General features: G+C 37.4%; 1 protein-coding gene across 4 annotated transcripts; it reads right to left on the bottom strand.

Moving 5' to 3' along the window:
- Nucleotides 1-20,496: 20,496 nt before the first annotated feature.
- LOC100017776 (nuclear receptor coactivator 5-like) lies at nt 20,497-56,522 on the bottom strand. Of its 4 annotated transcripts, XM_007474839.3 has the most exons (11): nt 56,378-56,522; nt 50,261-50,357; nt 48,551-48,618; nt 40,131-40,205; nt 31,983-32,068; nt 31,735-31,861; nt 27,822-28,021; nt 26,002-26,277; nt 25,013-25,216; nt 23,203-23,343; nt 20,497-21,202 (listed from the first exon to the last, which is right to left on the bottom strand). In XM_007474839.3, the coding sequence occupies exons 3-11, from the start codon at nt 48,607-48,609 to the stop codon at nt 21,156-21,158; spliced, it is 1,215 nt and encodes a 404-aa protein (XP_007474901.1). In that variant the 5' UTR covers nt 48,610-48,618; nt 50,261-50,357; nt 56,378-56,522; the 3' UTR covers nt 20,497-21,155. The 4 variants fall into 4 exon arrangements, with proteins under 4 accessions (XP_007474901.1, XP_007474900.1, XP_007474902.1 ...); XM_007474838.3 differs by lacking the exon at nt 50,261-50,357 and having other exon boundaries at nt 56,378-56,516; XM_007474840.3 differs by lacking the exon at nt 40,131-40,205 and having other exon boundaries at nt 56,378-56,509.
- Nucleotides 56,523-60,948: the final 4,426 nt, after the last annotated feature.

The raw sequence follows: 60,948 nt of genomic DNA on the forward strand, positions 1-60,948 counted from the left end.
AGTCAGTCCTTATCACTCATGTGACCGATCTGAAGGAAAGCTGTCTGTGGGGCTCCTTTAAGCTTGAGCTCCAGGATCAAACTGGCATCCAGCCCTCTCCACAGGAAGTGACAAGAACTCCAGAGGCTGTTCTCTACCTCACATCCTGCATCTCACATGTGCCAATGGTAGCTCAAGCTTGGCTTAGGACAGCCCAGGGGGGCAGTTAGTTGTTTCTGATTTGTCATTAGCTAGCACATGCCCGTGTAGTGTGGGTGTGCACATTCCTAGGTGCAAATCACAAGTGACACTAGCCTCCTTTCTGTTCCTCACACAAGATGCTCCATCTCCAGACTCAGTGCATTTTCAGCTACTGTCTCCCAAACCTGGAGTTTTCTCCTTCCTCATCATCTCCTGACTTCCCAACTTTCCTTCAGGTCCCAGCTAAAATTTCACCTTCTGGAAGCTTTTCAGGATCCCCCTTAATGCTAGTGCCTCCCCTGTTGATTATCTCCAATTTATCCTGCATAACATTTTCTTTATAAGGTGGTTTGGTTTTTTCATTTTGTCTCCATTAGACTATGAGCTACAGGAAAGCAAAGACTCTCTTTTGTTTGACTTTGTATGCCCAGCACTTAGCACTGCGCTTGGCACATGGGGCTCTTCAGTACTTGTTGACGGATAGAATTAGGCACAAATAATTCTAGGCTATATAGAATAGACTAGGCACAATAATTCTTACCTAGAGAAGGGCTATGGATTTGGTTCATTTTTCTTAATATTTAATGTTAAAAATATCCACTTCTCCTTTTCCATAGTAACTAAAAAAAGAGGCATTTTAATTGTGGGAGTACATCTCACTTGAACTCTGTCAATAGAATACTATACAGAGCAGGGAGACGTTATTTTGAAAGGGAGGGAAGTCTTTTAAAAAAATTCTCTCCATCCAAGCCTTTGGAGATTCCCAACAACTGGAAGCTGGCTCTTCTAATTCACAAAAGGATAGATTTGTGCAACAAATCTGAGATTGGGAGAAAGGCAGTAAGATCCAGAGAGAACTTATGACAGGTTTTCAGAAGCAGATGCACCACAAAACTGCTAAAAGGCTCAGCCCCAGGCAGTTTCCAGCAAAGACAATACATCTGAGCCTACTTTGGCTGGGGAAAGCAGCACCAGTGCTCCTAGCCTGGAAGAATCCGGAGGATCTTGGGAGAGAAGGGCTTAGGATGCCTCCACCTCACCAACCCCATTCTTGGTTAGCATTCCTTTTCCGTGTAACTAACAAATGACTCTCTGGGTGAGAGAAGGGGTGCATTGGGGGAATTAAAATGGTAGAAAAACAAAAGATAGTTTTATACCTTTATACATACATATATGTAATAGAAACTGTAGATACTCCAATCTCACACCCTTAAGTAAAGGCGATATCAGTGATGTCCCAAATAATTGTGCTAATGTTTGGGGAGGGATGTTGAAAGTTCATTCTCTTTTTTTGGTGTATCCTCTAGCATATATTATTATTGTTGTTGTTGTTGTTGTTGTTATTTTGGAACAGCAAATAAAATTAACTACGCTCTGTGGACTTTTTCTTTTTTCTTCTGAATTCCAGGATTCCCCCCTCCCTTGAGATAACTGGCAACACCCTGTGGTATTGAGAAATCATGGGTGGGGAGGACCTAGCTCTTAGCCTGGCCATACAAAGAAGCTTCTAGTAACCCACGTTCTTTCTCTCTGGTCTCTGGATTCCCTCTTCTGATTTAACCAGGGGGCATCAGGAACAGCAATCACAACCCCTCCCCTATCATGCCATAATTGTCCCCACTCTGAATTAAAAGCTGAATTTTCTCTTTACCCTCCCAATCCCAGTTCAGGCTTCTATTGTTGCCTTGGGGTTTTTAAGTCACTGTCTGCCCCCTTCTGGTAGATAGAGAATTCTCAGGACATGTTAACAGACTTTTCCTTTGAGCAGCTCAGTAATTACAGAACTTGTAAATAAGTCCACCTTCTTTGGCCCCTAGAACATCCGGGCACACTTGCCCACCTCCATGATATCCCTCACAAGTGGTGTCCATCTAGGCTACCTTAATTCGGAACTTGAATAATTAGGCAATGAATCGAAGTGTAGAAAACAAAGCAAATTCAGGTATTGTTGGGGTGGGGTGGGGTGGGGTGGGGGGGATTTATTTTTTTTTAATCACCTTTCCTCTTCTGAAAGGGCTTCCTGACCTGCAAGATCTGACTTATTGAGTTCTTCTCATTCCTTTGTCTGTATAGAAATAAATTCAGTTGTAACCCAGAGAGAGACAGATGGCCAAAATCGAAGGTTTACCTTCTACATCTCCCCCTGGAACTCCAGATACAGTGGAAAACAGTGCAAGAATGATCAACCACAATTCCAAAGGCCTAATAATCAAAAAATTCTACTCATCTGCTGACAGAGAGGCTAAGGAATAATAAATACCCAGAAAGAGACACGTTGTGGACATGCCTGTTATAGGAATCTATTTTGCTTAACTATGTTTATTTGTTACAAGGTTTAGTCCCCCCCCCCCATTTTAGCTGGAGGATAAGTAGGAGGGAGATAAATAAAGCTTATTATTCTTTTTAAGCCTTTACCTTCTCTTAGAATCATTTTTATTTTAAGATTCTAAGACAGAAGAGTGGTAAGGGCTAGAGAACTGAGGTTGAGATTTTTGCAGGGTACCACAGCTTGGAAGTGTCTGAGGTCAGGTCTGGACCCAGGTCCTCCCAATTTCAGGCCTGGGGCTCTAGCCACTGGGCTACCAAGGGGCCCCTCAATGCTTATTATTTGAAAAAAATTTTAATGAAAAAAACAAACAAACAGTTCAGGGTTTGGAGGCAGAACTAGTTTCAAATCCTAACTCTGACACTAAGGACCTGTGGCAAGCTATAACCTGTCTGGCCTTAATTTCTTCATCTGTAAAATGAAAGTTGGACAAGATATCCTCCCCCAGGGGAGCCTGGCACTTGTCCAAGCCTACGGGTTAAGAATGTTTGGGTCTATAGAGATGGACCGTCAGTCTAGCCTGGTTCTGAGGGTTATTTTTTTTTAAACCCTTACCTTCCATCTTAGAATCAATATTATGCAAAAGGCAAAGTAAACAATAAATAGTTCCTTTTTTAAAAAACTCTTACTTTCTGTGTATTGTTTCCAAGGCAGAAGAGTGGTAAGGGCTAGGCAGTGGCGGGTATGTGACTTGCCCAGGGTCACACAGCGAGGAAGTGTCTGAGCTCAGCCTTGAACCCAAGACCTCCCATCTCTAGACCTGGCTTTCAATCCACTGAGCCACCCAGCTGTCCCCCTGGTTCTGAGTTTTTACAAGGCCAAAGGTACCCCGTCAGTCTTGAGCCTACCTTGTAAAAAGTTTAGATACTTTTCAAATCCAGGCCAGGAAACCATTCACCAGCAAGGTGAATTGCACCCTACAATGCAAACCAAGAGAACTGATAGGCCCTTAGTAAGATCTCCCCCAATCCTGGCTTTTATACATCTTTAAGACGTTCACCAGTATAAGCTAAGAGATCAGAGGCTGTTCCTCCACCCGCCTTCATTTATTATAATGTTCCCCTCTACATTTACAGTTGGGCTTCCTCTTGGGCTCTCTGTTCGAGGCCCCCTTTTGGTTGGGAAAGGGAGAATTGGGGTATCCTCCACAACGGGGTCAGGGATGTCCCGTGAGCTGCCAGAGGGGGGAACAATCTTTCCTCAAATATCCTCAGAGCATTCTGCCTAGAGTCTTCATTGGCCCTAATCCCTACCTTGTGTCCTGTCTTCTTTTGTACTCCCATCATTTCTTGGAACTTAAGCTGAATTTCCTTTTTGTGTCTTCCTTGAGGCGCACATTGCCTTGGACTTTGTAAGCATCCCAAGAATAGGGACAAAGATACTAGGAGGGACTATGTTAGGTGCTAGAGAAACTCCAATAATTGGACCAAGAGTTTTCTTTATCTCCCAGATAATTGGAGAGAAAAATGTGAACTTCCCAGAAACTTGGGAGTTTTGTGTTTTTGTCTTTTAACTCCTCCTCTGCCTAAGAGCTGCTGTTGTATTCCATACAAAAAGAAGGCACAAGAAGGCAGCTTGCAAGCCCAGCAGGCTGTGCTCAAGGAAGTCCTTTGGCTCTATCTCCTTTGAAAAATGGCCCAGGTGGAGGAGGGGAGAACAGCATCGGAGAGTCAGCTCCCAAGAGTTCAAAGGAATCCAGCAGGAGCCAGTCTTTACAAAACTTTTCTGGGCCCATGGACAGACAGATGGGACAGACAGGGCCCTAAATTCTGGGTGCAGGCCTAGGGCCCCCGACAGACAGAGTTCACATCCCAGAGCGGGGAAAATCTCAACAGAAGCTGATATTTTCCTGTGGGTGGGAGGCAGCTTGTGGTGTATGTACTGTGCTTCTTGAGGAAAGAAATATATATTTTTAAAACTGGCGTGCCTTCTGGAACAGTGAAGACCAAGTAGTCCTGCTAGTAAGTGGGTCACAGAGTTTTCTCCCACTATGGAAGATGAAACGCCTGTTTACTCATTGGCTTGGTGTTGACATTCTTCATTTTGGTCTGAAAACGAGCTCAGATTAGAAATCTGTCCTACTTCTCTCTTCTTTGCCCCATCTTCTGTGACTTTCTTCATTCTTCCCCACAGCAGCTCCTTACCCAGAAGATAGATTCCACACCTCTCCCTTGTGTCCCTCTCCCCGGCTACCATCTTGTTCCTTCATGGGAGAGGCCCCCTCCCTCGAGTCAATTCCCATCTGTGGCCAATGATCCTTCTAGGATTTAAGTAGTCACCAAATGGCCAGATGAGCCCTTCTTTGTATGCAAATTTTACTGCTCAGCTCAGTCCAAGGCCTACAACACATGGCCTAGTTTTATTGCTGGGGGGAGGCAAAACGGAGAAGAGGGGACACGTTTCAGGGACTCAGACCCTTAAGAAACTCATATACTTGTTTCTCCCCCAAAACCAGGCATAAGGCTGAGGGCTTTAGCATTGTTTGTTTAGGTGACACTCTGGGGGGGCAGGGAAGTGGGGAGAGGCAGAAAGGAGACCTGAACTGAGGGAAGAAAAGAAGTTTTTGTGGCTGGGATAGCATATTTGCGATGGAGTTTTGAGAACATGCGTCCTAAAGAATATTGACTCCAGGAGAAGGGTGAGTGAAATGTCCAGAAACTTGAAAGAAGTTTCCCCTTCTCCTGTGCTGCCTTCCAAGCATTCTCTCAGGACTGCTTCCAAAGGAAGGTGCTTCTTCCTTCTAACCCAAGACAAGCCTCCTAAACTCTGAAGTCCTTACTCATGCTTTGAAGGCAAAAAAGGTGAAGTGCTAGAGGCGCCAAGGTGATGGCTGGCCCCAAGCCATTTCCCAATCTCATCTGAGAACTTTGGATCCCAAGGAAGCTCAGGGACCCTGATTGGGGTGGTTCTAAGGGTGTTGGCCTGGGATCCAATTGTTGGCCCATCTTTGAAATCCTAAGCAAGGGACCAGATTTTTAAAAAATTCTTTTTTTAATCTCTTACCTTCCATCTTAGAATCAATACTATCATTTCCAAGACAGAAGAACAGTAAGGGTCAAGCAATTTGGGGTTAAGTGCCCAGGGTCACACAGCTAGGATGCGTTTGAAGCCAAATTTGAACCCAGGACCTCCCATCTCAAGGTCTAGCTCACTGCCCAGATAAATTCAATAAGAACCCCAGGGGTGATTGTAGAGGAAAAGGATGGAAAACAGGGAAGAGATGGAGTTAATCCACCACTACCACCTTGATGGAAACAGCCTAGAACCCAGAACTCAAGACTTAAGTTCAAATAGAACCTCAGACACTTACTAGCTATGTGACTCTAAGCCACAATCTCCATCTGCTTCAGTTTCCTCATCTATAAAATGGGGATGATAATAACTTCTACCTAGCAGGGTTGTAGCAAGATAAAATGGGTTAATATTTGTAAATTAATAATTTTGTATTTTTTTGTAAAATAATATTTACAAACCTTAAAGTGCCCTACAAATGCTAATTGTTACCATAAATTTCTTTAGGAAAGGAATTAGAAGGGTTTGATACCTTTGGCCACTGGATGAATACCTTGAAGGTTTTTTTTAATTGTTTTTTGCCTTTCTTTTTATCCCCAGAGCTTCGCAGGATGCCAAGCACATAGTAGGTGTTTAATAAACGCTCACTGATAACAAAGTGAGCACCAAATAGCATTACAATATGGAAGCGTTTATATGTTAATAGACAGCAAAAACGTGTTAATAAGTTAGTTGAAATTCCTGGATTAGATGTCGGTATGCAATGAGATCACATATTAATGCAAAGAGCAAAATGAATATGAAACCTGGAAAGCTTTGAGGAAAAAAAGTGAGAGAAAGGTATAAATGCAATTAAAACAATTCCAATCTGACCTATTTAACAAGTTCTCAACACCAAAAAAAAAAAAAGGGAATTGGATTGAGGAATGAACATCAACACCAATAATAATAATTTTGTGCAGAAATCTGACCTAAATTGCCATTATGAGATTCCCCCTCCCAACCCCCAAACCTGAAGACTTCCTTAGCCAACACACACTTGATTTATAAGGGAAATGCTGGCTTAGAATAGAGATTCATTTGTAAGATCTTTCCGAGAAGGATGAAAGAGCAGCACTACCTCATAAAATAATATAAAGTGATTTAAACAATTTAAAGAAAGCTTGGCAAGGAGCTCCAATTTTCCCAAGTTCTCCTAAAGATATTTAAGGATGAACCTGGAAGGATAACAAATTGATGAAAGATGGAAAAATTCAGCAGTGATTATATACTGTCAAGTACAATTAAGCTATTATATTTGGACTATAGAATTACAGTTCCTGATATGATACAGGTGAAAGTAGAAATAACACTTAAGAAGGCTAAGAGAGACAAATAGCTGGACAGAGCCATGCAGACAAATAGAAGCTCCATGCTGAAAGCAACACAGTTTTTAGGGTTTTGAGGGCTTAATTTTTCAAATATCTAAAAGAGACAAGAAAGGGTGGAAAAAATCCTGCAGTGACCAAAGTGACCAAAAGCCCATAAATAACTACAGACTCATAAGCCTACTTTCTCACCTATATAAAACGTGTCTGAGAATAACCTCCACACACATTGAGGGCACGAGGGCACAAGAAGACTTTCAAAATCATTGTTACATAGTAGACTACATCTTTACCATCACAAAATCCGCTGAAGGACATAAAAAAAAGATTCTGTCGTGCTTCTTGTTTTTGCCGATAAATAAGCATTTGGTTTTATAAAGCAAAACTGCCTGAAAGGATTACTTCCACAAGATGTCTCCCGTAAATATTTCTGACATAGAAAATTCTGTGAAAGGCAAAAATACAGGTAACCTTATTCAAAAGTCCCCTGATCATAACATCAGGTGAGGTTTAAACACATACAAGCTTACCAAAGATGTTTGCCACTGTCCTGGAAGAACTGTTCAAGAAAGATTCCTATAGATGACAAGATCTTCCATATATATATATATTTTTTTTTTTATAAACTCTTGCCTTCTATCTTACAATCAATACTATGTATTGGTTTCAAGACAGAAGAGAGATGAAGATATATATATATATATACATATATATATATATTTTAAACTCTTGCCTTCTATCTTATAATCAATACTATATATTGGTTCCTAGACAGAAGAGAGATAAAGGCTAGGCAATGGGGGCTAAGTGACTTGCCCAGGGTCACACAGCTAGTTAGTGTCTGAGACCAAATTTGAACCCAGGACCTCCAGTCTCTAAACCTGGGTCTCCATCCACTGAGCCATCCAGCTGCCCCCTCTTTCAGCTATTCTTGTCTGAACATGACATAAGGCTAAATGTATCAAGTTCCAGAACATGACAGAATCTCATAAAGGAGGATCCAAAAAGGAAAAATCAAATGATTAAAGAATGCCCATTGTCTAGGTAATATTATGCAACTGAATGAGCGTGTACACATACATATATGTATAATTACAGGTGCATTTGTATATATGTATATAATATGTGTATGTGTGTCTGGATGGATAAATATTGCAAATCGACAATGAGTTGGGTCCAGAATTAAATAGCTAGAGGAGGAAGGCAAGCTAGACTGTCTTTGGGAAATTGTAAAGTTATTTTAATGGCCTCAGACATCACCCCGAAACAAAGATCCAGCATTTGACAATATCCTATCAGTGCTATATTTATGTGACTCACGAAGCAGCGAGTCTTCAAAGAAGTAAAGGTGAGGATCATTCAAATAACGACGTGGCAGCATCTGGGAGAAGCGGGTGGATTGCAATACCTTATAAGGAAATATGAAGTGGAAAGGGTGTCACTGACAAGCGGCACAAATGAAAAATAAGAAGATATTCGTAAGATGAGAGCAAGATGCTAACCGCATTGTCAGGAGAACACCAGGGAGGAAGTCGGAAGGTTAGGAGGCTGCCCCATAGCAAAGCCATCCAGGAGACTGTGCAAGTTCCGTTGGTGGCCAGGTTACAATCTGCATCCCTCCAGGGAAAACCCGCATCAATGGGACCACAGTTCTAAATGCGTATTTGATTATATGAGTACAGGATGGTGTAGAACCAATTGCATAAACAAGGGCTGAGGGGATAGGCGATAAAGGAGTCACTAGGATGGCAGGGAAGGCTTCTCGGAGGACGTAATTTTTTAAGTTGGATTTTAAAGGAGGGGATAGATTTATGGGGGAGAGAGAAAGAAAAGGAGGTGGGACAGGCAACCTTCTAGCCCATAGAAATGGCGGATAAAAAGACAAAAGGGCAGGAATGAACAAAACTTGTAGAAGAGAATAAGTGGGAGGTGTTATATCCTAGAGAACTGTTCAGCAAATCATTTTTTGAACAGTAGTTGCCTTTTGCTAATAAATCTGAAAAGCCAAAAATGCTTATTTCCCCCCTTTTACTGATTTCTCTGGTTTGAGTCTTGGGCATGGCATGGCTTATGTCTTTTTTTTCCCCCCATATGGAGCCTGGTGTGATTTCTCAAACGAATGACAAAATTTATTTCTAAGTAATGTTTAGATGAAGTATTAATTCAACCAAACTCATTCTAGAGGAAAAGATGACAGTAGGGGTTGAAGTATTATTCAAAAAATCTCAAACCATCCATGTAAATCAGGAGAGTGCAGGGACTTCCTGTCTCTTTGCTTCTCTTTTAAGTGAGAAAGCCTGGGATATGGGACCCATGGTGCTCCATCATGCCGCAGGCAATGATTTCTTGGTCCTTTCAGCTCTATCATAATTCTCCTTAGGATAGGAGCTAAGTGAGAATTTCCTGGGGCCCTCCAGTCAACCAAGCTCTAATTTCCCAACTCCACTCTCTTTACTTCATCATCTGTTAATTAGCTGTAAAAACGCAGGTCCTTAAACAAGCCTAAAATGCAAGTCTGAGAATCATCCACTGAATTATTTCAATCATCTCATCCCATTCCATGTGAATGACTATGCACATTTCAGAAGGCAGGGTCTTTCACTGGGCCTAGATGACAGAGAACCTGGAGGGGTTCTCTAAACCCTGGGGAGGGGCAAAGGCTGCCCAACGAAAGGGGTTCTCCTGGGACCCTGATGCAGAATGTAGCAAAGCCCGCAGGGGCTGCCCAGGGCACCACTTCCTTAGAATGGGACAGAACGGAGGGTGTCCAGAAGGCCACCAGGAGAATCCAGAGTCCAGACATCAGATACAAAGATTGGCTCAAAGGACTTGGGGTGTTTAGCTTAGGGAAGAGAGATGAGCAGGCTGTCTTCGAGTATGGAGTAGGTTGTCCTAGGTTTGGTCAGCTTAGCAGAGGCCAGAAGTAAAGAATGATGGATTCACATAGAGAGGAAAATATCAGCTTCTTTCAGAGAAACTCTCTTAATTATTGTTGTTGGTCAGGTGTTTTCGGTCAATCTGACTCGTTGTGACCCCCTTTGGGGTTTTTCTTGGCAAAAATATTGGAGGGGGTTGCCATTTGCTTCTCCAGTACATTTTATAGATGAGGGGAAGTGACTTGTCCAGTCACACAGCTAGAGTCTAGGGTCAAATTTGAACTCAGGAAGATGGATCTTCCTGACTCCAAGTAGAGTTTTTCTATCCATCGAGACACCTAGTTGCCTGAGGAAGTTTACCATATGCTAATGATCCCAAAGAGGGTAGAGAGTCTCAGATTAAAATTGTTTTCATTTTACCCTTCCCCTCCCCCAAATTTAGATAAATAAAAAACATTAGGCAACCATATCTTTTTAAAAGGAGAGACTAGGTCCTTTTAATATGGTTTATACCATTTGGGGTGATTAAGTGGGTGCTGCCATCCCCCAGTATCTTAAAATAATGAGCATCCAGCACTGTGAATACTTTTTAAAAAATGTATTCTACAAAGTAAATCATGTGGAAGCTTTTGCCCAGCAGTTGTTTTAAAAATAGGATAGCAAGCAAAATGAGCAAATTAAATGACTGCTACAAATCTTTAGGCTTGTTTTTCACACTTTTAAACATATGTTGACAAAACATTCCCACATAATGGAAGATCCTGACCCCACTTTTGGTATCAACCAACAAATATTTATTGAGCACTAACTACTATGTGGAAGGCAACATACTGGAAGAATAAATTTACTCAGGGTTAATCTTTAATATCCTTGAGTCCTTTTCGTCCCAAACTTTTGGCCATCTCAAACTCAGCAGGTCTGCTTATCTAAACAAGTAATCATTAAATTGCCTAAGAAACTAAGAAGGTATATAAATAAGACTGCTTCCTGACTACATGGAGCTTATAGAAAAATTCCTACTTGAGGAAAATACTCCATTAATATTCCATTAAGGAAAGGAACCATAACTTTTTATCTTTGTATTTCATCCACCTCTCCCAAGCTTAAAAATATAAAAAACAAGGAATCATCATTAGATGATGGAGCTCTCATCATCAGACATGGAGCTCTTCAATTTCTCACTAGTGGGGGGGAGGAGGAAATTGTCTAGACTGGGGTCCTCTCCTGATTTTTTTTCTCAAATTTTAGCAATTTGACTTTCAAGTTGATCACATAACCCAACTACAATGCACTTACTAATGATCTCTTATTTTCAAATCTCAAGGTCCTTTTAAAAAAAAAATAAAACTCCTCTATTTGACTGTTGGGCAAAGCTTTCTTCTTCAATAGTCTTCCCTCTCTGGGTTTTCATGACACTCTTTACTCCTGGCCTAAAACCACTCCTCTTTCTGTGGCTGGCTTGCTCATCATCCAAATAAGATTCCTAACCGTGGGCATTCCTCCAAGCTGTTCCGAGCCCTCTCCACTTCTTTCTAAACTCTCTTTTGGTAGTCTCATCAGCTCCCATAGATTTACGAGGTCTGCCACAGATGATTCACCCTTAAATAGAACCAGCCCCATCTCTCCTCGGAGCTTCAATCCCACATTACCAACTGCTCGAGCTCTCAGACTTGACATGCCCCAAACAGAATGCATGCATGATCTTACCCAACTTCTGCTGAAGACATTCCCAATCTAGGCTCAACCTCTGTCATCTAGACAAGTTCCGCTTTCTCAGTCCAGCCCATTTTCTTTATAGCGGCTCCAGTGTGACTTTTCTTAAGTCTAGATCTGAGCGCACTTCCTGCCTTGATAAAGTTCACTGACTTTCTTGCCCCTATGATCAATTATAAACTCCTGCTTAGTTTTTAAAGCCCCGCACAAATTGGCTCCACCCCACCTTTCCGTTTCAGTTCTCATCTCAAACTCTAAAATCCATCCAAATTGGGACCTCTCTGTTACAAGGGAATCTAGCTCCTATCCCCTTGCCATTGCATCTCTAGAAGGCAACATTACACTTCCCTTAGGAGCCGCTAGGTGGGGCAGTGGATAGTGTGGGACCTGGAGTCAAGAAGACCTGAGTTCAAATCCAACCTCAGACACTACTTATGTGACCCTGGGCAACCCACTTAACCCTGTTTGCCTCTGTTTCCTCATCTATAAAAAATGAGCTGGAGAAGGAAGTGGTAAACCGTTACAATATCTTTGCCAAGAAAACTTGAAATGGGGTCACCAAGTCGGATACAACTAAAAACTGAATAACAACATGGCAGAGATGAATTTGCCTCCTTAAACGACTCAGTCCTTAGTTTCCCTTAGGACACAGCTCAAGCACCTTCCTCTACATGAAACCTTTTCTGATTCTCTCCACAGCTAGTGAGTGCCCTCCCTCCCTATCTTGTATTTATTCACTTCATATTTATTCTTCAAATCCTTATGCATGTACTTATTTCCCATGTTAGCATGTAGGCTCCTGGAGCGTAGAGATGCTTCATTCTTCTTGATCACCTAGCACATGGCACATCTTAGGTGCTCAATAAATGCTTTGCTGATTTCTCACTGAACCTAGCACAAGGTTTTGCAGTGCCAAGTGCCTAATAATGGAATTTTAAAAAGATCACTAAGAGATAGACCTGTAATGCCCTGAGTTCAGAAGAATTATCACTGTGTTTGGGGGGTATTTAGGGAACTGGGACTTAAAAGGAAAGATATAATTCAAATATTTGGGCAGGAGGATGTTACATTGTTCCCAAAGCTTTCAGATAAGAGATCATTGCTATTAGCATGCTCTGTACTCGAGTTCCAAATAATCCTAAACCTTTTTCCTAGCTCCTCCAACCAGAGTGACTAAAGATGTCAGAATCATGAGATAGAGTTGGAAAGGAATTTTAAGGATCCTAGTTCATTTTAAAATCATGTTTCTATAATCACCTGAGTTCTATGATATTAAAGGTGAATTTTGCCAACTCACTCTGTCAAAAACAATTTGTGTTTTTTTCTTCACATATTTGTAACTTTAATCCAACTTTGTGGCTAGTCACATTGGATCACATTTTAAAGTGAAGTATGACTAGCTCAGAAGGAGTGAGTTGCAAATAACTTTTGGAGGTGGAAAAAAAATAGAACAAAAGAAAGGCACCACTATCATGATGAAACAAAGTCCAAGTCCTAAGACTGCCTGAATTCTGTGAATTCAAGTCACTCACAATGCTTTCTTCCCTGGAAGGTGAAGTTTAAGTCTGATACCCGGAAGAGAATGGGCAGAAGAGGGGCTTTGGGTTTATACCGAAGAGAAACCACAAGAAACCTCAAGGGTGGCTGACTTCCTTTTAGGAGAGGGATGTGTCACCAGGCCAGCATCTCCCTAACCTAAAATGGGAAGCTATTGCCTTAAGACTATCATGACAATGTTTAAAATGGAACTTGTAGATTAATTTCTGAGAATTGTTTTTACTAATCTCAAAATGAAATATGGCATTTACTTTAACTATGAATATAGGCAACCAACCACAGTAACATTAAGCTTTATCTGATTGTGGGGTACTGTGGGGTAGGAGTAAGGGAGTTCTATTATACAGAAAAGGTTTAAGAATTCCTGAATGGGTGCTCTAAATTCAAACTTTTAAAGTGGTTGGGGAGGGGCAGCAGGATATTAGGGTATCACTAGACTAATTAAATATCAGAGTTAAACTCAAGCCCTGGACTTTGGACCAAATCCAATGTTCTTTCTGCTACACTTTACTTATATTAAGATTCCAACGGTGGTAGAAAGTGATTTTCCCACCATCCTTACAATGAGGCTAAATTTTTGAGATTTTTAAAAAAATATTTTTTTGTTGATCGGAGCTTTTGTGTGGCTCCAAAAGCAACACCTTTTTTTTTTTAATCTCCACCTTTTGCCAATTCATATAGTCACATTCTCTCCAAGTTGGAAGCCCTTGGTCTTTCATAGATTTTGAATCAATTGCATCCAATTTCTTGGATTGCTACCTTCTACACTATCATGAAAAATATAAACTGTAGGTTCCTTTTGCTGTTAAGACCTCTTACCATGAACTAATTCATTTAAGATATCAAAATTCAGAGCTTTGGGATTACAAATTAAGGAAATAGCATTTGTTTCTCTTTCTCCATTACTTCTTAACATGACCTTATAGACAACAAACTTAAGAATTAAAAACTAATCAGCACATTCAGTAAATTATTAACATGCCCTCTTCAAAGCTGAAAAGTTTTCGAAGACTATCACTGTCAAAGAGAAAAATCATTAGTCAGAGTAATCAGGGGTGAAAAAGGAGACACCTGAAACAAAAACAAAAACAAAAGGACCTTAAGAAGTCCTTTTAATCCAGATTCTCAACCTTATTTGATTCCGGACTCCTTTGGCAGTCTGTTGAAGCCTCTGGTTCCCTTTCCAGAATGCTTTTAAAATTTAAAACATAAGATTACCAATTAACCAAGAATATTGAAAGTTATCAAAGTGTTTTAAAAAAGAACAAATTTGTGATATTAACATATTGCTTCTTTATGAACACATGGCAGCAGAAAAATTTAATTATGGGCAGGCTAAAGTTAAATTTTTAAAGGCTAGGGGGTAATTCCCCAATTCATAAATGGTCAATGGACATGAATAGGCAGTTTTCAGATAAATCAAAACTATTAATAACCACATGATAAAGTGTTCTAAATCTCTCATAATTATAGAAATGCAAATCAAAACAACTCTGAGGTATCACCTCACACCTAGCAGATTGGCCAATATGACAGTAAAGGAAAATAATAAATGTTGGAGAGGCTGTGACAAAATTGGGACACTCCTGATAGAGCTGTGAATTGATCCAACCATTCTGGAGGGCAATTTGGAACTATGCCCAAAGGGCTTTAAAAGACTGCCTGCCCTTTGATCCAGCCATAGCACTGCTGGGTCTGTACCCCAAAGAGATAATATGGAAAAATACTTGTACAAAAATATTTATAGTCATACTCTTTGTGGTGGCAAAAAACTGGAAAATGAGGGGGTGTCCGTCGATTGGAGAATGGCTGAATAAATTGTGGTATCTGATGATGGTGGAATACTATTGTGCTCAAAGGAATAATGAACTGGAGGATTTCTATGTGAATTAGAAAGCCTTCCAGGAAGTGATGCAGAGCGAAAGGAGCAGAACCAAAACATTGTACATAGAGACTGATACATTATGGCACAATCGGATGTAATGGACTTTTCTACCAGGAGCAACTCAATGACCCACTACAATCCAGAGGAACTTGGGAGAAAGAACGCCATCCACATTCTAAAACAGAAGGTAAAAGAACATTAAACTAATGCAGTGCATTTAATAATAAATTTAATGTATTAAATTTGCTTAATAACGCCAAATGCAGGTCATTTTAAGACATCCAAGCAATTTCAACTTTTTGATTTAATGTCTGCAAGTGTAGAAAACCAATTTACACAAATTTGTTGTCATGTTGCCATACCATGATTAAAACCCCATGACAAGTCAAAGACAGGCCTAGAGTTCTCCAAAGTTTTTCTGAATTAAATTCCAATTGTAATAATTTTTTGTCCTAAGATATTCAATGAGTTCATCTGGTTATGTCTACAACTGACAGAATTTATATCAGAAAGAAAAGGACTGCAAATCCATGATTGAACAAGATAGAATTAATTTTTTTAAGAGTTTGGAAGTCTTTCCAGGTATTTACAGATTTATCTTTTCAAAGCAATTGACAAGAGAAGCTTGTATCCTATACTTTTATTTTTTTTATTTTTAAATTTTTTATTTCATTTAGAATGTTTTTCCGTGGTTACAAGATTCACGTTCTTTCCCTCCCGTAGCTTACACGCAATTCCACTGGGTTTTACATGTCATTGATCAAAACCTATTTCCAAATTATTGATATTTGCACTAGAATGATAATTTGGAGTCAACATCCCCAATCCTATCCCCATCGAACCATGTGATCAAGCAGTTGTTTTTCTTCTGCGTTTCTGCTCCCACAGTTCTTCCTCTGGATGTGAATAGTGTTCTTTCTCATAAGTCCCTCAGAATCGTCCTGGATCATTGCATTGCTGCTAGTAGAGAAGTTTATTACATTCAATTGTACCACAGTGTATCAGTTTCTGTGTACAATGTTCTCCTAGTTCTGCTCCTCTCACTTGGCAACAATTCCTGGAGGTCATTCCAGTTACCATGGAATTTCTCCAGTTCATTATTCCTTTGAGCACAATAATATTCCATCACCAACATATACCACAATTTGTTCAGCCATTCCCCAATTAGAGGGGATTCCCTCATTTTCCAATTTTTTACCACCACAAAAAGTACAGCTATGAATATTTTGGTACAAGTCTTTTCCCATTATCTCTTTTGGTGTACTTTGTATTTAATTCCCTGGTAAAGCATTTCCTCTTGCATTTGAGTTTGTAATGATTTCAATTTCTACTCTATTCTTCTCTACCAGCAGCTTAGCCAAGAAACCTTACAATTTTTCAGAAGCATCTGTGTTGGTTAACTAATTTAATACTTGAATTTAAAAACTTATCTCATTCCTATGATTAATAAATATCTGCCAAGAAAGCCAACTGGACAAATTATATTCAAGGTGTTCCAAGAGTAGATTTGCTTTTTCTTTTAGGAAAAGTGAAACTTCTGCCCTTTTACGACTGCTGACAAAACTTTTGGAGTTATTGGAGGATACTGAGAGATGACTATCAAGTAGGCTAAAACATATATTACATCACTTGATCATGGAAATCATTGGTGAAGAAGTTTCCCCCCCCAATCCACAAATCAGTTCAACCATTTCTAGGGCATATAGCTTGATTAAAGTCTCTCCAAAAGTGGGGGACTTCCTGTGTTTGGTGGACCAGTTAAGCAACTTCATGGGATGCTTCCCAAAAGTTTTTTTGTGAAATGGCAAATCCAAATTTTGGAACCATCCCAGCTCTTTTTAAATTTCCTTTGAAGGAAAAGAACCTGCATCTTTAGATGTATTTTTATGACAGGCTAGCTGAGGTGCTCCTTTTGATTAGGCTTGTTTTATATGTCAGTTCTGCACAAAAACTCATCCTATTTAATTCAACTGATTTTTTAAAAGAATTTTTGTTTGGTTTTAACATGATTTATTTTATTATTCTGCAAGGAATATTCTATATGATAAATATGATATATTCAAGAATTTTTATGATAAGTAAAATGAGGTTGATTTTATAATTTATCCAAAGCTTTAACACTTAATGGCTTTTAACCCTGCAATAATCAGATTACAGTAGTAAGGTCCTTACTAGAATTCAGTTAGTATTGCACTTAAAGAGCCTGTCCCATGGTTTTCTGTACCTTCCTAGAAGTAATGGCTCTCATTTCTGACTTCATTCTAAGTTTTCCTGACAATTATTTAAATGAATAGTATTTCCACTGAGTAACACGAACAACACTTCTTGTTGCATAACTTTACCACCTAATAGAGAGTATTAAAAAGTAGAAAGCAAATAAAAGAAGCTGCCCACTCAAAGAACTTAGAACATGATGTAAGACCTATATCATGGCAAAATCTTTAATACTTTAAAAACCAGACTTGAATAGTTATCTCTACTGTCAAATATGCTTGAACTTAGCTGGCCCATTCTCACAACCAGCACACTTATGTGTCTATTAATGTTACAAAAGACTATACCCACTTTATGGAGTCAAAAATTCACATGTGAATCACCCAGTTTTGCAAACTTTAATGAACAAGAAACAATCATACAATGAGAACAATGGGAAGCAAAAAAGATGATGTCCAAGTCACTAAGGTGAGAACCCGTCACTGTTTGGTGGCTACGAGGTGTAGAGTTGCCTGGCAAGTAAATGGCCAGTTGGGCTGCATGAGTTTCTAGAGAGGAGGTCTGCAATCAAGTGCAATCTAGTGGCATGTTTAACGACAACAATAATTATGAATTAGTGATAAGCACAAAAATGATGATAAATTATGAGAGATGTATCTCAAGGTACCTGAAACAACAATAACATTATATTTCAAAAATCTCTAACTTCTCTATTGGTGACTATCATCAGAGTCACTGTTTCTATGAAGGTTTATTGCCTACATATACCATTAAAGGAAATGCTGAAGTGCATTTAGAAGTTAGTAAAAAGAAACATAAAATGTTTTTTTTTTCTTTTTTTTTTCTCAACCAAGACCACAGACTCTTTGAAATTATCCATTAGGGGTCCATGGATTCCAGGTTAGGAAGCCCTGCCTTAATCCAAAGACCTGGTTCAATTTGCTGTCTTGCTCTCTCTTACTCTATCCCTTAAGATAGTGACCAGAAGTTTCTTAGTAAGACTGAGTCAATATATTTGTGAATCTGCTATGTAAATACATTTAACTGTGGAAAAGAATAGTGCTGGAATCTAGTGGTTGTGACTTCAAAAAATTCTATAACTAATAAAAATGAAGTTTTTTGTAGGAACACTGGGCAGTCACAAAGAACATAATGAAAATGAAGCAGTGATTATAAAGATGACTAAAACTTATTAACTTGAACTAAGTTTTTTTTTTTTCAAAATAGCTCTCATAGGAAATACATTTTTCATACAGTTGTTTGGTGGAATACCTATTATCCACATACTTGTATATGGATAAATACCACAAATGAATGAGTTAGTACTCAAAATTAACCAAAAAGAAGAGTTATCGCAAAGCTTTCTTTTTTAAAAACCCTTACCTTCTGTCTTAAAATCAATATTGTGAATTACTTCCAAGAGAGGAGTGGTAAAAGCTAAACAACAGGGGTTAAGCAACTTGTCCAGGGTCACATGGCTAAGAAGTGTCTGAGGCTAGATTTGAACCCAGAACCTCTTGTCTCCAGGCCTGGCTCTCAATCCACTGAGCCACCTGGCTGCCCCCTCTGCAAAACTCTTTCAATTAGACCTTAGAATTTCTTCCTGAAACAAAGGCTCATTTTTAATTACAATATTCTACCAATAATGTATGTATGTGAATAATGTAACACTAAGGTCACCAAAAAATTCAAGATCATTCATTCATCACTCAAAGGGAAACACGGTAGGTGTGACAGGCTGTATTCCTAACAAACAAGAAACCACAAAGAGGCATATCAAAGATTGCCATTAAAGAAATCTTTGTTTAGGATGTTTTATATTCTGGTCTTGTGGTGAAAGCAAAGTAACTAAATGACCAACCTACATGCTCCACTGGTATCCTCATGACTTCAAGAGAGAGCAAGGCCAACCTGTGGCTCATTGGGTAGACCTTCTGTGGTGAATCTATGGAGGGACAGGGACAAAGGTTGAAAAGGAATCTATCTGTATCTTTTGAGGAAATATCCACATTGATGAGATCACAGAACCATTTGAGAATTTAATATTTTTTAGTGTTTTAATTTTGCCTTTGTTTTTTTCCCTTGAAAGAGATTTTTGAAGGATGCAACCTAGATGTGAAGGTAGTCCATATTCAGGCCAGTGCCACTGTTACTTGTGACATACTATTTTCTTGGCAAAGATATTGAGAGTAGTTTGCCATTTCCTTCTCTATTATATTAAGGGAAACAGGTTAAGTGACTTGTCCAGGGTCAAAGAGCTAGTGAGCGTCTGAGATCAGATTAAACTCACGTCTTCATCTTCTTGACTCCAGGTCCAGCACTCTATCCAGAGCCATCTAGCTGCTTCAATGTCATCAACTCTAGAAAAGAACTAAATCTCAAAAAAAGTATTGTTATATTCCCTTTCAAACTACATAGAAGGAATATTTTATTGTCTAAAATGAACATTGGAGAATAAATATACCTTCTGAATAATAAAAAATCAAATGATGTTCCATTTTATTCAAGGTTAGGAATATTTTATTCTCTTATTGAAGTTTTATTAAACTATTGATTATGCTGGTCAAGCAGGAGTCTATTATCAAATACTTTGACCACCTATTAAAAAGCCAGAGGGAAGAATTTATGTACCAGTTTTCCATTTGTTATCCAATAATACTTGTAACATTTTGCTCAATTAAAAATTTGTGGAAATGATCCTTTGGCCACAGTAAATGTTTTAAACATTAATACAACTTTTGAGACATTGAGGTTCACTCTCAACTGTGTCTGAAATATGAACATAATTCTACCTTTTTATGGTTGGAACTAAATTAGTGAGTATCTAGAATTGGCTCAAACTTTAATTGTATTGTAATTGGAAAGCAAAACCCAGGGCAGAAAAATGTGTTTTAACAAACATACACACTATTTTCAAAATCTTAGCAGAAGTTACTGCTGTAATCTTATTCTACTAAATTATTTAAATGAATATAGGAAAATAAAGTCTTTTCCCTCAGTAGATGCTAGTGATTCATTCAGCAACTAAAATGTGAAAATTGATGTATATTTATGTGGAAGGGCTAAATTACTTTGAAGAAATAACTACTCTGGAACATGACTGTCATGTTGAAAGGAACCTGGGAAAAGTGTGTTGTTGACTAACAAATCCTGCAAACTAGCAACTGATATAGAGGGGGTATGGTGAGAAACCTGGGGTTTCTTTGCATGACCAAATTCTATAAAAGCCAGACACTTCCCAAACCGCAGGTGTTATTATAGCAGGTGTTCCACACAAGCCATAATCTATATTTCATAAGATAATACAAGACTTAAGTCACATCAACAGAAGCTATATTCAAGTTCTAAGAGCTTTCAGGCCAGACATAAAATTTCATATTTTAATGAAGGAAAAGACAAAAAATTTAATGTAAAAAGTGCTTCCAACATAGGAATAGACATCTGGTATAGACAAGTAAACACTGGTATTACAGTTAATCAAAGCAAAAGGCCCTGGACAGAAAAAAAAAACCAATTCCTTTTTATTCAAGTTTAGAAAAGACAGCTGCCCTGAGCTGATTTTCCCCCTCGGACTTTTCATTCCAATACAAAAATTCCCATGAAGACCCTACCCCCACCCATATAGAACCCTTCCCATTTAAATCAAAAAAGGTTGACTAGCTTGTTCAGTTGCTACTGAACAAGAAGCTTCTTCCTTCCCCATATATTCCCCAAATAGATTAAATCTAACCACTGTTTAAAAATGAGCAAGGGGTTGTGTAAAACAAGGAATTTATTGTGTAATATATGTAATGGAACAACTTAAAGGTCCAACATATCTACAACACTGACTTTTCACAAACATCTAGCTTGTGACAGTCTCCGCAAATTAAAAAAGTTCCCGTGGGAATGTAGATTATAACAGAAAGTATGCTACAATAAAGTTTCTTGCCTGGTACACAGACATAACTGATGAAAGAGAGAGGACATCATCTACTTGGAATGGCTTGCCATTTTCTTCCTGGCCCAGTTGAGGTTTCCTTAGTTCAAAAAGGTTTGGGTTTAGCTGCCCGTTGAGGTTGTACTGTTTGTACTGTTGGGAGGCAAAAAGACAGTTAATACAATCTTCAGATCTCACATCGCCATTTTGTCTGTGTTCCATCCCTGCTCCAAGCCCATACCACTTATGGCATTAATTTGTTCTAGTTTTGTAGGCTATAACAGATTCACCCTGTAATGAGGTGGCATGATCGAGCCAGCTCCATAGGAAAATTGAGAAAATTCACCATCTTCCAGTCTTTACAAAGTTGGGGACAATGGATGTGGCTATATTATGTATATGCATGCTCAGATATGGTAAATATGTAGATTTGGGTTGGTGAACTGATTTCTCTCCTTTAAAAATTTCAGTTACAAAGGAAGGCTCACTGACAAGGGGAAAGAATATAGTAAAAAAAATTAAGGTAATGTAAATACAAAATATTTCAGTAATGTTTTAAAAACTTGATAATTAGGGTGTGTTTGTGATTTAAAACCAGCATCCATTCTTCAGTGTCTGAAGGGTAAGTTCTTCTGTCTGAATGACAATGAACTGTATTTATTTATATTCATCAAAGGGTTTGAAGCTGTCTTACGAACACATGAGGAACACTATGGCTGCATGAGAACAAAAGTATATGGAATCAGGATACTGATGCTCTAGACCAAACTACATAAATGGTACTAACAAAAAAGTCACTTAAAATTAATATCTGTAATTCTATATTCTCCTCTGTGCAATTCAAATCCTTTATACTTACTTACTTCAAGACCAATCCACAAACTATTCTTTTTTTTTAACCCTTACTTTTCATTTTAGAATCAATACTATATGTTGGTTTCAAGGTAGAAGAGTAGTAAGAGGTAGGCAATTGAGGTTAAGTGATTTGCCCAGCTAGAAAATGTCTCTGAGGTCACATCTGAACCCAGGACCTCCCATCTCTAAGTCTGGCTCTCAATTCACTGAGCCACCTAGCTGCTCCCCCAAAAATTATTCTTAAAAACTTTCTTCTGAATTTCTGCAGCCCTTTTATAGTCTTGAGTTTTTCTCTTCCCAACCTAAATTAGATCATAAAATGTTCCAAGGTCAGAGAGTTTGTTTGAGACTATCTAGATAATGTAGATATTTTGAAAGTAATGAATAGGACTTTAACACATTTTGAAGTGAGGGGAAAAGTGTTTAAAAACATTGTTATTTTTTAATTTTATCATAGAGGAATATGATGAAAACACTTAACCCAACTGTAAACAACAACGTAAAAATCTACTATTTCAATCAAAATCTTTTGGACATTTGCCTAACGATACCAATAATCCTCATAATGTAAAAGTGACAGGAAATATTATCATTCCCATGAAGATACTATGCCATGGTCATCAAGAACTGACAAATGAAGCAAAGTCTCTATGGCCATTTCCTTTTATCAGTTTCAGATCTCAACTACTGTCTTTTTCCTTTATATTTCCCAGGAAAAGTTTAGTCTTCCTACATAGTAGAAACATGGCTGTATTATACAAGTAAGAAAGATAAATTTTGTCAATGGCAGCTATGTGACACAGTGAATAAATTCCTGGGTACAGTCACAAAAAGTGGTAGAACAAATCCTACCTCACACACTTAGTATCTGAGGGACCCTGGGCAAGTCACTTAAAACTCTCTGAGACTCAAGTTTACTCAGCTGCAAAACGAGGGGGTTGGACTCAGTGTTGTCAAGAGGGTCCTTTCCAGCTCTAAATCTATGATCCTAGATTACTTTTATTTTGGAGAAGGAGGTAGCAATTACTGTATGGTCTGTTTCTTGCCACTATTTTTGAGTACATATCTTTTATCCTGAAACCATAATTACCTATGCCTTAGAGAAAATATATCTTTTTTTGGTTCAATAACAGGGGACTTGAAACCAATCTTGAAATGGCAATTCAATGCCAGGAGAAAGGTTTGTGATATAAAACCATGGCACATACTTGTACACAGGAGGATGTGGAGAGGAGGCTTGTTGGGAAATGATGATTTTTGTGTCATCTATAAACCATAATACTTGCAACACAACTCACCTACTGGTGTAGGCAAAAGGGCTGGTTTCTCCCACATCATTGGACGCTTTACAGGCTGGTGTGGTGCATATCCTAGGAGACCAGGTCTTTTAGAGGGTACAGCTAGAAGGGGAGGAGGTTTACCCTTGGGCCCGGAATGTCCTAGATTTATGTAAAATAAAAAACAAACTGATGATGTATCCTTATCAGGAATGATCTTCTCAGATGTTTAGTAAAACTGACTTCTCTAAAAATATATACCCAACTGGTTCACTGCTCCACAGTATTCTTTGAGAGGCTTAGGACCAAGACCTGAAAAGTGTCCTCTAGTCCAGCCAGTAGCCCAAACCAGATTAAAATGTAAATGGGGAAGTAGTTTTAAAACAAATAAGAATTCAAAAGAACATAATGTTAACGTTTGGTTTTTAAAGTCAATATGTGCCCACAGGAATCCTTATGCAAGGCTTGGTGGCCCTATTTGAGTTTGATACTACTGTTCTAGTCTTAACAGTTTATTTGCCTCTTCTTAAGCTACTTCGTTCAATGGCCCCAGATTGTTTCTCCAGTTATAAGGTAACTGAAAACCAGACATAGTAACTATATCTTGTGTTCAATAGCATGAGAAAATTCCTTTTGACAGAACTCCACCTAACCATGTCTAATGTAGCTCTAAATGAGGCTTACATATACAATAAAGACCATAGAAATATACAACATTTACAACTAAACTGCAAGCCCTCAAAGATTGTTGTCAACAATAATGGTGAATGTGTCATTAACAGTGTATAACTATAAGTATAAAGTAGCATGCATTATTCTCCTGGGACTTGTTCAGAATGATGAATTGAGTATAAATGAGGCACTCACAGGAAAAGATTCTAGCTAAAATTAAAATTGTTTGCTTAAGATTCATTGCTCTATGACAAGTCTAAACAAAGCCTGGTACAGAGCATTTATTTTGAAACTTTTAGCTCCTTTTTCTGAATTATGTTTCACCAGAAGCAAAAGATAATAGAAAATTATTGATATCAACTTAAATAACAGAAGTTACAACATTTTAACAAAAATGAATTTGTAAAAGATAGCAATGGAATATAAAGCAATAAATTAGTTTTTTCAAGTATCATGTCTCCCTAGATGAGCATCCATTAATTTACAGACTACTGTTGACATTTCTTTAGGTTTTCAATTATTTTTTATAACTCAAACGTGCTCATGAAATATTAGCTTCATCTCACAAATTCAAATTGCAAAACAAGAGAAAGAAAATAAGCACACATTTCATTTTAACTTAGCACTAAAAAATGCCTCAAGAATGCTAGGAAATTCAGGTAATTGTTGGGAGAGTACAAGTCACTACCAATATATTGAATTGGTTCTTAATAAGCTTAGATCAGCTTTAGAATCTTAATCCTAGAGGAAAACATGGGCCACTCAAATTTGGCATAAAAGGCAACAGAGTTCACACAACAAGGTCCCTCTTCACTCAGAAGGCTTTGGGTAAACACAGACACCTAATAAAAAGTACAAATCTTCTCCATCAAGGGGTAAAAACTGCAGGAAATTTTAGATTTGTTTAAAAACTGGTAGAGAATAAAGTGTCATAATTGCTCTGCTCTCTCAAGGGAGAACTCAGAGGATAGCTAAGATGATTCAGGAGTCTTGCCTTTTTCCCTTTAGGCTGATTCATCCAGATATATCTATATTTACATATACCTAGATTTACATATATACATACATACACATATTTATTTTTTAAGTTAATTTTTATTTTTCATAGATGCAGAAAAATTCAGTAAGACAATTGTGCTGGGGAAAGGACAACACTGACCTGGCGTTGGAAGGAGTCCTCCAGGCCTATCACCTAATAAAGGAGGCTTAACTGGAGGAAGGAGAGGCTGACCCTGGAAGGAGTTCCTACCAGGGGTTGGAAGAAGAGGAGGTGGTTTGCCCATAGTATGAGATCTTGGCATCAAATTAGCTTCAATCAAAGCATTCACAACTGCAGTTGAAGTATCTGGTGTCTCAACAAAACCTGAAGAAAAGAAATCAAGGTCAGAAGGAACCTAAGATACAAGCCCACCCAAGTGACCAGATAATAATAACATGGAATTCTGCTGTTCTAGAGATGATGTATGAAATTTAGGAATATTATTTTTTAATTATCATTAAATATCTATGGAATATCTTAAAAGTGTTCAAATGCCAAGTAGACATTTCACATCTTATCTCTTTAAAAATACTGTCAAACCCAAATCTAATTTGAACCAAGATTAAGAACTATTAACTTGCCACATCTGCTGAACTTTTCTAATAAATGAAAAGCAGAATACACTAGAATAAATTGTTCATAGTCTCTAAAAGTTTCAATATATACAGCTCAAAAACATAACATGACCATTAGACTGAGTCAAAAGACTTAGATCTTGGCTCTGACACTAACAGGCAAATTACTTTAAGCTTCAGGTTACTTATGTGCCAAATCATTATTACCATACTGACTCACAAGGTGAGGAAAGAATGTTTTAAAACATAGATCATTATGTAAATAGGAACTTAGTAAGAAGTTGTTCCAAATACATAATCATATTTATAAAAGAAACATCAAAGATAAGATGCTACCATAGACAATAATGGCTAGACATTGTACATTCCTACCACAAATACCTACTCAAGTTAATCTGTGTTTTAGGTCTGAACCAAAAGACATCATGAAGGTGCCTTCTTTTTTATTCCTTGATGACACACTGATAAGAACAAGGTTTTTATCTCAAAAGATGATTTTTTTTCCCAGTTATGGGGAAAGAAATACATGACTACCTTCCAATTCCTCTTTCCTGGTCTTCAGGTAGTCACAGATAGTGTTTAACTCCTCCTGATACAAATGTTTTCCCTCACTTAATAGGAAAAGGAGATGTTTGATGCCTAGAGGCACAGAGTAGCTTTCACAGAGGTCCCGTTCTAAGTAGTCATCTACCAGATCAGCTGCTTTTTGAGAAATTCCGGCACCTTCTTGCTGTTCCCGCTCAGCCAAAATAGTCCCAAATTCCTTAGCTACTAGAGCCAATGCATCCTCCAGGGGCATATGGCGATGTACTAGAGAAACAAGAAACATCCAGCTTGATCAATCTTATACTTTGGTTATATCACAAAATATTTATTATTTAAGAGGCAGCATAAAATATTAGAGCACTGGAGTTAGAGGCAGAAGGCTTAGGTTCAAACTGTGACACTTAAAAGTCATATGACCACAGACAAATGAATTCCTTTCTCTGAGCCTAAGCAAGTCAACTCAATTCAACAAACATTTATTAAGTGCCTACTATCTGCAGGTCTCCATTTCTTCATCTGTAAAATGAGACTAATTATACTTGTATTATCTCCCTCACAGAGCTGTTGTGAGCAAAGTGCTTTGTTTAGTTTTTGGCCTCAGAATCAGAAATGGACAGATCTAAGCCAGGAAGAGGTGGCAATCTGGCCAAAAATCTGTACAATGACAAAGTCTACAAGTATCACAGATATGCAAAGGCAACTTTCCTCCTTTCCCTTCCCCACCCCACCAAAACAATTTAGCCCATAATTTCTACTTCAGAGCAATTATACTGCTGTTCACAACGATTGTATTGTGTTTTAAGGTAATTTATTTTCAGTATAAACCTACTTTTTTGTGTGTGTGTCTCACATTAGAGAAACAGCCTATATTTAAATGAACACATTATATTTTCTGCTTATGGTACAAATGATTGCCTATGATATGATTATGTGGGCTGCAACCACAAGTGTATTGTCAGTTTCAAAAAATAAAGTATTATTTTGTTTCTTTATATTGTATGGTAAATATCATGTCTAACACCTTATTTTATGTTCAGATATAAATCCTAATTTCACATCCAAACAGCTTCACTCCAGCTGACTGAAATAAGATTCATGTAGATGTGAATCACTGTTTTCAGAAAAAAGGTAACCTGAGAAAGAGCAGAATCCTTTGACATATGTGACACTTAGAAAGCTGTATCTCTAGGGAAAAAAAGCTTTTAAGTCTGAGAGGATGTTGTCAATTATAAACATATGCATATATAATTATGTCGACTCATAAGTACATCTATTTTTAAGTTTTAAAAAGGGGGAAATCTTCCATTATATGTGAATTGCTACAACTAGGGGTGATTAGAATAATTTTTAGGGAAGAGGGCCATAGACTGACAAAAGGATGGAGAAAGAGAACTAGATTTAAGTTGGCTGAGAGCTCTGTGAAGAGGGCAAGAAGGCTTGCAAGTCAGCCAGATGGCTAAGAGCAGATAATGGATAAGTGAATTTTTATTAGCAAATGTGAATTTTCCAATAGACGTTTAACTTTGGGTGCAGATTGTTAAGTTCTAAAATGTAGTTAAAAAAATAGATGAGACAGGATGGACAGATATTTCATGCCATTTATGTAGAAAAAACAAGGATGGATCATTAGAACCTAAATTCATTGAGACACATAAAAAGTTATGATATCTTCTCACATCATTTCACCAGGCTTTTGTATGGAAGTATTAAATAGAAAACTTTAAAGGGATCAAAAAGTGTTCTAGGGTCTAACAAAACAGTGTGGAATTGTGTTTTTAAATGGAGACACTCGTGAAAGTGAAACTTACTTGTGATAGACTTGTGAAGTGAAATTACGGTGCAAGAGGAGAGCGCTACATTAGATTGTTCAACAAGAATACAAAAAGGAGAACCGTCATTTTTAACTTCCTGGAGCGCACAGGTGAGACTTGCCTCTGATGTTAGATATATCATTTCCACCACAAGGCCATGGTCTTGCAAACGGTGACCTATGCTTACTGCATAGTCCCTTTAAAGTAAAACAAAACATTTTGGTTACTTTAAAACAAACACAAAAAAGAATCAGCATTGCATGGCTGATGTTTACCTTTTAGTTATTCTCAGTTACAGAAATAAGAAATAAAAATTGGACTTCTCAAAAGTAGCCATCAGACTATTTCAGAAGGTAAAGAAGCATTGGGTTCCTTTTCTTTCTCACAGACATTAACACCTAGAAGGCTCTCTAAAGGGGAATTTTATAAAATCAAAATCCTTCTGTTTTTGCAAGTATAAATGGCATTTTAAGGGGAAAATATGCCTGCTAAAGACATGCTTTCTTTTGCCATGCTCAACTGAGATAATGTATGTAAAAAGCTCTATAACCACAAAGTGGAATGTAAAGAGAATACAATTATGACTATAATTTGTATTGCTTGGTTATGTGGGTCAAGCATCATTATATTGTACGTTATCATCTCTTTTCAAAATGGAAATAGAGTAACTATAGATATCTCAGAAAGAATTAAACTAAAAAAAAGGAAAATTGGAAAGATAAATGAGTTAAATTAAGGAAAAAAAAATTCTTATCTGACTAATTTCTAAAATATTCCAGTGCTTATTGCTGTTAGTACCCTGGAGATAACTCACTTCTGAAAAGAATAACAGCATTGTTCTTAACCTAATACTCTGACTCTTAGAAGAGATAACAAAGTTGGTTTCTCAATGCAGAAACCACATCATTCCGGACTATAAAAATGTAGATTAATTTTCTGATGAAAATTGATAGACATATATGCAAAATGAGACAAATTTTTGGATGTGACCAATATGGGAATTCGTTTTGTTTGATTATACACATTTGTTAAAAGAATTTTGGGGGTTTTTCCCCTTGCTTTTCATCTAGGGATGAGAGGTTTTGGGGGAAGAAGTACAAGGGAGAAAAAATAAATGTTTGTTAACTGAAAAATAAAACTAAATTAAAAAAAAAAATTCAAGGTAGCTAGGTAGCACAGTAGATAAAGTACCAGGCCTAAAGTCCAGAGGACTTGGGTACAATCTAACATCAGACACTTCTAAAGCTCTGGTATCCTGAAAAAGTCACTTAACTTCAATTGTCTAGCCCTTGCTACTCTTCTGTTTTAGAACTGATACTAACACAGAACATAAAGGTTTTAAAGAAAAAAAAAGGCAGAGGCAGCTAGGTGGCTCAATGGATAGAGCTAGGATTAGTCAGGAGGCCCTGGGTTCAAATATAACCTAAGACATTTCCTTGCTAGCCAAGTCAAATAACCCCAAATGCCTGGCCCTTATTGTTCTTCTGCATTGAAATCAATATTAAATATTGACTCTAAGATGAAGGTATGGGTTTTAAAAAACCCCTTCAATAAAAATAATTTTTAAAGGTGAACGATTTATTAAAATGCACTTGATAAGAGAAATCTTTCTGTTAATTGTCTCTACCAATTATAAAAAATTACCTAGAAAACAACTTATTTATGTTCATATGCCATGAAAATGAGAACATGTTTAATTAAAATTAAGCTGACCAATTTATTCCTATTTAGGTCCAACTGCTTTTGCCACAAATGAAAAATATTTTATATATTGCATCATTTCCCAGTCAGGAGCCAACTGCAGAATGTCAGAGAACTTCCTAAGCTGCCTTTGAAGAGCTCATCTACTATAGTATCTTAATCCATGGCAAAATGCCAGCTCTGCAAAACACCAGGCAAAGTCTAGATAACATCTGAAGAGCTGTTTTAAAGAGCCACTCCAGATAGAGGAAAAAGAGAAGTAATCTTCAACATACCTCTCCAATACCTGACAAAGTACTAGAACAGTAGGTCTATTTCTTTAGATATGAAAGAAGCAAAAATATCAGTGTTCTCTCGGATGGAACAGCTGGAGCCTCAATTCTAAAAGTAGTGAAGGATGCTTTAAGTAAAATTTTATAACACCTACCAATTTTAAAGAAGTTAATCTAAAGACTAATATAATGAGCCTGGACTGGGTTATTATTGGTACAAAGGGGCTTGGAGTAGAGACACTGAATTCTATTGTGCACACTGATTCTTCAATGCCTCTGGGCCTGAGTTCAACATTAAGAATATACTGTTGGGGGCAGCTGAGTGGCTCAGTGGATTGAGAGTCAGGTCTAGAGACAGGAAGTCCTAGGTTCAAATCTGGCCTAGTTGTGTGAACCTAGGCAAGTCACTTAACCGTCATTACTTGGCCCTTACCACTCTTCTGCCTTGGAATCAATACTCAGTATTGATTCTAAGATGGAAGATAAGGGTTAAAAAAAATACTACTAACTGAATATGGAGCTTCTTCAATTTTCTAGTTAACCCAAAATTCTATAATCCGCAAATATATAGGCAAGTGTGCTCACCTACCCACAATACTCTTTCAGTTCTCTTCAAGTGTTCTTTAGTGCAAATAATCCAACCAAGTAAATTCAGAGTGAGATGGAACTATGAATTATTTTTCAAAAAGCCCTATTAAAAAAAAATCTAATCATGAAAATGAGTAGAATTCCCTAAAGGGGTCAAATTTAAGAAACACAAAAGGTAATAAATCTACTACACAGAAAAGGTAAGCATGAGAGATGGATATCAATTGCCACTTATAGAAACCTTTTAAAATTTATAAAGTGCCTTATAAATATTCTCTCTCTAGAGCAAGGTTTCTTATCTTTTTTTGTGTCATAAACCCCTGGTTACATAGTAAAATCTAAAGTACCTTCTCAGGATAATCTTTTTAAACTCATAAAATAAAATATGAAAGAAATAAATAAAATTGAAATTAGCTAACAAGATACTTAATTTTTTAAAACTTTACAGACTCCAGTTTGATGACCCTTACTCACTGCAATTATATAGTGAAAAGAACATTACACTTGAAGTTCAAGTCCTGGAACTACTATTTATTAACTCATTTAGCAAGCTATTTAGCCTCTTTGAGCCTCAGATTCTTTATCTAAAGAAATTGGAATAATATTTACCCTTTTTACTATGAGCAGCCAGGTGACACAGTGGATGAAACCTGGAAGTCAGGAATACCAGAACTGAATCCTGCTTCAGACAATGGGTTTATCTGGGCAAAATCACTTAGCCTCTGTCAGATCTAATTTCCTTATCTATAAACTCAGTATAGTAACAGCATCTATCTTATAAGGCTGGTTGTAAAGATTAAGTGCAATAACATATAAAAACATTTTGCAAACACTAAAGTAGCATATAAATGCTAGATGCTCTCTACTTCCAAAGAGGGGAAGGGGTAAGGTAATGATCAAAGCTCTCTTTGTAAACTGCTCAATACATATGAGCTATTCTCCCTATTATATAGTAAGAAATAGGCATGGTAGAGGTAGATTAAGTCACTTTTTAGTAAAATTCCCAAGACTTTATTGCAACAAACTGTTAAATTCCTAAATTTTCACCATTTTCTTTTTTACTATTCAATTATACCTTCAAAAGAATGGAATGTTGAATTAATTTCACGATCATGTAAAATAGTCACAAGTAATGGCTTAGTTACATTTGGAGTTGTAAAGAACCTAGTAGGTTATCTAGTCAATCTTCTCATTTTCCTGATGAGGCTAAGAATGTTCAAGTATCATTTGGTCAAGATCCCAAAGACAATAAGTAACACAGCTGGAAAGTGAATCTCAAATTCAACATTTTTTCCTAGGCCATCACATTTAAAGATCATGTTTGACTCAATAAAAGGAAATACACTTACCTTTGGTCTTTGTTGATTGAAACAATGGTGCAATCTGAAGGCCTTTCTTTATCATATTCACTTTGTATCTGTTGGTAAAACTGCTGATAGAGCTTTTCTTTTAGATGGTCCTTACTGTGGTCATCATCTGGAAAATAATGAACCTCATCAAAAAAATACACATCAAAAGTCAACTGCTAAGTTTTACAAAACAAAAATATACCTCCCTCACCCTGAGAAAATAAAGGTGAAATTTCAAAGACTGTTACCTTTATGAGAATATTGGTATCTCTCATAGTTATCTTCACTTCCTTTAGAATAATCATACTCTTTCCCCAGTAATTCTTCAAAGTTACTATACAAATAAAAATGAAGTATTTTATTCACATAAATATTTCTTCTAAACACATTCACACATTTCAGTTATAAGCAATTTCCAAGACATTTAATACTAAATTTAAAAAACACACAAAAAACCTTTAGTAGCTTTAAGGCAACTAAATGAAAACTATATCCATCTAAACACAAAAGTTCAGTCTGTTATTTCATTTACAATCACTTAAGTCCCTGCGCATGGTTTATGCCAGGAAAGATAGAAAAATAAGACACGTTCACATCTCTTTACTGTCCTTAGGGTGTAATTCTGAACCTGATATCTTCTTCAGCACTGTCATTCCCTACCATATTGCAATTCAACTGCAAAACCATTGGATAGAAAGTCAAAAAAATCACACCTAAATGACATGTGAGCCACTTTTACATCATATTTTTTGAAGTTATGAGACAAGAACCTGGAAAAGCTGCTTATGAAAACCCAATTTCACACCTGAAGGATCCTAACTGGATCTTCATTCAAAGGAAGTAGGACATAAAATTCTAAATTCTAGTTAATTAGAATGTAGTTTCACAGACACAGGGAACTATATAAGTGCTTAAGGAAGGGATGAATATTGTAATCTCTGGAAACAAAATAGCTAAAACTGTTGAGTAATCAAATTACTTTTTCTTTCTAAAAGCATAACTGAAAGAAGTAGCCAGATAAATAATGATTTCTTAACCAGGTCAGAGTCCCCTCTCCTATAATTTAACAGAAGATAGAAAAGAAATATACACTGTAACCAAAATAATAAATGATAGCATCTGCTTACCTGTAACATCCAAATAAGTGTAAACACTAAGGAAGGCAGCAATTAATTATTATCTCCTAAGATAAACAAGTCTCTCTCTGGTTTTCCTCCTTAGAGTTTTATTAAAGTTCTCACTCTCAAGTTTTTAAGTTTATATAGCTGAAGATCAGCACTAAACAGTTAGAGATGTTTACTGGTTCACTGGGCATATACCTTGGATCCATGCTTGCCTTAATAATCTGAATCAGTGTTTCTGGCTGAGAAATTTTTTACTATCAATCTTTCTGAATTCCTAAAACCTATGAAATGCCTCCTAATCCTCTCTCTCCCATCAAATGTCTCCAGAAAACAAAGCACAGTACACCGTAAAGACCTAGCATATTCATTTTGCTAATCCAGTATAATTTACACTGGGAAACATTGCTCTAAGAAGATTGAGATCTTATAGTTAGGTACCAACAAAGAAGAAATTGAGAACTCCATCTGGCTCACTTACAATAAATTATGACATTTTTCAATGATGTATTTTTCTTTCAGAAAACTACTCTACCATCTCTAAGCCTTCCCATGTTTCATACAAAAAAATTCAATAAGCACTTAAGTGCTTAACATGTGTAATGCACATTTAATAGCAGTAACAACATTTAATAAGAATGAAATAAGATGGTCCTTGCCCTCAAGGAGATTGCAAACTAGTAAGAGGACTCAAATAGTCTGTTCTTGCCACCTTTCTCATACACAATCCTATGAAAGAAAAGGATTCCATTTAATGTCCCTATAAATTTGCCTTTTTTCCCCAGGACAAGATGGTGATAAAACTCCCCTAGAAAACAGTGAACTGACGGGTCCAAGAAGCCTGAGTTAGAGCTGGTATTTAGCTGGTTCTGGAGGTACTCTCCACAGAAGCTTATAAATTCATTTCAACATCATTCAGTAGATATGCCAAATATGATGTACTAAATTGTTTACCTGAGAGAAATTAGCCTATCAATGGTAACTACTGAATTTTATCCTTCTAAACATTTTTAAACAGGAAAAACATTCTGAAATTTTGAATTATTAATCTAATCTGACAAATTTCATCTTTAATGCAGGTGAGACAAAAAGCTCTGTCAAGGTCCATACAACTTTAGAAACATAAGGGACAGGACTTAAGTTTTCTTGTCTTTGTATCCCCAATGCTTTGCATGTAGTAGGGTGTTTAGCAAATGTTTGCTAAATCTAAATTTTAAAGCATTATTAAGATATTTTACAAAAATGACACAGACTAGGAAAAGGCTCACAAATTGCCAAGAGCTGACCCACTTTCTTAGCTGATAAATAAGAATTTTATTACTGAGAACTGAGAACCTTCATTGCTATTTAGTACTCTCCTCTGACTCACCTCTTGTTGCTTTCTCATCCCACGGACATGGGCACTGTACCCCAGAAACCCAGGCGAACTATTGTAAAGGGAACTCCCTTGTTGTTTTTCTGACTCTGAGACTAAAAACACCCAATGACCCCACCTAGGGTTCTGAGATGACTATCTTCCTTTGATCCTCCTCTAGATGGTCAGAAAGATGCACCTTCAGACCGCACCTCGATCCTATCTGTTTGTCCTCTAAAACTAAGGAATCTTTATGTCCCCAGGCAGACCCCAGTTGATCACCCCACCCCATGCCTGAGTGACTAACTGTTGTGAAGAATGTATAAAATCTTCATGCTGTTCAAAGATTCATGCTGTCCTCCCAGGGAACTGCTCCCCATCTTGCTGTTCTACCTTGCTATCCTCCTGGCCACTCTCAACATTACTTTCTAAATTAATAAATCTCTTTTGTTTTTAAGCTAAATTTTGGAGTCATTGCATGCTTGCAAAAGGCATCCTTCCCGAACCCCAAAGGGTATCCTTCCATGCCCATAACACCACTGCCCCAAGTGTCTTTTCTTTTAGTATTTTTTTTAACTTCACTATTATTTCCCAATAACTCTTCTCCTCCCACTGCCTTAGTAATAAATAGTCAAGAAAAAACAAATGCCTTATTCCAAACCTATAATTCCCTATCAGCACCAGCAGGGTGAATTTATATAAAGTGTCCTTTGAAATTATAATAGATCACTGCACAGATTAGTTTTTAAGTCTTTCATTGTTATTTTCCTTTCTGTTACTGTAATCAGTTCCAAAATGATTACTGGGAAATTTCTTCACTTTCCACCAACTCCCCTTCTCTTTCTTCTTTTTAAAAAATATATTGGTATTAGTTATTTTTTAATCACCCTATAGCCACATTTCTAGCCCCCTCCCCTCACCTAGCCTAATAATCATGATTAGTAACAATAACAGAAGAAAAAGGAAGAGAAATTTAGCAAAACTAACCAACACAACCAAATCTGACAGGATATGCAAAATTCCATACCTATGCTCTCACATCTGCAAAGGGAGGGATTTTCTCATTTCTCCTTTAAGGATCAAGCTTGGCTCCTGATAATTATAGAGCATTTAGTTTCCATTTTTATTTGGTTTTCCCATTTACAATGTTGCAATCACTGTGTAATATATTGTTTTCCCTGGTTCTTCACTTTGTATCAGTTCTTATGTCCTATGCATCTTTATACTCTCTATATTCATCATGTTCTATGGTGCAGTAATAGTCTATTACATTCATGTACCATAATTTGTTGAATCATTCTTCAATCTACTTTGTTTCCAGTTCTTTGCTATAATAAAAAAGTATTCCTATAACTATTTTGGTGTATACTGGGCAAGTCCTTTTTTCCTGTCTTTGAGAGGTTATCAGCATTTTAGTCTCATGTATATGTGTGTTTGTGTGTATGTGTATATATATAATTCCTAATGGCCCAATAGCCCAATTTATTGCTTAACCAACAGTGTAACTATTGTGCAATCCTTTCTAACATCTTCTCATTCATCCAGACTATTCTGACAATCGGTGTTCCTTGCTGTTGCCCCACTTGCTCCCTACCAGGTGCCTTCTTCTGCCTGTTGCTGCTCCATTTCCCCTTATCTGAAATGGACCTTCAAAAATCATGTCTCTAATTCTTGGAATAGTTAGTTCATGTCTAGTTTACCCCCACACAATGCATCATGCTTCTCATCCCAACCAGGCTGGCCATCCATCTTGCCTTGCTACCATGTAAGTTTTCTATCCCTAGTCCTCAGGCACTGGACATAGTAATGTGTGGAGTGAGAATCAAACGTGTTATTCTCAAGGTAATAAATTATTAATAGGTAAATTAGTAAAGCTGGTGTCCATCCCCCCCCCCCCAATCCATTTCACTTCAAGCTCCCTTCAAGACAAGGTTATCCCACCCCCTCTTTCTTCAAGCAGGACAAAAGCCTACAGCCTTAAGTGAGTTTGTTTGGGGATTTGCCTGGAGCAGGTTTCCCAGACTGACCCAAAGATCAAATCTTAAGTACCAATCTTGGGTACCCTTTTGTTTTAGAAATCTCTCCCATTGTAAGGAGCCCAATGGCTGATATTTACTCTTTTATCAGCACCAGCCAGATAATCCAGTCATGACCTCTTCCTCTCTTTCAATGATATTCCTGTCCTTTATTTCTGGATTAAAACCTTTGTCTCTTGACTTTTGACCTTTTCTTCCTTCCTTTCTTCCCTTTTCTTCCTTCCTTCCTTCCTTCCTTAAATCCTTACATTCTGCTTTAGAATCAATACAGTATAATTGGTTGTAAGGCAGAAGAGAAGTAAGGGCTAGGCAATGGGGGTTAAGTGACTTGCCCAGGGTCACACAGCCAGGAAGTATGAGGCCAAATTTGAACCCAGGACCTCCCATCTCTGGGCCTGGCTCTCAGCCACTCAGCTGCCCCCAGATCATTTCTTAAAAATGTTAATTTAGGAAAAACTGTGGGAGTAGAAACAGGGAAGAAAAACTGCTTGAATACATGGATCGAAGGGATACTGGTGGGGATGTAGACTCCAAATGAATGCAAACATCAACAACATGGAAATAGGTTCTGATCAAGGACACAAGTAATACCCAATGAAATTGTGCGTTGGCTGTGGGAAGGGTAGGTGAAGGGGAGGGAGGGAAATAATGTGATTATTGTAACCAAGGAATAATGTTCTGTCAACCTGGAAATCTAGAAACCCCCAGTTTATTTAGTTTGAGAGTAGAAACCCCAGGTTTTGATCTTTTCTGGTGAATTGAGATTGACCTTGTCACAGGAGGCTTCCCCCTGAGGGAGGGTCTTACTTTCACCAGACAAGATCAAAACCTGGGGTTTCTACTCTCAAACTAAATAAACTGGGGATTTCTAGATTTCCAAGTTGACAGTTCTAAACAGACTAAATAAACTAATTCAAATGGAAAAAAAATAAACTTTAAAAAAATGTTAATTTATTTGAATGTGTAAAACAAGCCTATAGTATTTTCCTATGAGTCAAGAGTCTTTCTGTCAGCCAGCTGCATCTCTCTCTCTCTGTCTTTCTCTGTAAATTTTTGGGGGTATTTGTCTTAGGTCAATGACTTGAGGCAGTGACCCACATTTCTCTCTTAATACATTCCATTTTAAAGATGATTTTTCCTGTTTTTGTTTATTTTTAACAGTGGTTAAAAAGGTTGTACTTTGATATTTTCAAGGTCCCCTTAAATTTTCACTTCACATAGTAATAAGGTATAGACTCCTAGGTGAGCCCACATTTTAGGGTATCATTTCTTTGACCATTGTTATTGATGTAATTCTATAATCTTGCTTTCTTCAGAAAGATGATGCCATGCAAGGGCCAAAAAGAAAGTCAATTAAACTAGATTATTTTAGGGAAAAAGGAAAAAAATAACTACCACCACCAATACTTCTGTTGCTTTTATTAAAGATATGAGTCAGTTGCCCTGAGGTTCAAATGATTATCCCATTGGCACTCCCCCCAAATAAAAGCTTCCTTCCCTGATCACCACTCTGCTAAATATTTCATCTCCCCTATTTGAATATAAGTTTCTTAAGGGAGAGACTGTCTTACTTTTGTATTTACATTCTCAGTCCAACCTCAGAGCTGCTTTGATTTGCATTTTCCTAATTATCAGTGATCTAGAATACTTTCACATGGTTGTTGATAGTTAGCAATTTTTATTTTAAGAACTGTTTGTTCCCTTTACCTTATACTCAGATGATTTCACTTCCTATTTTATGTAAAGAACCATCTTGAAGGCTTCAATTTCTACTATTTACTTCAAAATTTCATCCTTTTTCTGAGGAAGTAGCCAGTCCTATTTTGCAAAGCATCTCCCTCCTCTTTGATCCCATCCTTCTCAAACTGATAAAGCCTTGTTCAATAAAATTGTTCATATTTATTTATTTGATATATATGATTTCCTTGGATTCTCACAACAATCCTCCAAGGTAAATAAATAATGATAATAATAGCATTAGCAATAATAATAGCTAACTTTATAAAGCACCTTAAGGCTTTACAAACAGCTTTTCATATGTTATCCTATTTGATCCACAATAACCCTGGGACACAGGCACTACCATTAGCCCTGCCTCCATTCTACAGATGAAGAGGCTGGAGAAATTGACTTGCCAGGAGTCACACAACTAGGATGTCTGAGGCAGGACTTCCTGATTTTAAAGTCCAATTCTGTGCCCACTAAAAAAAGTTATTTATTCTATCCTCATATTACATGCAAAGAAAGGGAAACTCAAAGCAACTACACAGGCTAGAGAAGATATCACCAGCACAAGAGGAAGAACTAGCATTCAAATCCAGCCTCTGCAACTTAAAACTCTGTTTTTTCCACTGAACCATGATACTGTTGTTCCTTCTTTTTTGCAAATTCAGTATCTCCCTTTGTACTGGCTACTCTTCCTCCTAGCTAAAAATTTTCTCAAGTTTCTTTTATATAAAAAAAAAAAAACCTTCCCCAACTATGCTATCTTTTCACACTCCTCTCCCATGAAATTTCCTCTGATCCTATTATTGGGAGAATCTCATCAGCCTATAAAATCTCAGAAGGCTTAAGATGTCACTTCATCAGCAACCTCTGTCTTTATGAAACCTTTAGTTAAGGAGGATACTGGGCTCAGAACATTTCCTCATTTCTCTGACTTTTACTCCATGATTCCTCATCAGGGCTCTTCTCTGGCTCCTCCTGCCCCCCTCCATTTTTCAGTTTCTTTGTGGGGGTTTTATTCTGCCACTAGACTGTAAGCTCCTTCAGAGCAGTGGCTGTCTTTTTTTCTTCTAGTAATCTCAGTGTTTAACACAGTACCTAGCATATAGTAGAGGCTTACTACATGTTTACTGATTAACTGAACACTTTCTCAAACTTTTAAACTAATGCTTCTACTTCCTTTCTCATCTCTTACCTAAAAAGTGTTTTTTAAAAAAGATTTTCACTTCACAGTATTTGATATAACTTCCTACTCCCCATTTCTGAAACTTTGTTTTTTCAATAACAAAGTAGATTCTTTTCCCTAATCCCCTTTCTCCTTCAGTTCCATGGTGATTTCATATAATTCAACAGCTTCAATGATCACATCTAAAATGCTGACTTCCAGGGGAAGCTGAGTGACTCAGTGGATTGTGAACCAGGACTAAAGACGGGAGGTTCTAGTTTCAAATCTAGCCTCAGACACTTCCTAGCTGTGTGACCCTAGGCAAGTCACTTGACCCCCATTGCCTAGCCCTTACCACTCTTCTGCTTTGGAACTAATACACAGTATTGATTCCAAGATGGAAGGTAAGGGCTAAAAATAAATAAATAAAATAAAGATGCTGACTTCCAAATCTATTTTCTCTAGGCCTGATTTCTCCCCATACTCTAGTTTCACATTTAATTCATTGATAAGTATCTTTACATGGCTATTCCACTAATGCTTCATCAGTCTCATCATCTCTAATAAACTATCAATTCATTCGAAAAGTTAATGAAAACTAGTATATGCAAGATACTGTGCTAGTCCTAAGTTCCTTGCTTCTGTATTAGTATCAATATTCTTCCAAACACCCTGAAAACTTCACATTTACCTTTAATTCTATACTTTAATGCAGAGATTAAAATTTAGGAATAGGCTATAAATGTTTGTTTAAATCTACGATTTCATATATTCCAAAAGTTATATTTTAGTTACTGTAAGCCAAAAAGATAAATATCACCATTTCAAACATTCTCCTTTTGCATTCAACTGTTGATATGATGAATTTAAGCTACTGACCAAAATAAGCAGATAGCACTAGCACTAATTATAACCAAAACAGAGTAGATACATTCAGAAATATTAGGAATTTTTAAAACCTTTAGTAAATTCAGTCATTTTAGTAAAAACTTTACCTTTTAGTGTCTTCACTTTCCTTTATGTGACCATCTCCAGGAGAAATGATCAGATGAGGTTTATAAGGATTTATGCTAAAAATATATAAATATAATAAATGCAAAGTTACACACAGAAAAGCATTTACCCAAACACATTGGTTTTCACATCTCTACTACATACAATGAAATCATATATGCAAAGCTACAAATTGAATTTTCAAAAAATTATCTCTGAAGATTAAAATAAAAATTAAGTAGTTCTCCCTTTTACATTTCTTTTATTTTTGTTCTACTGTATTTTTACAAGTTTTTTAGTGAATCTGTCTTAAGGAAGACATACCAAGTAAATAGTAGGAAACAGTGCAACTTTTATTAAAAAGCTGTTTTGAGAATCAACATTGGAAATTCCAGAATAATCTGATTTCTTCAAATTAACTACCCTAAAAAATAATCAAGTAAAATATTAGTCTTAATATAAGATGTACATTTCCAAGAAAATCTGGCTAATATATTCTACTAGTTGTACCAGAACTAGTAATGGTTTGACAAAATTAATTCACATCATTTTTATCTACTTGGAAAAGATATCGGACATTGACTATAAAATGAGAGTTGTGAAAGGAAGATATCCATGAATTAAAGTCTAATGCTAAATACTGTTTATATCTTGGCATAGATCACTGGGCTTGCATAACTTTTTTAAGTTAAAATTTTAATATACCACACATATTTTTGTGCTATATTGCTATAAAAGCACCTAAGTCTACCCAACTTCCTCCCTAAAAAACCAACCCCAAATCTTAAAGAATAATCCACCAGCATTAAAGTACTAACTCTAGTTTGGTATTCAAGGTCCTCCCCATGCATCCCTATCCTCTAGATTAATGGTGTCAAATTCAAAAGAGAAAAAGATTCCTGTCTCTAGCATATTAAATTTAAAAAACCACAAATTAACATTATCGATGTTGTACTAACACTATCTATGTTGTACCGTTATTTTATTCTGTAAAATATTTCCCAATAACATTTTAATCTGGCTGAAGCCTCCAGCCTGGAAGTGAATTTGACACTTCTGCTCTAAGCTAGTGGTTTCTAAACTTTTTTTTTTATTAAAAAAACAAAGTATCAGCATGAATCCCAATGTGTATGTTAATGCTTTATAAATCATATATATGTACTAACAATTATGTACATTATAAAGCAAAAAATTGGCATTTAAATTAAATAATAGTTCATGATAGAATTAATAAAGAACCACTATAGTTGAATTGGGGAGGGACTTGGTCAGGCCTGTCTTTTATAAAAATCATTTTATCAGCTTTAGGTTGGAAAAGAGGGAAATCTGAGGCTGGGAGACCAATTAGGAGGCTATTTCATGTGAGCTGATAAGGGTTTGAGTAGTGACTATGCGAATAGAGGAAGAGATTTTATGGAGATAGTAATGACAAAGTTGGTAACTGATTGGATGTATATAGTGAAGAGTTGATGAGTTTGAGGATATGAATCTGAGAATAGAAGAATGTTAATGCCCTCCCATGTTAAGTCTAAAAGGGAAGTCATGGGTAGAGAGAGGGGAAGGAAATAATGTAATGCTACCAAAGATGAATATCACCATTCATGCATTCATTCTTGATTATCCTATGATACACTAAAGAATGATTTGAAATTAAACAGGTAAGACCACTTTCTCTTCTTGGAAAAAACATGCAAAAATTCATTGTGAAAGTAGAAGATTCATGAATTAAAAGTCTATTGATACCAAGTACTATTTATATCTTGGTCCTAAATGAAAAGGTTTTTTAAGAGATTTTTTAAAAAGAGGGAAGTAAGCCTCTAATTTACCAGTCGATGACGGGGAATACTCTGTCCCAGCCATTGGGTGATCTAGAGGGCAGGAGTTAGGTATAGAGCCCATAGTAAGTCTTCCCAATGGCACTTTTGAACCTGTTGTTATTATAAGTACCTGGGGAGGCTGGCAACTTGTCCAGGAGAGGTGAAAGTGACAGTGAGGGAGTACCGGGAAAAACATTGGTTGTGATACTGATATGTTATCAGCTACTTCTGGAAGGATGGGATGCAGTCTATCTTTTCACTCCTTGACCACACACCTGGGATCAAACCAAAACCTTCTTGGGCTCCTACTTCATAGACCAGGGCTTCAAACTAGAAATTATTCTTATGCTCTTCCTTATACCTGAAATGCCCTTCTTATTTTTTCTCCTGCTGAATTTATTTTAAAATAACTCAAATGCCACCTCCTCCAATTCAAAATCCAAATGGTTATTAAACATCTATATTCAAAACTTCATGGGGGTCAGTTAATAACCCTCATCCACCTAGGTCTGGTAAGAGCACTTTGTAATTTTCCTAAGGGAACTTCCTTCCCACTGATCATATAGTCTATATTTTCTTGTGTTTTTGTTTGTTTGTTTTTTTGTTTTTTTTTTTAATAAAAACCCTTACCTTCCGTCTTGGAGTCAATACTATGTATTGAATGGTAAGTGCTAGGCAGTGCTAGAGTGGTAAGGGCTAGGCAATGGGGGTCAAGTGACTTCCCCAGGGTCACACAGCTGGGAAGTGTCTGAGGCCAGATTTGAACCTAGGACCTCCCGTCTCTAGGCCTGGCTCTCAATCCACTGAGCCACCCAGCTGCCCCCCCATACAGTCTATATTTTGAAGTAAGTCTTAGGGAGATACACCAGAAGCTCTGGGAGTTTAGTTGAATTGTCCATGGTCAACTGGTCTTTCTGACTTCCCAATCTGGTACTCCTTCCACTACACAAGACTGTATTTTTTTCATCCTTACTTTATCTGTGTATAACACACTCCACCTAAGAAAGCATAATCTTTAGATTCTCCAGTAGCTCTTAGAACAATGCTCATTGGCTTCCTAATTGGTCTCTATGCCTTAACTCTCTCTCCCCTCTCCAATCCATTCTCCATACAGCTGCCAAAGTGATATTTTAAAGCACAGGTCTCTCACTCCTCTGCTCCCCAAATTCCAATGACTACCTATTGCTACTAAGTTAAAATACAAAATATAAATCTCTCAGCTTGTTTTATTAAACCAATTTGACTCCTGCCTACTATTCCAAGTTTATTACACCTTTCTCCCCTTTGAAAGCACTCCAAATTAGCTTACCTGATGTTCCCTGATTTAGGCATTCTGTCTCTAATCTCCATGCCTTTGTATAAATTATTCTCCATACTTGGAATAGACTCCTTTCTTAGTTCCATATCTTAGAATCTCTAGTTTCCTATAAAGCTCAACCCAAGATCATTCCCAGCCCCATGGGACTTCAGTTGATAATGCCTTCCCCATACCTGTCAATAGATACTTGTTTTTTATACATTTTGTGTTTATTTATATATGGACATGTTGCTTTCTCCAACAAATTGAAAGCTCAATGAGGAGAGGGACTACTTTTGTCTTTGTACCCCCAGCACCTAGCACAGTGCTGAGTATAAAGCTGTTCCCTGATGATACCCACCTCTTGACAGAGATGGTGGACACAAGATGCAGAAAGAGGCATATATACATTCTGAGCTATGGTCATTGTACAGATTCAATTTTCTTGACTATGTTTACTTGCTATAAGGATTTTTTCCCCCTTCCTTTCTTTGCTCTCAGATTTTCAATGGGGGTGAGGTGAGAAAGGATTAGCAATATCAATGCTCAAAAAAGGAGGTCCACTGAAACATTTATTTAAATAAATAAATAGAAGAGCACAGAAGGAATGACAAACAAGCAGGATAGTTTTGAAAGTAAGGTATAAAATATATATTTTTTTAAAAAGCAAGACGTATGTAATGGAGACTCAGAGTTTCATACAGAATCCTCTTTTTTATTTGAAGTTCTTAATTTTTAAAAAATTTAAGTAGCCATTTAAGAAATATTTGTGGATTTTGATGCTTGGTATACAGCACATTTTAATTTGCTGGGCTGAATTTAATTTCAATTAACAAAGTAACCAACAGCTTAAATTGCACAAAGAAACAACTGAAAGCAAGAAAATTTCTATTCCAAACTCTTATCTGAATGGAAAAAGGGCAAAATGAGAGTTCCTATTGGTAATTTGGACCAACAGGGTTAAAAAGTGCCTGTGAAACATATTCGTCTACAAAAAGGATAAGCACAGATGCCTGATTCAACCTTTCTCTTGATTACAGTAGCCAACTCTGAAGACCAAGAGATGGTATTAGCAGATGGTTCGATGTGTAGAAGTCAAAAGGAAGCTGCATTTGCCTTACAGAGCTTCCTACCAAATGAGCTTGACTGATGCCAAGAAAGCCAGCTGGTTCCAAGGAGAAAAACAGCAGGATATCTGGAACCCAACAGTCCAGCAAAAGAAAGAAAACCTCAAGATATAACTACCTGGCAAAGAAATAGAATGTCTAGCATTACCCAGAAAATAATGTTTCACCTCAAACACCTCCTAACTGGAGGGGACATTTTTGGCCTACCCAAGTCATCTATTTTTTTTTTAAAACAACCTTCCATCCTGGAATCAATACTGTGTATTGGTTTCAAGGCAGAAAGAGTGGTAAGGGCTAGGCAATGGGGTTAAGTGACTTACCCAGGGTCACACAGCTGGAGAGTGTCTGAGGTCAGATTTGAACCTAGGACCTCCTGTCTCCAAGTCTGCCAAGTCATCTATTTTAAGCAATGCTAGAACTATAAACTCATGTAATGGAAAACCTACAAAAACTAGTTATATCTAAAGGTTATTCTGACTTGGTCACTGAAGAAAAACAATTCATTGAAGCATAAACAGACTCCTGGATTCTTAGCACACCTCAACCAACTGGACAATGACAGAACAGGTCAAATGGACATGTGCCATTTTCAAAATCAAGGGCTTTGAAAAGCAGTCAACAGACAATTACCTAGAATTCTGGAAGAGATACAGAGTTTTGCTCTAAAACATCAATTTACAGGTGTGAAATGTAATGGGCAAGAGCTTAAGAACAGATTCATTAATTACAGTAAACCAAAGTTTATGCTACACAAATGAACCAATTAATAAACTTTTATAGCAACTCTAAGAGTGAAGCCAAGCTATTGGTTTCCCTTTAAATGTGTTAAAGGGTATAAAGGACTACTTGATATAAAAATATATTTGCTTAAGTAGCTCTCTACAAAGGATTTTAGTTCTCTATTTGTTTCCCCCCCCAACTATAATAATTTCAAGCAAGAATCTATAAAAAGGTCTATCAAAATACCATTCTCACAATTATAAGTGTAGACAAATTTCTAAAGGGACCTGTCACCTAAAAGACTTTAGGAACACTAATAAAATATTTTAACATTTTTAATTTTATGTCTCAATTACCCCAACTTACTAAATGGTCTATTAAATCCTTATCATGTGACCCACTGGGGAGAAATTTTAAAATTAAAAGGATTTTAAAAATCCACTCTTTAAAATGCCATCTCTGTTTCTGGTTTTACTGGAAATACCTTGAATTTTAATACCTCTCTAGAGAAAATCAAATCAGGGAACAAAAACTAGACAGAACACTTTGTTATATTGTCCAAATCTAGTAAAATGCAAAAATTATTCAAATGGACAATTTAAAATAGCTCATCTTGAAATAATGCAAAGTATCAGAAACTCAAATAATGGAACCAAATGTTTAACTTTGAAATGCTGTTTGAAAAATTTACCAATTTAGTATGAACTCCAGTAGCCTAAAAATCAAGTTTTGTTGTCAACTGTACAGGACGTTATAACCCCAGAATTTCTGAGCTGGACTGGGCCTTAATGATACTTTTTATTGAAGACAAAACTGAGGCCCAGAGAGATAATGGATCATAAAACTTCAAAGTTAATAATCAGATAATTAGTGCAAACCACTTCCTTTTACAGATAAGGAAACTAAAGTCAAGAGAAAGGCAGAAAGTCCCCAAAGGTCCCAGAAGTAAAAGCAGCAGTGCCAGGATTTAAGGTAAGAGCCACTGACTCTATCCCAAGTCACAGCTAATAAAAGAACCAGAGCCAGAGTCTACTACATATACCTCCAGACTCACTCATCCATTTTTCTATAACTTTCTTAGTAATTAGGCTCATTCATAACCTTAGAATTTTGTGTTTCCCTACGTCACAGGGATGCTATAAAGATTAGGTTCAAAAGGGGTTTCCATGTCTTTAAATAAAAGAACAAGTAGCAAGTAAATAACAGCCAGCATTACAGGCAGGTAGGTGGCTCAGTTAACTGACAGCCAGGCCTGGAGATCAGAGGTCCCGGATTCAAATTTGGCCTCAGACACTTCCTAGCTGTGTGATCCTAGGCAAGTCACTTAATTCCCATTGCCCTATTCCTTACTATTGTTCTGCCTCGGAAGCAATACATAGTATTGATTCTAAGAAGGAAGGTAAAGGTTTTTAAAAAATAAAAATAGCTAGCATTTATATAGCACTTTCAAGTTTGCAAAATGTTTTCTATCTTATCCCATTTGACCTTACAACAACTGGTAAATAGGTGGAATAATTTCTCACATTTTACAAATGAGGAGGTGGGAAGTTAAGTAATTTGCCTAGGTTCATACAGCTTAATAAATGGCTGAGGCAGAATTCCAATTCAGACCTTCTAGATCCAAGTGCAGATTCTCTCTGCTTGGACATCTATTTGCCTAAATATTAATTATCTATACATCTATTTGTCTAAAGATAGTCTGTCATAATTCTTTCTTTCTTTTTTTTAAAACCCTTACCTTCTGTCTTGGAGCCAATACTTCCAAGGCAGAAGAGTGGTAAGGGCTAGGCAATGGGGGTTAAGTGACTTGCCCAGAGTCACACAGCTGGGAAATGTCTGAGGCCAGATTTGAACCTAGGACCTCCTGTCTCTAGGCCTGGCTCTCAATCCACTGAGCTACCCAGCTGCCCCCATAATTCTTTCTTTCAAAATAGCATGCCAATAAAAAATATATTCAAAATGTACCAAACCAAATACAAATAAAGGGAAATTACATAAAGCCGAAGATTTACAAAACTAAAAAAAAAAAAGCCTGATTTTTTGGTTATCATTTTTCATCTAAAAGTTCTGAAATTCAAGGACTCTTGTTATTCAATAATTTTGCACTACGCTTTCCTTCTGAGCTACTTGATAGTAGGTGCTACTTCTATATATACTCTAAGCTTCTATTTTGAGAAAATGTACTAACAATAGCCAGTCATTTAGTCTAAACATCTCCCTTTATTTTTACATATGAGGGTACTAAGGCCCAGAAAGAATTAAGTACCTTGCCCAAGGTCACATAACTAGTTAACAACTACACTATTAGAATGTAAGTCTTTTGTTGTTATAGAATCTGAGGTTTACTGATACAAACACAACATTTAGTTCTAAAAAGCAAAGATGAAAACAAATGCACAAGTTCTGGTAGGTCTTCCCAAGAGAACCCAGATGACCAGCCTCAATGACCAGATTAACCTCTGGGCCAATAGATAAATTTTTTAGCCAAGGCCAACTCACTAAATTTATCTAAAGTATGGAGGAGTTTTGATTTGCAAATCTGTGGAGGGAGTATCCACAGGAAGAAAATCCCACATTAATGAAGTATAATCCCAGGAACATAAAACACAGTACCTGATTTCAAAGTAATCTTTATATTAAATTTATACTGACCATTAGGAAATCCATTTGTTTCATTAAAATGACAAATAAATAATATGAATAATAACCTAAATTTTGAGTAGCATTTAAAATAATTATTTTAAGAAATGATATTGGGTCTTTGGCCTAAATTATATTATATCAGTTTCATCCTAATCTGTTATACTAACTCTCATAGCCATCACCATGAAAAACCAAAAGTACACTCAGTCATTCTGAAAAATTTAAATAAGAGATAATTTATAAATCTGTAATTTGTCAAAATTTCCAAGAGTAAACGCGCCTGTTGAAAGAGCTTAACAAATATGATTTGTATACAGAAGATAGTTCATTTATCCAGCACATAAAAGGACAAGATATTCCATGTTAGGTGAATTTTCCTTTTCACTAAAGTTATAATCTGCTTTGCTAGAAAGTTAACCAACAGATCTTGCAAAGTATGAATAATCTATAGTGGGCTTAAAGATAAGCAAACCTGTAAGAATTATCTCCAAAAATAGGCTCTGAGGGGCTTTATGAGAAAAAAGTGTAATTTTTAGTGAATTGAGTTCATGACATCTATAGTGACCACACTCTGGAGAGCTGAGGTTGCCAAATATGACTATCTGAAATGACAGACTGGGAATATTTAGACTTTTACATGCCCACACAAACACTATGTCATTCCTTAAATGACAACTTTCTCTAGGAAAAGAGTGTTCACAAATAAATTGTAGTGAACTCTAGAAAATAGTATTGGCAACTTCACCTAATGTGACTAACCTGCTGAAACTCTAATGAAATACAGCTAGCACAAATATTTAGGGGGTATTTTACCTCACCTTTTATCTGCAGCACATCTTTGAGTTTGTCCTCTGTTAACCTTGACCCACGAAGACATTTTAAAATCCTACAACAATTAATTCAGGTTATTTGCCTTCAGGATCAAAATGATTAAATATTTTCATACTACCATTTGAAAAGAGAAAATTTCCCCAACAAAGCCAGGATTCCCACCAATGACAGTCAATTTTTAATTAAGCTTTGTAATAGGGAAACTGTCAAAGTACACAGAAAATACAAAAACTTCATTTATAAGCTATAAGGTAAATGAAGTCATTTTAAATGGGAGGACCCTAGCTTTGAAAGAACTGAGGTGCATATGAATGAATAAATGAATGAATGAGTAAGCATTTATTAATCACCTAGTGTGTGCTAAGGGGGGGCAGATATAAATGCAAAGACAGCTCTAGCCCTCAAGAAACTTACATTCTTTATTTTTATTTAAAATTTTATTTTTAAAAATTTGAACTTATTTGTTAAAGACAATATATAAAGTGAGCATTTTCTTTTTGTTTGTTTTTCTATTTTTCAACTTTTCAACTTTTATTTATTTTTAAAAATTATTTTACCCCCCCCCCATGATTACATGATTCATATTGTCTCCCTCCCTTCTTCTCCCCTCCTAGAGTTGACAAACAGTTCCACTGGGTTATACATGTGAGCATTTTCTATATAAGGTAAAACAGAAAGAGGATTATCATACATCCAGCTTACTTTTCCTTTTAAGCATATAAATTCAACATGCAACTTTCAAAGCTATCCAGTCTGTCAGCATTTCCATATGAATGCCCTTCTATTGAGGAGCTTTAATTCCTTTTTTTTAAACTCTTACCTTCTGTCTTAGAATCAAAGCTAAGTATTGTTTCCAAAGCAGAGGAACAGGAAGAGTTAGGCAGTTGGGCTTAATTGACATGCCCAGAGCCACACAGCTAGAAAGTGTCTGAGGCCTGACTGGAACCCAAGTACTTCCCATCTCTAAACCTGGGTCTCAATCTACTGAGCTGCCAACCTACCCCAGCTTTAATCCTTTTATGAGAGACTCTACACAGGTTGTGTGCCAGGAAGGGATACTTTGATGCTGAAAGTTACAGGTGAACTGAGCCATTGGGGAACAGACTAACACATACCCAACAGGAACAACAGCAAAAATGGATTTGATCAATGGGAAAGCAAGATGGTAGTACCCAATAGTACTAAGTGTAAGTATGAAGAGGCAGTGGAGTATAGTGAATAAAGAATTGACAATGAAGTAGGAAGGCTTTCCGTCTTTGACACACACACACATTGGCTTTATGATCCAAGCAAAGGTAGTTCTCTGTACTCTGTAAGTTGCAGAGAAGGTGCCCAACTGAACTGTTAATGTGAGCTTCTTCTCACAGAAGTTCCCTATATTACTGAAATCACAAGTCCAATTCTATTCCCAGCCCAATCTATCCCCCAGTATAATGTGCAATTGGCTGTTTATCTTTTCTTTCTTTTTGTATTCATATACCCAGGGCCTTGAACATTGCAGGTACTTGGTACATATTTGTTGAATCATACTAAATTGAAAAGAGGTCTGTTACAGTGCTACTAGGTATCTCTGAAAGGAACACTAACCTTCAATGGAATGTAGACTGGTCTAGGCCTTGATGCTTCCTAACATTTCCCTTTCACTGATATTTTAACATTATTTCAGCAAAAATCAACCTAGCTCAAACCTTTTATACCTTTTATTCCTGGAGATGCTGCTGCTGGATTTCTCTCCTCCCTTTTGGTAAGAAAGCAGGTAGAAGTCTCCCTCCACCCTTGTCTTTCAAGAAAACCCTAGGGTGCGACAAGAGGTGTTAAAAGATGGTCCAGTGGGGTCTACAAAGATCCAAGGTAGATTTATTTACATATTAGGGTTAATGTTCAATGTCCACCTGACACAGGAAAGAAAGTAGGCCCCTACTAACTGTTCCTACAGTGTTCCCCTGAATGTATTCTTGGCCAGCCTCAAACTCCTCCAATTACCAAAAGGGTTTAAACTATTACGCCAATTTCTCCCCTTCCTTACTATCATTAGACTCAGCTCAATTTTATGACATTCTTTTCTAAGCACATCCCAATTTCAGGCCATGTTATAATATTCATGCCCTCTGAATTTTTTAAAATGTACACCCTCCACCTCCAAATAAGCCTAGCATAATCTAATTTACAAAGTTTTCCTTGCCATGATCTTGTAAGCTTGGTCATACTAGTATTATCATCTCTATTAACAGCACTGAGATAGAGGAAAATAAATTAGGTGACTGTCCCAGTCACTTAAGAGTCCAATGAAAAGAACACTGGATTTACAAGGTTTGTGGAATTTGACTCTTTGTAACTCCTTTTGGGATTTTCTTGGCATAGATACTAGAATGGTTTGCCATTTCCTTCTTCAGCTCATTTTACAGATAAGAAAACTGAGGTAAACGGGGTAAAGTGTCTGGTGTCCCATAACTAGTAAGTGTCTGAGGTCAAATTTGAACTCAGGTCTTTCCTGACTCCAGGCCAAGCATTCTTTCCACTGTGCCACTTAGTCACTCTAGAGTCAAAAGACCTGGGTTCAAATCCAGAATTTTCTACTTGCTTCCTATGTGACCTTGGGCAAGTCATAATATCTTGTTTCAGTTTCTTCATTTATAAAATGAATGATTCCTACTTTTAAATGCTAGGATTCTTCCCTTTCTCTTCCCCTTTTTGAGACTGAATCTCCCTATGTCATCCAGACTAGAATTATAGCAGCCATTCCCTGGCCATACAGACCAGCACAGAAGCTTTGACCTGTTCTGTCTACAACCTGGGCTGGATCATCACTACTTGGCCAAACTCATGGCCTCCTCCCTACTGGAGGCTCACTGGATTTAGTATACACACTCAATGAGCTTTTAGCCCACTGCAGCTTAGCACTTCTGACCACAAGAGATCCACAAGAGATACCTGGTAATAGGAATTAGAAATAAATGCTTTGAACTCCTTTTTAACATAAAAAATTTTCGCACCTGACATGATAATAGTTGTACTATTGGTAGTACATGCTGAACAAAAACATGATAAAAAAACTAGTACGAATGCAATACTTTTAAATAGTAACATATATAATATGTTTATCCCAACAGTAGAAAGTACATTTGCTTACTTATGAATTTACATTTGGAGTCAAAGTAGGAGAAAGTTTATAATCCAAAATCTTAGAACCTCTAGTCTAGAAGATCTTTGAGGTCCATTTCAACTTTAAATTGTATGACCTTATTTATTCCACTACACTTGTTCCCAGCATGAATATAAAATAGGACAGACCAATCTCCCAAGGCTTCTGCCTTCATACCACAGACTTTCTATCACAGGCCAGAACTAAGTCAGTCAACAGGCATTTATTAAGTGACTTCTAAATGGTAGTCAAGAGAAATGCCTTTCAAGAACCTTTCCACATCTCTATAGATAGGAAGGAGATGATAGCAATTCAAGTTAAGCACTTCTTAGCAATACCTCTCAAAAAGACAAGATGTCACAAAGAATAAAGAAGGAAGAGAAAGATAATGTGGAAAAGAAAAGGAAGAAGGGGAAAAGAATGGGAGAAAATGAGAAGAAAGGTTGATAGGGAAATTATTTTAATTCATTGACCCATGCAATTAATACAGACCAGAAACACCAGTCTTCAGTGAAATACGTAACAATTTGAAATGGGTCAGCCTAGCTAACCACAGGAAAAATGAGGCAGAAGTTGAACATATTTCCCAAAAGTTACACGTGTACATAGACAAACAGATACAAAGGGTACTGGACAAATGCTTCAGATGGACAATATTGGAGTCAGGCAACATGGTACAATGGAAAGAGCTCTTGGCACTTAAGTTAAGAGGACTGTGGTTCAAATTTCAAATCTGATGCTATCTGTAGAACCATAAACAAATTACAATCTCTCTGGCCCTATTTTTTTCATCTATAAAATAAGGGGGTAGGGTTTGGATTCAGGAACCTCTCAGGTACCTTTCAGCTCTAGATCCATGGCATCCCCCTCTTCTCCAGACAGTCCTACATACAACCTAACAGCCTTGTTGCAGACAAGAGGCTACAGCTTGGAGATTTCAACCCCCCAAAAAACATATACAATTGCTATTTTCACTTCCTCTCTTCTCACTTTCTAAAACCTCTGAGATCTAGCTTCTAACCTCATCACTCAACTGAAACTGATCTCTCCAAACTTACAGGATACTCTTACTTGATAAATCTAATGGCCTCTTTTCAATTTTCAACTTTTCTGATCTTTCACAGCATTTGAAGCTACTGAACACCTTCTGAACCAAAGGTTCTTCTCCTGAATTTTATTATTTTCTGACATTTTGATAACTGTATTAAAATATAATTGGTTTACTTTATAATCCTACATATCTACATATTTAAAATGCCTACATAGGCATTTTAAAACATTATTTTGAAAAGGGGTCGATAGGTTTCACCAGACTGCCAAAAGATTCAATAACAGAAAAAAAAGTTAAGGAAACCTGCCTAAATGGTTCATTCCTCTCTAGGTTTTTGTGACTAAAGAGGATAGTTCCCTTCCCACCTTTATGACCTCAACTTCCCAATCTCTTTAACTATATCTTTATCCATGTTATATACACTAATTACAGGTGTCCCCAAGGCACTGTCCTGGAGTTCTCTTCTTTTTAAATTCTCTTCCTTGATCTCATTAAGTTCCAATGGATTTAATCACTATCTTTCTGCATAGGATTCTGAGATATGGATATCCATCTCTACTTGCCTAAGTTTCAATTCTGCAACACCAATTGCCTGTAAGACACCTCAAACTGGGTGTCCCATAGGCATCTCAAACTCCACATGGCCAAAATTAAACTCATCATTTTCCTCCTCCCAACCTCCTTCCTTCTCAAATTTCTTATTGTTGGCAAGGGTACCATCATTTTCCCAGTCACATAGGTTCAAAAATCTGTGTCATTTTTGATACCTCTCTACTGCTAAATCACGTATCTAATTAGCTGCCAAATCTTTTAATCTCTCTTTACAACATCTCTCTCATATGAGCCCTTCTTTTGAATCACATAATCACTACTTCGGTTGAGGACTAAACTATCTCTCACCAGGATTATTGCAATAACCTTCTAATTGGTTTTCCTGTTCATGTCTCTCTCCCCATTTCACTTCACTTCACTTCACTTCACCCACTTGATGTTAATGTGATTATATCAGCCTCTTATTCAATAAGTTCCATTGGCTTCTTATTACTTCCAGGAGCAAATATAAAGCATTTTTGCATTTAAATCTTTTTATAATCTAGTCCCTTACTATGTTCCTAATGTTGTTCTTTCTATTTCCTTCTAAACACACTATGATTTTGCCATACTGGTCTACTTGATATTTCTCTCTCTCATCTCCACAATATTCCACTGACTGTTTTCAATGACTGGCATACTTTCCCTGATTCCTTTAAGACTCAAGTGCTATCTCCTTCAGAAGGCCTTTCCTAGTTTATCTGTTGCCCTCTTCCAAACCCTCAAGATGCTAGTGCCATCCCCTCAAGTTACCTTCCATCTATTTAATCTGTATTTATCTGGTAAGTTTTGATTTATATCATTTTTTTCCTTAAGAGGAAGAACTTTTACTTTTTCCTGTGAATCTGCTTAGATAAACCTAATATGTTTGCTTTTCCACTGATTCTTCACTGAAATTTATCTAGCCTCTATTCCTTAGTTCCTCCCAATCCTGCTTCCTTCTTGATTGCTGATGTCTTTCCTGGCCCTCTATTTCAGGAAAGCCTCTAGACAGGCTTAATTCCCCCATCCTACTCCACAACTTTGTCCTTTACAGCCTCTCAACAGTCACTAGCACAACTCATCCTCTCTCCAACAAACTCCAGGTCTGGAACTGTGATCAATTCAATAATAAACAAAATTGTCAATCCTGATTGATGAGGATCCAATACAAGAGGCAATAATGAGATCAGAGTAGGGCGATAGAGCAAGGTTTATTAGATGAAGGAGGAAGACCCAATGTCAGTAAGATTAGCAAAGGGTCCTAACTGGAAGATGAGTTGTAGAGGATTAGGTAATCTTGGATTTATCTCATTGGCTGTTGGGGGGTGGGCAGCTGGTTCCCATGATCATATGGTTTTTAGCAGGATACAGACAGGATAGGTTGGGACTATCAATCCATCTTGAATGTGTCAGGTATGAGAAGTTCCAGCCTCTGCTAGGCAGAATAGCTGCTTTGTTCTGAAGTTCCAGCTGGTATTGGGAAGGGGGAGCTGATAGTTTCAATTGGGGAAGAGGAGGAAAAGGGGGCTCAGGCATATCAAAAATATTTCTCAAAGGCTTCTACTACCCCAAGAATTATCTCTACTTATTAGAATGTAAATTTCCCCTAAATCAGAGACTGTCTTTGCTTTTCATTAGGTCCCCAGCATCTGGCATAGAGCTTAGCACATAATACCACTTAGCACAGAGCCTGACCTTATCCAATGTTAAGTCAATGTTATTTTCATTCATTCATTCAATCAAAGTCTGGGCTCAATCAAATTAACCAGGTCTGAATTTGAGAAAATGCTTAACTTTTCAGAGATCAAGAACCCAAGCTAGTCTTCATCATCTTTTTAATAGTAAAGTTTTCTAAATGCTATTAAAACTGGGATTCTTGGACCACAATTTCACAAGAATCACAAATGTGGAAAAAGTATATATTAACACTTCGTGCATGGGGGCTGCAATGAATTATCATTAATAAGTTACTTTGGAGAATATAAAAATCATCACCAAAGTACACCTATGACAAAAAGATATGGTGCTCATGAGAGTAAGGGGTTAGCTAGGAATGCTGTGCTATATTGCTATTTGTAAAATATTAAATCAATGGAGAAAGATCCCCATCCTGTGGAAAATAATTTCACCTATCTGAGCTTCAATACTCTAGTCCTTAAAACAGAAATAAACATTAAGGTAATACTAATTCAAGTTGTTTTCTACAGCATATTTACAGAAAGACAAACAAGACACACACAAGATGAGATGTGGAGGGGAGTCAACCATCACTTGTGGAGGCGGTCTACAAACTGATGATATCACTGTTTTATTGAAATATTGTTACTATAATAACTCACGTTGCTAGATTGTTTTGTGCTTTCCTCACAACGATCCTGTGGGCTACGGTGTAGGAAAGAAGGGGAAGAAAAGAAATGACTGAGGGGAACAAAGCAAAAAGTAGAGAAAGTGAGAGTAAAGAAGTCAAGGGGAGAAAAGCATAAGGTGGTGGAGGGATAGAAGGCAAAATAAGGAGGAAGGCAAAAATAAGGAAGGTTGAAGGAGAAAAAAAATTAGAAGAAAAGAAGAAAGGAGGAGGAAAAAAAGAAACGGGGAGGAAAAGTGAACGGGAAAACGAAGAGAAACTGGGGTGGAAGAAGGAAGAGGAAGGCAGGAAACAAACGGGAGGAGAGAAGGAACGGACACAGAAAAGAGCAAATGGAGAAAAGGAGCAAAGAGGGAAAAGGAATGAAAATAGGAGATGGTGATAGAGGGGGCCAATGCCTGGAAGGAAAGAAGGGGAAGTATGGAGGCGAGAAGGAAGGGCGTCAGAGAGGGAGCAGTGGCGGGCTTGGGGACTCAGGATAGGGGAGAAAGGCCTTCGGTGGTCGCCGCCGGTGGAGGGACGAAGTGGCTAAGAAAACAAAAGGGGAATGATGTGGGGCCGGAGGGCTCCGGAGGAGGAGGCCTAAAGCCTGCCGGCGCCGAAGCTCCAGGCAGAGGCTGAGCCCAGGAACGAGGATAGGTACCCCGGAGGAAGATCTTTGGGAGTAAGGGGGTTGCATTTACCAGAGCCTGGAAGTGGCGCTGTCCGACGTCTAAGCCCAAGCGTCCCGCTGCGCCGGCCTCCACTCACGCCCAGCGGCCGCCGCGGCGTCCAGGCCCCAACGCTGCTCCCGCCCCCCCACCCCCCGCTGCTGCCGTCGCCGCTCCGCTTCCGGCTCCGGTACAGTTTCCGTTTCCTGTTCCGGCTCGGAACTCCAGGCTCGGACTCCGTCGCTCCTGGAGACGGTAGTCTTACGGCCCTACCGCTGCCTGGACGCAGAGGAGAGCGCCCTCTGCCAGACCGGAGGCCCAGCGCAGTCTGATCCGGGGTGGAGAGCAAAGAAAGGAGAAAAGGGTAGAAAGGGAGGGAAAAGGAGAGAAAAGAGGGAGGGAAACATAAGGATAAAGGACAATAGCTGGATTCCAGGGATTCTTCACCTTTTATGTATCAGGAACCCTTTGGGCGGTCTGAGAAAGCCTATGAATACCTCAGAAAAATATTTTCAAATGCATAAAACAACATACATAATATTACAAAGAAAATCAATGACCACCGAAATAGACTTCTCTATTTATTGCTAAACAAGTTCAAAGACCTCAAGAAAGGAATCTCTCTGTGACCATGTATACAATGTAGTTGGGAGGATATGGGTTAAAATCTGACCTCAGACACTTCTTATCTGTGAGACCCTGGGCAAGACACTTAACCCTGCTTGCCTAGCCCTTAACACTTTTCTGTCTTCAAATGCATATCAATATAGAAGGTAAGGGTTAAAAATTCAAAAACCCTCTGATTGTGTGTGTATGTGTGTGTGTGTGCGCGCGCGCGCGCGCGCACATAATTATATAGAGAGACAGGAGACAGAGGGGAGAAAGTGAGAGAGGTTATTGTATGCTTTTGATACACATGTAAATATATGTATGTGTATATACACACATGCACACGTGTAGTTGAAATTGAGATATAATACCTACCTATATACACATAGTTAATCCTCAACATTCCTGCATTTAACATTCACTACTTCAAACATTTGCATGATTATTTTAGGAACCTCATTTTCACTTTCCCCCTTGCAACCAGGAACATTCAAAGCTATGCATCCTAGAGAAAAACACAAGAGAAATGATTACATAGGTTTGTGGAGCAGCTGGTATCCTACTAGGCTTATCATTGGTCTTGTTCACCTTATTATTGTAGAATAAAGAGGTCCATGTGCATATATTGCATATTTTCACTGTTTGTCTTTAAAACTCAAGTTTTGTGTTGCAATTGCACCTCTCAATCATAGTGCAAGTCTTTGGGATCTAAGCCTAAGTGCAAAGTCAGTGATGTGGATTAGTGAAAAAATAAAAATGTTAGATAAGCCTCATGTGGAAATGTCTGCAGCCATTTGTTGTCTGCAAGACCATTTGTTGTCTGAAAGACCTTAAGGATCTCAAAAGGCACAGAAAGCAGACTTCAATGTCAGATTATTTCAAGGCAGATGCATCCACTAGCTGTGAAAGACAGAGTATCAAGGTGATGTCAAGACCATGTCAATCTCCCACAGCAACAACTAAGGTCCCAGTAACCTCTCTTGGTTTTCAGAAGATAGCCAAGGTAGAGAGGTTTGTAGCAGTATAATACTTTATGCAGTTGTGAACCTTAAAAAATTCTCAGACCCTACTTCATAAGCTTAGGATTGTAAACCTTAAAAATTTCCCAGACCCTACTTCATAAGGTTGGGTTAAGACCATTCCCCATTGGGACCATTCCCCATTTGGGCAGTGAAGGTACTTATATCAGGAATGTGAGAACTCTACTTAGATCAGGAATGTGAGACCTCTACTCCACCCCTACTTAAGTCTGCCCTAGGGGAAGATAAAGTTGTAAACTCTTTGCTGAACAATGAAAAGTATTTAAACCCATACTTACAGTAAGACAAAAAGTTCTTAAGCTATGCCTATTTTTGGATATAATACAAAGGGGTGCTAAGTACCTATAAAGGTCAGGCAACTTGTGAACTTACAAGGAGCAAAGAGGTGAAAACTTACTCAGAGATTCTAGTCTACTCAGATGTGAATTACTCAAAAGATTAGTCTACTCAGTTGTGAACTAAGAATGGTCTGTCCTTTGAAAAACTTCTACTGTGATTGGTAGATGTGAGAACTTAGGGGAGGAGACAAAGGAGAAAATTCCCTTTAAAAGAAGAAGAGAAACTGAGAACAGGGACAGTCTATTGGAGACAGTCTGTTAGGACAGTCTCTTGAGGACAGACAGAAGAATCTCTCTCTGGAGAAGGATGGCTGGCTGAACTGGTGTCTATTTTATTGCTTGGACAGATCTTGTGGTGAGTGATTAAGAACTGACTGATCTCTCTCTTAGGACTCACGTCTAGGCCATGTTGGCTTAAGGCCCTTCATACTTATTCCTTTCTTATTCTCTCTCTCTTTCTTTAATTCCTCATTCGTATGAATTAAATTCTCTATTGTGACAAGGAAATCACTTTAAAAGACTGATATATATTAATTTAAGGTCCCCAAGGAATTCAGCTATGTAATTCCCAAATGAAAACTCAAGTCAGCAGTCAACCTTTTATGGAGTTTAATTACAAACAGGAGGAAGAAAGGTACTAGAGAGAGAGAGATAGAGGGAGAGAGAAAGGGGAAAGAAGGGAATAGGGCTTAAATACCCCTTCTGTTTAGGTTGGGCCAAAAGGCCCTAGCCCTTAGATAGCTGAGGCAAAGAAAAGAGATCAGTCCCTATCACTCACGTGACCAAAATGGAGAAACAGTCTCAGGGGCCTCCACCTCCAGCTTCCTTCAGAGCAAGCTCCTCAGAGCACAACCTCTCAGAGCAAAACCTCTCCAACCAACCTCCTAGTCCTCAGACCCCGCTATCTTTAAGGAAACCATCCAAGTTCCCTCCCCTCAGTTCTCACATCTACCAATCACTGTCCATGTCTTCCCTGTGCCAATGGTGGCTCTAGCTTAACCCAGGACCGCCCAGAAGTCTGTGGCTTTGCACATGTCTGTTGAAGGTCATATTCTCAAATAATTAAATTTTGACCTATGCTGCAGCCCTTCCTAAATCCTGTTAGGACTGAGTAGGGTGGAGATTATATCAATTCTAAAATCAATCATGACTCAAAGAACTTCCTGTTCTATGCTTAAGCATAGGTCAAAGCCCTTTCCATTGTTCAGCAAAAGGTTTCTGTCCTAAAGTAATCTTAGGTAGGGAGGAGAAGGACCCTCCCTACCTAATGTTGGAAATGGGGAAATTTCCAACATTCATAAGTCTAAGAAATTTTAAGGTTTACACTATAAAACCCAGTTGACTTGGGTATATTCATAATTGGGAATATTTCCCTGGCGACCACCTTATATATTGATTTTAAAACAAGACACTGTAGTGAAAACATATTTTCTGTGGTCACAATTTACTCATCAACTCTTTTATCTACTATAATTTATATCATCCACTATTTTAATCACTACAGTTTACTGCCTCAACTATTTTAATTACTACACAGTGCAACACTATTATACTGTCATCAGACACAGTGGAAGATAAGATTCAGATTTTTAAATGTTTTAGTTTTAAGAATTTTATTTGTATAACTGTATTTATAAAATTATAGATTTCATGTATTAGAAAAAATTAATAATGTCTGAAATCAAGTTTTTTTTGGTTGAGATTTTAGAACAAAAGGTCACAGAATTCTGGCGAATTACTAACAAGAAGAAAATGTTTTTCATGTTATCAATTTTATTTTGTGTACTGAATTTTATAGGTTATTTCATGGTTACTGTGTTTATCAGAATTCATTTTGTTACCAAAAATCGCAGGCAGAAAAGAGTATTTTCATCAATCTCTAGCAAAAGATTATAATGTTTGGGGTCAAAGGAAATTTACTCCCAATTTCCTTACAGAGTCAGTGTATCAACATATGTACTTTTTACTTTTGTCCCATTTTCTAGGAAAATTACCCCCATGAAAGTTGAGGATTGACTGTAAAAACATATACATGTATAAATACACATCTATACACATATATAGTCTATGCATAACTGGAATCCAGAGAAGGAAAGTAATATTTCCCAAGAGCACACTGGTAGCCATGAGCAGAGCTAGGATTCAACCCTGGAAAGGAGAGTGAGAAAACTAGGAAATCTAGGAAGAAAGTGAAAAGCAAAAAAGAAAGGACTAGAGGTAGAAAATCAGACAGGAAAAAGAAAAGGAAAGAAAGGAAGGAGGAAAAAAGTTTATGAAATAGGGAGAGAAAAGGAGCAAGACAACATGTAAAGAATAGCTATATAATCAATATACATTTGTTAAGCACCTACTATGTGCCATATACTGTGCTAAGCTCTGGAGATACAAGAAGAAGCAAAAGAACAGTTCCTTGCCCTCAAGGAGATTATGATCTAATGGGAGATATAACATGTACATTCACAAGGTGTGGAGAGCCATCATACCCCCACTGTCTGACAGAGTTGCAGTTTGGGAAATGAAGGCTACTGCAGCCTTCAGAAAAGATGAGGCACCCACTGAACTCCCTCTGTGTGACTTCTCCCTCTAACTTCCCTTACTAATGGAATTGTTCTCTTCC

The sequence above is a fragment of the Monodelphis domestica genome, chromosome 1 (genome assembly GCF_027887165.1).
Source record: "Monodelphis domestica isolate mMonDom1 chromosome 1, mMonDom1.pri, whole genome shotgun sequence".
Taxonomy (NCBI): Eukaryota; Metazoa; Chordata; class Mammalia; order Didelphimorphia; family Didelphidae; genus Monodelphis; species Monodelphis domestica.

Excerpts from the sequence above, each read along its gene's own strand:
- LOC100017776 (XM_007474839.3), bottom strand. The coding sequence starts at position 48,609 with ATGTCTTCGTGGGTCAAGGTTAACAGAGGACAAACTCAAAGATGTGCT. Across the intron at positions 31,862-31,982 it reads ATACCAATATTCTCATAAAG|ATGATGACCACAGTAAGGAC; the intron begins GTAACAGTCTTT and ends ATTATTTTCCAG. Across the intron at positions 23,344-25,012 it reads AGGACTCCTTCCAACGCCAG|GACATTCCGGGCCCAAGGGT; the intron begins GTCAGTGTTGTC and ends ACATAAATCTAG.